Source organism: Topomyia yanbarensis, chromosome 1, assembly GCF_030247195.1.
Source record: "Topomyia yanbarensis strain Yona2022 chromosome 1, ASM3024719v1, whole genome shotgun sequence".
Taxonomy (NCBI): Eukaryota; Metazoa; Arthropoda; class Insecta; order Diptera; family Culicidae; genus Topomyia; species Topomyia yanbarensis.
In genome coordinates this window covers 94,375,606-94,447,694 of record NC_080670.1, presented here as the reverse complement: position 1 = coordinate 94,447,694, position 72,089 = coordinate 94,375,606, and the positions used below count along the sequence as shown (strand labels likewise).

At 41.9% G+C, this 72,089-nt stretch overlaps 3 protein-coding genes and 1 pseudogene across 3 annotated transcripts; all 4 read right to left on the bottom strand.

Annotated features, from left to right (window-relative positions):
* Positions 1–39,680: 39,680 nt before the first annotated feature.
* Positions 39,681–41,408, bottom strand: LOC131696394 (uncharacterized). Its single transcript, XM_058984939.1, has one exon. The coding sequence runs from the start codon at positions 41,406–41,408 to the stop codon at positions 39,681–39,683; it is 1,728 nt and encodes a 575-aa protein (XP_058840922.1).
* Positions 41,409–42,855: 1,447 nt separating this feature from the next.
* On the bottom strand, positions 42,856–44,583 carry LOC131696393 (uncharacterized). Its single transcript, XM_058984938.1, has one exon. The coding sequence runs from the start codon at positions 44,581–44,583 to the stop codon at positions 42,856–42,858; it is 1,728 nt and encodes a 575-aa protein (XP_058840921.1).
* A 1,446-nt stretch (positions 44,584–46,029) lies between these two features.
* LOC131696392 (uncharacterized) lies at positions 46,030–48,758 on the bottom strand. The gene is made up of 2 exons (XM_058984937.1): positions 48,752–48,758; positions 46,030–48,455 (listed from the first exon to the last, which is right to left on the bottom strand). The coding sequence occupies exons 1-2, from the start codon at positions 48,756–48,758 to the stop codon at positions 46,030–46,032; spliced, it is 2,433 nt and encodes an 810-aa protein (XP_058840920.1).
* Positions 48,759–65,099: 16,341 nt separating this feature from the next.
* On the bottom strand, positions 65,100–66,621 carry LOC131696391 (ral guanine nucleotide dissociation stimulator-like 1; annotated as a pseudogene).
* Between the last annotated feature and the right edge of the window lie 5,468 nt (positions 66,622–72,089).

The window sequence follows — 72,089 nt, the reverse complement described above, 5'->3', positions numbered from 1 at the left end:
GTTTTCGAAGTAATGGTTTGTCGAATCTCTTTAGTCTCTTTTTGTCTACTGCATTTAGCTAACCTGCTGTGCTTTTTGGTACAATAAGCGAGTTAGACAACATGACGACATGCACACTTTTCATGCTGCGATCATCAGTGGTTCTCAAGTAACGTCTGTTGAGCGATTACTTTGTTAATAAAGTATGAATTGGCATTAAAGCAAGTTAAATGCGACTGCTTTGTAAATTCAATTTAATTTCGATTTTTTCTTTGTGGTTACCGGTTTTTAGCGGTTTTACTGGTTTTTTCATTTTCAATACCAAAAATACCGGTTTCTCAAAATGCCTCGGTTTTCCCAACCCTAGTTTTGCGGTTAGTTCGGAAAATTTTCGTTATTTCCAAACGCGTTTTTTCGATTCCAAACAAATTCAAATAGAGACTTACTCTATTCAGTAAAGTTGTAGCTAATTCTAATACCAACAATGGAATTTGTTGAGAACACTTGTAAAGTCATGAAGAGGCTGATCATGGTATGTTGATGTCGAGATTCTATGTATGAATAAATGTTGGGTTAACCAAATCGGTTAAAATATTGTCATGATTTAATCACTGTAGTGTAGTGAGCAGCGTAATGTTTTGTTTGATTAGAAGCACAAGTTCCAGTTTTCTAGCTCCCACTCCCTCAGACCGCCAAAGCTTTAGGGCTTTATGACAAAATTATGATTTTTTCAATATTCAAACCGCAAGTCAATATATAAATGTGATGTTATGTAATATATTTTTGCATTTGCGAAATTGTTTATTAATTACAAATACCTTCAAACTGATCTAATTGACTGACATTGTACTTTGAGGAATCTAATTTTTCGAATTTGCCCAGTATTCTTTGGGGTTAAGGTGAAATGTTGTAAAATTTACAATACACTATTTTATGTCGTAACTCCCACTAAAACCTTTTCCAAACACTCCCACCAATCATACAAATACGTCTGTTTGCTGAAATCATTATATAAATTGATATTTGAGTTGAAAGTTGAAAATTTGAGGAAACGAGTAAAATTAGGGGTAGGTATTGCTTGTGGCTCTAAAAACTGGATTCTAACCGCACTGCGCACTCACCATTCCTCTTTCAAATTCTTCTGATAGACTGGTTAGTTCGACTGGTCTGTCTATGAAAATACCATCTCTAACTCTTAAAATACATGTGTTTTGACAACTCGCACTTTGAAAGTGTAAAGTCCAGGTTGGTGGTAAATGCGCAATAATGTGCGGAACATAACAAGGGTGTTGACGTAGGACAAAATGTATGTGCAAATTTTCTGCATAACCTTAAAAAATCTTGACTCATGCTCTTGACATGCTGCTCTTACTATAGTAAACAAAATTTAAATTTCGAATAACTGAAGCATTTCTTAACTTTTATTGGCGAAAATTCACCGCAAGCTATCAACTCTTATTGACAGATGCCCATATACCTGTATTTTATGCAGAGAACTCAGTAATAAAATTATTTTACTGAATCGATTACCGGACAGGATACTATTGTAAATCCCCAGGAAAATTTCGCTGAACTCGATGAATCAAACGTAAGATGTAAATTTAGCCATTTGAAAGAGATACAAGCAGAATTTAAATAATATGATGCGTTAACACGTCAACACGCGGTTATGTCCCGGACATTACCCACCCCTAGTTTTTTTTAAATTCCGTAAAAATTGTCTCACAGCTTCAATGCGTCACTGAAATAATTTTGAGATGATTTTATTTATTTATTTATTCGTCAATCAAGTGTAGACTACATTATACAAATATTATTTGCTTATATACTATCATGTATACTATTTCTATGTACTATGATGCCGTAAAGAGTTGAAAAACTGTTTTTGTTGTTCGGGGCATGGTAAGGTCAATGCTCGTTATACACAGCCATCATCTGGTTTAGTGGTCCGAATTTAGCATAGTCTGTACGGTGATGACCTATCGCGAACAAATTTCTATTGCGTAATTGACGAGTAGGAGCATATAAATTTAATTATGACAATATGTAAGATGAGTCAATACGCTGCATGACGATATCGTTTAAAAACGAGATCATAGCATAGTCCCGACGTTCTTTCAATGTTTGAATATCTATCAACATACAACGTGCTTCATAAGATGGAAGAGGGAATACTGTCCATCTTAACTTGCGTAGTGCATATAATAGAAACTGTTTTTGGATTGACTCAATTCTCACTTTGTGTTTTTTTATGAATGGTGACCAAACAATACTACAATATTCTAAAATAGACCGAACATATGCTACGTAAAGAGTTTTAATTGTGTAAGGATCTTGAAAGTGATATCCGAAGCGTTTTATAAAATTAAGCATAGTCAACTTCTAATTTTATCAGATTGTCATATCACAATAATTAGTCTACAGTATCGAAATAGTAGGCCTAGGTCGTATTTAATATTTCAAATAACAATTGGCTTATTAAATAGAATCAGTCACTAAAAATGATTTTATGGAAACATGATTTTGTGAGGCTAAAAAACCTAACCTAAGCTCACCTTTCTCCTAACGTTACTAGAGGCAAACACTGATTGTCTACCTTTTGAGATACTGCGCACCATTTGTGGAATTCTGCAGAAACGGTTAGAGATACGATCAAACCGACTAAAAATTCACCCTATAGGGTAACAAAATTGCCTATTCACCCTGAAAAAAGTTAAATTAAAATTTTTTTTTGTTGGTCGTTATTGGGATTCAATCGCCCTCACCTTTATAATTTTAGCGCGAACATAGCGTTGCTGTCTCTAATATGTACCGTTCGAACCGTTCTGTCCCGCTCCAACGTCCCGTTACCCATACCATTAACTTATAGGGTAATGAGCTTATTTTCACCATGTTTCTATTTTCCATCTTTGTTCAACGCATTGGGCGACAATTGAGGCACTAAATCCGAATTTTCGTTGCGCTCAAACACGAGCATTTCATTGTTTTCAGGGCATTTGTGTTATTAGATTGATTCTAATCAACGAAGCAAAGTTCTTGATGCCAATTCATACGCATTCCATCGATTGTAGGCCGAGTAATTAATGAATTAGTGAAAATAGGCAATTTACCCTTTGTAAAAGTAATGGTAGTGGGCCTTCTTGTAGATGGATATACTGGATATATTTTTCCTAGAATTCATTTTACATTCAATATGTTGAACACCCAGAATTGGAACTTAAAATCGCAACGAAAGACGTTGTAACAATGGGAAAAATTGACAAGTGCTCTAAGCATCAGATGCTCGAGAAAACATGCAAACCGAGTGACTGTCGATCGAGCCAGTAAGAGACAAAACTATTCTGTAAGAACAACATTGCTGCATTGCCTTACAAGTTGTAAGTTACAATATTACATCATCACAAAGTGTTAGGAAGTTGATAGAACTGCTGATCATCGGCAATTGTCGCGTCTTCGCGTTTGAATAACTAGATACTTCAATGGTTATCAAAGTTTCTAAACTTTCGTATTCTTTAGTTGCTGTTATTATTCAGCTCTCCCTTGCCGAACACCTAAAATGAATGAATGATAAAATACTTTCATACTTTACTTGATGGGCTATATTGTGTCGATTTCGAAATGTATATATAGTTTATTTAGTAATGTTATAGCAGATCAACTTAAAGGACGTGAGTTCACGCCCACGCATCATTGTGCAGTCTATTTTTTCTTTGGACGGTCTTAATCCTCAAAAAGGCAAGCTAAAATCGTGGCTTCAACAATTCCATCATTTCTGTTCATAATTACAAGTTTATTCAAATTAGAGGATAATTATTGTAACCAGCCGTGCCTCTGAGACCACTTGCCTTTCTGAGGGTTAAAGAATATTATTAATACATATATTTTAAACATGGTATACAACACATAAATGATATGATAGAACGTTTGACAGATGAGTAATTATTGTATTCATCATTAAAGTTGTTTTGAAAAAGGGATATTTTGAAATCAGTGTATCAGTGATTATGCAATGAGAGCAGATACGTGCCTTAAGAGACATGATCTTCTACAATTAACAAAAAAATCAAAGCTTTTGAGCGATTTAGTGGAGGGGCTAAGACATGGTCTTTATTAATCACATAATAAAGGTTCAAGTAAATTTTATTAATACCTCGGCATGCAAAAAATGGATTGCGTTAAAATCGTTATCAATATGATGGCTTCATTCGTCAGTACAGTATTAAAATTCGCACAAAAAACGGGTGTTACACGCAAGCCAATGATTAAATTTTAAAAGCATTTATAGTATGTTTATAAAAGTGCACGACAAACCTACATGATGGTTGAATCAGTTTATTTGTACCCTGCGTGTTTGGCTAGCGTATCGTCTACTGCCCCCACAAACATTCAAACTATTCACTATGAACACCATGAAAGCACCTAACAAGAATTCTTTTTAATCAGTTTGATTTTTCATTGCGCCTGAGCTAGAAAATATACCACAGAAATACGCCATATGCACCTCAGAGAGCTTGGAAGCGCCCTACGAGTTAGGATAGACTATCCACTACCATCTCATGAGCTCAAATACTCATATCAACGCCCCAAAGAGATACAGTATATGCGCCCCAGAAAATCTGAAAGCGAGATATGTGAATATCATACTAGCGCCCCATAGAGTCTCGGAGCGCCGTGCGAACTATGAGAATATCGGACTTGCGCCCTAGGGAGTTAAAGAGAGCCCTGCGACCTATGCGAATATTAAACTGGTGCCCGAGAGACTGAGAGCGCGCAATGTGAATATGTGAATATCATGCTGGCGCCTCATAGGGTCATATTAGCACCATAGGGAGCTTTAGAGTACCCTGTGAGCTATGAGAAGCACCACAGCGAGTGCGGAAGCGCTCTCCGAGCTATGGGAATATCATACTAGCGTTTTAGAAAATCTTAGAGTCTCGGAGCGCCGTGCGAACTATGAGAATATCGGAGTTGCGCCCTAGGGAGTTTAAGACAGCCCTGCGACCTATGCGAATATCAAACTGATGCCCGAGATACTCTGAGAGCGCCCTGCGAGCAATGTGAATATCATACTGGCGCCCCATAGAATCATATTAGCGCCCTGTGAGCTGTGAAAAGCACCCCATCGAGTGCGGAAGCGCTCTCCGAGCTATGGGAATATTATACTAGCGCTCCAGAGAATCTTAGAGCGCCCTACGAACTATGAGAATATTAGAATAGCGAGTTTGAGAGCGCCCTGCGAATTATGTGAATATCGTAAAAGCGCTCGAGAGAATCTAAGAGCGCCCTGCAATCTATGAGAATATTAGACTAGCGCCCCCGAGAATTTGTAAGCGCCCGGCAAATTAAGATAACATCAGACTAGTAACATAGAGAGTTTTGTGAATATCATCTTAGCGCCCTGAAGAGCTTGAGAGCGCCCTGTGAGCTATGGTACTATGTATCACACTGAGGCCCTAGCGAGCATGGAACCACTCTTCGAACTATGGGAATATGATACTGGTACCCCAGAGAATCTGAGAGCACCCTACGAACTATGGGAATGTCAGATTAGCGCCCTAGCGAGTTTGGGAGCGCCCTGCGAGCTATGGAAATGTTATACTGGCGCCAGAGATAATCTGAGAGCGCCATGCGAGCGCTGAGAATATAAAGCTAATCTAGAGAGTTTGAGAGCGCCTAGCGTGCTATGGTAATGTTATGCTAGCGCTCGAGAGAATCAAAGAGCGCCCTACAAGCTATGTGAATATCATACTTGCGCCCTATAGAGTCATACTAGCGCCCTAGATAGCCTGAGAGCGTCCAGCGAGCTATGAGAATATCATTATAACACCCCAGCGTGGAAGCGCTCTCCAAGCTATGTGGTTATCACAATAGCACCCTATAGGGTCTCGGAGCGTACTGCGGGCTATGAGAATATCAGACTAGCGCCAATGTGAGTTTTAAAGTACCCGGCGAGCTATGGGAATATCACACTGGCGTCCCAGAGAATCTGAGAGCGCCCTGCAAACTATGAGAATATCAGACTACCCTACAGAGTTTGAGAGCACCCTGCGAGCTATGGGAATATCATGCTGGCGCTCGAGAGAATCTGAGGGCGCCTCGCGCGCTATGCGAATATCATACTAGCGCACCATAGTCATACTAGCGCCCTAGAGAGCTTTAAATCGATTTGCGAGCTATGAGAATATTATACTAACGCCTTAACGAGCATGGAAGCGCTCTCCGAGCTATGGGAATATCATACGAGCGGCCCACAGAGTCTGAAAGCGCCCTACGAACAATGAAAATATCAAACTAGCCCCTAGTGAGTTCGAGAGTGCCCTACGAGCTATGGGAATATCTTGCTGGCGCTCGAGAGAATCTGAGAGCGCCATGATATGCTGGCTGCGAGATATGTGAATATCCTTCTAGCACCCCATATAGCCATACTAGCGCCCTGCGAGCTATAAGAATACCATACTAGCGCGTCAGCGAGTGTCAAAGCGCTCTCCGAGCTATGGGAATATCATACTGGCATTTTAGAGAGTCCGAAAGCGCCCAGCGAACAATGAGAATATCAGACTAGCGCTCTCAAGAGTTTGAGATTACCCTACGAGCTATGGGAACAAAATGCTTGCGCCAGAGAGAATCTGAGAGCGCCCTGCGAGCAATGGGAATATCATACTAGCGCCCCATAGAGCCATACTAACGCCCTAGAGAGTTTGAAATCGGCCTGGAGCTATGAGAATATTAAACTAGCGCCCTAGTAAGTTTTGGAGTGCCATGCGAGCTATGGGAATATCGTACTGGCGCCCCAGATAATCCGAGAGCGCACTGCGAACTATAGGAATATTAGACTAACGCCCCAAAGAAGCTGTGAGCGCCCTGCGAACTATGAAAATATCGAACTACCGCCTGAAAAGTTTGGGCGCGCTCTGCGAGCTATTGGAATATCATACTGACGCTCGAGAGAATCTGAGAGCGCCCTGCGAGCTATGGGAATACCATACTAGCTCCCCATACAGTTATACTAGCGCCCTAGAGAGCTATGAGAATATCGAACTAGCACCCTAGTGAGTTTGAGAGTGCTTATGCTAGCGCTCCAGAAAATTCGTGAGCGCCCTGCAAACTAAGAGAATATCGAACTAGCGCCCAAGAGAGTTCGAGAGCGTCCTGCGAGCTATGGGAATATCATGTTGGCGCTCGAGTGAATCTGAGAGCGCCTCGCGAGCTATGTTAATATTTTATTAGCGCCCCATAATCATATTAGCGCCCTAGAAAGCTTGAAATCGATCTGCGAGTTATGAGAATATTATACTAGCACCCCAGCGACCAAGGATGCGCTCTCCGAGTATCATGTAGCGCCCCAGAGAGTCCGAAAGAGAAGAATCTGAGAGCGCCCTGCGGACGATGAGAGTTTCATAATATCCTAGAGAGTTTGAGAGCGCCCTGCGAGGAATATCATGCTGGTGCTCAAGGGATTCTGAGAGCGCCCTGCGAGCTCTGTGAATATCATACTAGCGCCCTGAAGAGCTTGAGAGCGCCTTGTGAGCTATGATATTATATATCATACTGGGGCCCTAGCGAGTATGAAAGCATTCTCCGAGCTATGGGAATATCATACTGGCACCCCAGAGAATCTGAAAGCGCCCTACGAACTGTGGGAATGTCAGATTAGCGCCCTGCGAGCTATGGAAATATCATACTGGCGCCAGAGAGAATCTGAGAGCGCCCTGCGAGCGATGAGAATATAAGGCTAACCTAGAGAGTTTGAGAGCGCCCAGCGTGCTATGGGAATGTTATGCTGGCGCTCTAGAGAACCTGAGAGCGCCCTGCGAGCTATGTGAATACCATACTTGCGCCCCATAGAGTCATACTAACGCCCTGGACTGAGAGCGCCCAGCGAGCTATGAGAATATCGTAATAGCACCCCAGCGAGTGTGGAAGCGCTCTCCGAGCTATGTGGATATCACAATAGCACCCCATAGGGTCTCGGAGCGCCCTGCGAGCTTTAAAAATGATAAACTAGTGCCCTTGCGAGTCTGAGAGCACCCTGCGAATATCATACTGGCGCCCCATAGAGTCATATTAGCGCCCTGTGAGCTGTGAAAAGCACCCCAGCGAGTGCGGAAGCGCTCTCCGAGCTATGGTAATATTATACTAGCGCTCCAGAGAATCTTAGAGCGCCCTACGAACTATGAGAATATTAGACTAGCGCCCTAGCAAGTTTGAGAGCGCCCTGCGAATTATGTGAATATCGTAAAAGCGCTCGAGAGAATCTAAGAGCGCGCTGCAATCTATGAGAATATTAGACTAGCGTCCCTGAGAATTTATAAGCGCCCGGCAAATTAAGGTAACATATTAGAGAGTTTTGTGAATATCATACTAGCACCCTGAAGAGCTTGAGAGCACCCTGAGAGCTTTGAAAATGACAAACTATTGCCCCTGCGAGTCTGAGAGCACCCTGCGAGCTATCGGAATATCATACTAGCGTCCTATGAGTTTTGCAAATATCATATTGGCGCCCCAGAGAGTGTGGAAGCGCCCTGCAAGCGATGGGAACATCAGACTATCGTCCGAGAGAATCTGAGAGCGCCTTGCGTGACTTGTAAGTATCAAACTAATGTTGAAACGCTCTGCGAGGTGTGGGAATATCATACTAGTGCTTTCAAGTATCTGAGAGTATCCTATGAGCATATCATACCAGTGCCCCATACAGTCTGGGATCGCCATGTGAGTTATGAAAATATCATACTAGCGCGGCAGGGAGTTTGACAATACCCTACGAGTTTGAATAGATTCACAAAATTCCAATTAGCTGGGATCATTAAATTTGCCTTCCAGAATGATAAGGCCAACGGAATTTTTTTTTTGGCTCAAAAAATATTTTTTTTCGGTTCCAGGAGCTGGTTAGTGGTTAGTCGACTAACCGTGACTAACCGCAACTACAGCACTGTTCCAAAGGAGCGGTGGAATCCAATCATTGTTATGCACGTTTCTGGGAGTGAGTAAAAAAATCAAAGCAATCCAAGTGGGTTTTTACTCTTTGGTTTTCACTCCTGGTTTTGGCTCCTCCTGTTCACTCCGGTTTGTGATTCTTGTTCTGTCGCCGCTTATAGACCGAACTTAATTTCAAACTTTGCTAACAGGTCTTCAAGATTTGTATGTTTAATTTCTCAATTATCCCAGCAGAAGGTACAGGGTGCGTCAGCTGAATGTATCCTTTTACAACATTGAACAACTCCGCCATTTTAGCCGTTTTCAGAAGTAAACAAGTTTTTTAGGATACTTTATGCCATTTGTTATAAACCAGGTTTATTATTCAACGTCGATTAAATAACCACCCCCATTTGATACACAAAAAGCAGTTCTTTTGCGGGCATTTTGCATGACATTGGACAGCATTTCGGGCTTAATCGCAGCAATTTCAGCTCGTATATTAGCTTTGAATTCGTCAAGGTACTTAGGATTGCTAGAATACACTTTACTTTTCAAGGAACCCCACTAAAAAAAGTCTGGCACCGTACGAGGAGAATGAGGAAGCCATTCCAAATCACCATTTTTGAGACAACGCGTCCTGGGAATTTGTTCTGCAAGAACTTGATTGCGGTGTGGCAAGGTGCCCCGTCTTGTTGAAAATAGAAGTTTTCAGACCTTTTTTCTGCATTTGTGGACAGACAAAGTTCGCTAAAATCCAACGGTAGCATGTGTTGTCGATGGTCTCTCCCTCTTTGAAAAAATAAGGACCGATGATTGTTTTGGAGCACACTCCGGCCAAAACAGTTACTTTCTGGCCGTGCAGTGTTGTTTGATGTATAACGTGTGGTTTCTGTGTCCCCCAAATTCGACAATTTTGTTTATTTACTCCGCCGGTAAGGGCGGAGTTTTCACTATTGAACGATCGTTTTCAATGTAAAGCGCTACGATTTCAGCGCGTTCTTTTGGTGTAAATCGACTTATAGCTAAAATAGCACTAAATGACCTTCGAGGTCTATCGAAAGGAAGCTTTCGCCATGATCTGTTTCGCTTTTGTGCTTGATAAAATGAAAATTGAAAATCTAAATTGAGCTCGGGCTTTTAAACTGTATGCTGCAATTATGATCTAGCAACCTGTTTTCACTCCTTGGCGGTTTTCAGTCCTCAGGAGCCAAAAAAACCATAAGTGATGAAATCATGGATTTTAATAATTTGTCAAACTATGGTTTTTTCAACGCATGCTGATTGGAGTGATTTTTAAAACACTGATTGAGAAGAATGGCATATGAATGAACCTATGCTGTGAGTTTGTTTATACTCTTTCTCCCGAAGCTCTCACTCCCTCGAGCTTGATTTCGGCTCTCGTTTTCAATCTGTGCTATGGTTCTTTCAAGTATTGCCTTCCGATAAATCTAGCACCTGAAGCCATTCGGCAGATGAGTTCATTTCGCATTCAGGCGAATGAAAATTATACAACCTTGTTTGATTCATTTGATACATTTGATTCATTTGATTCGTTTGATTCATTTGATTCATTTGATTCATTTGATTCATTTGATTCATTCGAATCATTTGAATAATTTGATTCATTTAATTCATTTTTTTCATATCTTTAATTTTATGCATTTCATGTTCAGTTATTCGTTTTATTTCATTCAATGTTAGTATGAGTCAATTTATTCTATTATTCTTATAACTATATCTAAATATAATTTTATTTAATAACCTAATCTAATTTGATTCGTGTATATTATAATTTTGATTTACATTATTTTTTCTACTCATTTTATGAATTTAAAAACCTATTATTTCATTTTTTGCTTTACTTTTTTTATTTCGTTCGTTTTGTTGATTTCTATAATTTATTCAGTTTATTCGAGATTTTATTCGTGCAAGACTAGAAACTGTTTTCATCCCCCCTCTAGTTGGGTGCATACTTCTCGTGAGTTCTGCAAACTAATCCAATAGTGAAATGTGTAAGAAATGTCTCATCTCACTGCTAGGTGGATTAAATCGGTTTTTATAATTTTGTTTACATTTTTGAACCGTGTATAGTTGGGGCAAATGGAGGCTGAAAAGTAAGTAATACATTTAATTAAATTTTATTGTAGGAATTCGTGCTAATAATTCCATTATGTGACAAAACGTTCCTACAGGTGTAAAAGAAGTGTTGTCTATCAGAAAATCCGAAGAAATATGTCAAACAACTTAAAGCTTGTTGTTTTTATTTAAGCGTACGAAATTTTTTTGCACCAGATATTTTCATTCTCAAAACCATTTTAAACGGTGATTTTATTTTTCCCATAATCTTTGATACATTTTTTGGTGGAATTGAAGATATCACTGCATTTGGCTCACTTTTTGAAATCCCTGGGTTATAATGGGTTAATGTCATCGTGGTCGTGTCTTGTACACAACCCTTTTTTCATACCTTGCTAGGCTGTAACATGGTCACATTTTGAACTTTTGTAAATATACTTTATATTATTTTCTTCATATTTTTGCATTATATTTTCTATTCTTGCATGTTTCTTGTTCATACGCACAACATTTCAAAAGTGTATTCCAGTTCACATAGCACCGTTACAAATGAAACGAACTTCCAAAAACCCAATGAACCCCTTCATGGGTAATGAACACTAAACGCACGCATACAAATAATCCCGTTCATGAACTGACTAATTTCATCCGCTCTTTCTATTGCGCGAATTCGTAGACCTTAGCGGGAGGTTTAGGGTAAGCGCCCAATTGCTTTCCCATGTGTTCTCTACAGCCTGGCAAGAATTAGCCGGCGGGGGATTCTTTATAATTATACACAGATGCACGTCGAAACGAAATGGTTTGATCTGGGTGGCTTGAGAGTGAATGAGATGTAGGATTGAATCAGCGGAGAACTGAACTCTGGGAGATTTCGGTTTTTGGTAAAGGTCGTTGTCCTGTTTCGGCTGGATAACGTACTTCCGGTTAGAAACCCGAAAATTAACACTCGCCGTATATCTGAGGATCTAACGCAATTTTCAATCCAATTTGTCCTGGATCGTGGAAGAAGACAGGTAAAGGTCGAGGTAAAACATTATAACGTAGCCTAATATCTGCTTTAGATCCACATATAAAGCTGTCCTAAAAAGCCATGAAGCCCTAAATACTTATATAATGCTGATATTATGCCAGAAAAGGCGAAATATAGTACTATTACTGTGCAGAGATTGACAGCTCGTTTCTTCAGTACTAATGCTATTATATAGCAAAAGCGTACAAGTGTCAAATTTGAAAGCTTTATATTGGCAATACTAATGCTATTAAAAACTTCAGTTGGTTGTCATTGTCCGCCATGGTTTTAAAACAATTTCTTATGTTTCCTTTCGGTATGATGAGCAAAAAGGAAAAATTTTAAAATAAAATAATCTGTTTAAAACCGTAATTTACTCTGTTCTAATGCATTGTAATGAATATCCTGAATGGGTTTTCGTTCTCACATGATATGAATGTTTACGAAAATTACCTTTAGTAAGTCTCGATCTGAGGTACCTTGCCTCGTCCAGCATTTCAATAGCATTATATCAGCTTTTTATTTGCTCTATAATCAAATGCACTTGTAAAGCTTACATGCTTTAAAGATCCTTGAAGCATGTACGCGTTATATCAGCTTTATATACGCATATAGAGCAAGCTATAATGCTATATGTCGGCTGTGCAGTTATGCATTATTGATGCTAATATAGAGCTTTATTGCGTTGTTAATGCTGTAATGGAGTCTCAATGCAACATTAGTGCAAATGTATAGCCAATATAGTGCAATGGCTTAATGCTTATGGTTACTTGGGTAATATTTGATATGGTTGATCAGATCGAAGAAAAACTGCGGAGGGGACAGGACTCTTATGGGAGAATCTAAATACAACTACAGTGAGATATCACGAAAGGAGCTTCTACAAATAATATCTAGAATCCTTCGAAAAGCATCCTATGAATTGCAAACTACGTCAGACGAAGACTTCCTGTTTTCTGAAGATGAAGATGTATATAATTGCCAATTAGCAGCTTCTAGTTATTGTTGTATACCAACCTTACTTGATCTACTGTGGTATCAAGTGTAACCTAATGGTTATAATCGAAAGAGAATAGATAAGCCGAATCGAACAGGCAGTTTGATTTCGGACGTCCAACTGTACAGTGGTGTTTTATCTATCCCCTTCCGAAAACCCTCATATACATTAGTGGCGACGAGTAAAAGTATTTCTATAGATATATCAAATGTGTGTGAACCGCGACAAAGACAGATTAGTGATTGCAATTTATACCATCGCACACATCTCGCACGTGGTGCTTCTGTCGTAAGGACGGTTTTGATAGCTAAAAGTTGTTGAAAGTAGTACATCCAGCGAGTAGGCTGCTTTCAATTCCATAATCAAAAACGCTAATCGATACTGATTGTATACGGAGCTCGTATCTTACCGTGAATAAAAATTCAACAACGCATCATTATACTACGTCTGCCAAAGGGTGAAAGTTCGAACTGTGTACGGCAAAGGTCGGCAGCATCTACAATCTCGGTAAGCTTTTTCCATTTTTCCCTTTTTGGTTCCGAATTTGTCCACAGCGCGATTGAGATTTATATAATAAGAGATTTAGTTCAAAATGGCGCAAGCCAGCATATCTCTAACAATTGAGCCATATCGTAAGGGAAACTCTTTCGCTGATTGGATTGAACAGCTTGGATATTTTTTATGGTAAACAATGTAGCAGATGAAATGAAAAAAGCTCATCTCATTACTATGAGCGGTCCTACAGTTTTCACAGAACTTAAGCTATTATTTCCTAATGGTGGGTTATGTTACTGGCCGGACTAGAAGGGTCGCGGCTTATATTGCCCCTAGTCCCTGGTCAAGCCACGGGGACCGTTTGGGGTGGGCTCCGAAGGCCTCTTTTCTTGGCTAGCTCGGACTTGAGGCACGGAGGCTTCAGGGTCGGCTCAATGTCACTCTATCCCAATCAGAAGACAAACACGGTCCTTTCACTTTTTTAATTATTTATTGTAACTTACAATTTTTGTGTGTGAGTGTAGGTGTATACAAGGCCGGCCGGCGAACGCTGGGACGAAGCGGGAAGCGGTCGGCTGCTGTTGCGATGGCTACGACGACGGGATGCTGCTGCGATGGTCTGCTGTTGGTGTGGCGATGGTACACGTGGGCTGTTGGGTGGCGGGGTCCGATGCGACCAGCGATGCCACTTTCTGGCGAGTGCGTCGATAGGCGGTCACTGCGGTTGATCTTCGGCGACAGACCGGCGATTCAAGGGCACTCATGGCTGGACTCAGCTACCTGCTGATGACCCGGAGGTCTCGATGGAACCTCGTGGCTGGTTCAGTGTGCTAATGGGCACTTTTGACGGGCTTTTAGCGATGATGGTGCCACTATCAATGACGGGCCGTTCAAGGGACACCACGCTTCGGTCTATAAGCCACTCCGATGGCTTTAGGATCTAATATAATGGGCCCTGTTTCCTTCTTGGTATTTAATTAATTCCTTTCTATCACTCCTCTATTTGCTTCACCATATACTTTACGTTCAAATATTTCCTATCTATCTATCTTCTTAAACTTTTCTTAAACTTTTGACTTTGATGTCTGCCTTTCTTGAAGTCTACAGCAAAAGTGATTCGCATTCTTTCTATCCTAACCCAGTAGCTTCCCTCTCACTCGCAATTTTCCTCTCCCATTTGACTTTATTTCCTGCTTTCCCATGGTTTTCCAATCCCGAGCGTTTCCTGTTTTCCTAACGTGTGTATATTTTGATGTTTTGTGTTCATGTGTTACATATTAAAGCTTAAGTATTTATTTAGACCGTTTGAAAATAATTTACGTGTGTTTTATTTTAATTCTCCTCCTAATCACACTAAACATTATATGAAATTTTTAGATACAAAAATAGGCGTTATATATTTATCATCCAAGACACATATCTAATACTTTTGATAGTATATACTTCCTAACTGTTATACGCAGTATTATAGCGAATCCACTACTGCCTACGTTCGTGTCGAACAGCAGTATAGTAAACTCTCTCGCTCGCGTTTTGCTCTTGTTTTTGCAACTGGTCCATGGGGTAAAGGGTCCAAATGCTAACACTACCCCACACTCCCCCTTAAAAAAAATAATCGTTATTATTTTTTTATCTCTTGAGATTAACCCTGCCCAGGGTTGAGTCGCTTCTTTTAAGCTAACGAATTTTCCCAAAAAGAAATCATCTGCTTGTCGATTTACCAAATAGTTAATTTTGGTTTCTTAAAATTAACCATTTTCGACGATTTACCCTATCGCGGATCTCTTTAATCGATCTTCTCTTCTCCCGGTAATCTAAACCATATCTATTGTTCAGAGGGAGAGAGAGATTTGATCTACTCTTGATCCTCAACGGTGAATTTGATCAAATGAAGCTGTTACTCAAATGTGGACTGTCATGGCTACCGAAAGTAGCTTGGGTGCAGTTGTGAAAATCTATAGTGAAATTTTTAGATCGTTAACTTTTTTTTGTTTTTAGGTTAATTTGTGAAGATTTGTGGACATTTATATTTTTTTTAATGCCAGCAAAGAACCCGAAAATTGTAACGCAGAGTAAACCGGTTTAGAAAATCTGCTACGCGAAATTTAGAAATGATCATTTTTGCGTTTAGTTTTCCTTGATCGGTGTTATTCCAAAGTCGCCAATTACATTTTAGGAAGTTTGTTTAGTATTTATTTGTGAAAACATGTTGGACTACGGTTATTGGACAGTACAAACGGACCATAACAGAACAATTGGACTTCATTTGATTCACTAACTTTGACCTTGACATTTGACGTGGACTGAGACTGACTGAACTGTACATTTTTTACTAATTAAATCTAGCTAACTCATAACGACAAACTTATAATTATTTGCGGAATTTATTTACAAAATTTACATGAGAACTGAACGAGAAAATCTTAGTCCGGGATTCCTGGCTTAAGATCGGCCGCCGAAAAGATCCCCAAGTTCTTCCCCAGCTCATCTTCTAGTTCATAGGAATTTGTTCCTCGCTTGGAAATTATCTTACAAGGGATGTAAGCAGGGCCGAGTTTTGCATTGAAATTTTCCCCAGCTGCTGATTGTGCAAAACTCTTCCGATAAACCTTCTGACCAACCAAGTAGACAGGGGCCGGTTTTTTGAAGCGAAGGTTATAATTTTTGTTACTCTTCTCATGAGCCTTTACTAAATTTTTAACAACCGTATTGTAAATAGCCTTGTCTACGTTTAATTTTTGTTCCAATCTCTCTCGATCAGAGAGTTCATTAGTGACTACATCGAGCCGATGTTCCTCGCCACTTGCAATGATCTCATGACCAAACAGTACACGGTAAGGGAAAAAACCTGTAGACGAGTGAAGGGTATTGTTGATCGTAAACTCCACTTCGGAGATTTTCGTATCCCATGTACGCTGATCCGACCTTACATACGTTCGGATGCATACATTAATGCTCCTATTCAATCGTTCTACTGGGTTCGCTTGGCTGTGGTGGCGGGCATTGGCCCAATGAACAATCTTGTAGTTATCCAGGAACTGCTTAAAACTTTTATTTAGGAACGTGCTAGCGTTATCGGAAATCAGGATTTCTGGCACAGAATACCTGCGAAACCACTGTTCCTGTAAAATTTTAATCACTAAATCTGTGCTAATCTTTTTCATTGGAAAAAACATTGTCCATTTCGAAAAAAACGTCCATTAGTACCAGCAAGTGCATATTGCCTGCTTTTGAACGTGGTAGTGACTGTATAAATTCAAGGACTAGTATATGAAATGGCTTTGTCGAAATTCTCTGCTTCCCCATTTCAGGGTGCTGGGAGGTATTTGTGGGCTTGCACTCACGACAAGTTGTGCACAAACTTTTTAACAGTAGGTGCTAACCTCGGCCAAAAATATTTCCTTTTAACTTTTTCAAGAAGTTTTTCATATCCTAAATGAAACGCCTCCTCATGTTCAGTTTTTAATATCTTTTCTCGGGATGCCTCGGGCACACAGACTTTCCATTCGAATCGGTAGTCGAGCGATTCGGTTTTCGTAGGAACAAATTTATACAAAATTTTATTCTCTATTTTGCAATCCAGGTGATCGTCTGGCGATGTTTTTACTTTTTCGTATAGGTTCGAGTACCAACTATCTTGCGTCTCAACCACATCAACGGTTTTAACTGCCCGCGAGAGCGCATCTGGAATGACGTTATCCCTCCCACGTCTGTGACGGATCTCCAGATCGTATGCTTGAAGCTCAATGCTCCAACGACTCAACCTTGAAGACGTCCACCATTTTCCCTTCATGATTTCTCAATGGCCAAGATCACCGCGAGCCCTTCTTTCTCGGATGCAGCATAAGCTTGCTGCACAGGAGAAAGCTTTTGGGAGAAAAACGCTACCACCCTCTCTCCATCGTCATGCTCTTGGATTAGGATCGCCGACAGCCGTATCACTAGCATCGCTTTGGATCTGGAACGGTAGGTAGAAATTTGGATTAGATAGAACTGGAGCGGTTATCAGGCATTCTTTGATGCGCATGAAGGCTTGCTCCGCTGATTCGTTCCATTTTATCATTTTAGGTTTCTTCCGTAGAAGATTTGTCAGAGGCGCGGTGTATTCACTAAAGTGAGGTATAAACCGCCTATAATAATTGGCCATGTCAAGAAACCGACGAAGAGATCGGATCGACGACGGCCGCTCGTAATTTACAATCGCCTCAATCCTCTCCGGGTTGGGTCTAAGTCCTTCAGATGAGATAATATGTCCGAGATATGCTAGTTCCTTTACACAGAACTTCGATTTTTCGATGTTGATCGATAAATTGGCTCTTTTTAATTGACTTGCAACCTCACGAAGCATTTGAAGGTGTGCCTCGAATGTACTGCTTACCACCACAATATCGTCGAGGTAAACAAATACATTCGGTTCCAGCTCCCCATACCCCAAGACCTCGTCAATCAGCCTAGCCAAGGTAGCAAGGCTATTGACGAGTCCAAAGGGCAGCCTGGTGAACTGGAACAGTCCTCTCCCCAACACCAAGAACGCCGTATACTTCCGCGAGTTTGGATCAAGTGGTATTTGCAGGAATGCCTTGGTAAGGTCAATCGTTGACAAATACTTACTCGATCCCAATCTACTCAGTATACGATCCTGGTGCGGGAGAGGATAGGCATCCCTTCTCGTGCGTTCATTCAGACGACGCGCGTCTGAACACAATCGTACCTCCCCGGTGGGTTTCAGAACGGGAACAGTACTTAAGGCCCATTCGTCTTTACTTTTCTCGATCACATTTTGTTGAATCATTTTATCTAATTCCTTATTTATTTTACTTTGCATTTCGGGAGAAGTTGGGTAAGGGTTTATCCGAACTGGTGGAGTTTTCAAATACTCCTCTTTAATTTCAATTTTGTGCGATATCATTGTGGTGATATCAAGCATTCCCCCTTCCACCGCAACTTTGAACAACCCCTTCACTTCTTCCAGTTTCTCTCTCTGCTCGATCGTGAGTTCCTTCTCGACTTTCTCTTCTAAACCACTCTCTTCAACAGAATTACTCAGTTCGCAAGCTTCTGCTAACAACGAAGGTTGTAATTTAAAAGCATGCCAAAAATCTTCGTAGCCTAGAATTAGTCTACGCTTTAGCTTTGGAGCTACGTGACACTGGTCGTTAAAAGCAATAGGTAAATTTACATACCCTTGTATTTCAATAGATGCTCCCGAAACTGTTTTTAAAGAAATTTCGGACGGATATACTTTCAATCTTAAATCTTTTATAAATTTCTCTGAACCGATACCAAGCACGGTTCGCTGAGCCCCGCTGTCTAAGAGACGTATGATTTGTTTGCCTAGTGCATCAACTTTTACAAACGGGCGTGCGTCTCCATCGATGCTGACAAAAAGTTCTTCGATGTTTTGGTCGGCAGTATAATCAGAATCCGACACTGGCTCGAAACCATTCTCAAGCAGATTATTCGTGATATTTGAAATGTTGGGGGCTTTTGAGATTATCTCGTCAGCTTCCCCCATTAAGCTGAACTCTCTTCGTTTTTTGGACACCTTGGGCAAGTTTTCGTGAGCACATCTGGGAATCCACAAATTCGACAGAACTTTCGTCGGTTTTGAGAGCACTCCCCATAGTGATGGCCTGTTTCTCTGCAGTTGTAGCAGGTACCTATTGGGGGGCGTTTGTACTGTTCGACAAGTTGTTGAAGTGTACCTTTGCTCGACCCCTCCATAGGTTCTTTTCTCGCGCTTTGTTCCCCTTTGACCTTGTCGGTTGTCTCAGTAGATTTGGCAGTAGGTTTTTGCTCATTTTTATAAAAAAAATTCTTTATTTGATGAACCTTTAATATTTTTATTAGAATTTCCCGCGGTTTGAGTCCCTGCGGAAATTTCATTGACTTGGTTGCTACGTGGTTTATTTGGGTTGTCGAAAGAACGCTGAAAGCTGTGCCAGTTGTTCTCATCGACAAGCATGCCGTATCGTTTAAGTTTTGCCAAGGATCTAATCCCTGCTCCTGTCATGGCATTTTTATAGTCAAATCGCATATTCCTCCAAATAATCTCGAACTTTCTCCGTTCCGAGACTGGACGAGTCATGGACTGAAATAGTTTGACCATGTCATGAAAATAGTCGACAAATCTTTCACCTCGCACTTGTCTACGGTTTGTAGCTTGGATTTCTAATTGAAAGTCGAGATCTGGCGGGAGAAAATCTCTCTTCAACTCTCGCTTCAATTCGGACCAATTGCGGAATTCTCTATTGTCCGAAGCATCGATAAACCAATCTTTGGCTCTCCCAGCAAACAAATGAATTGCCCCCTGAAAAGCTCTAGATCCGAAATTTCTTCTGCCCTAGACCTCATTTTAATTTCTTTTAAGAATTTCGATAATTTTCGACCGTTGTCTTTGCCCTCGTACTTTAACTTCCAGTCTGAAATCGGTACTCGTTTCAAAGAAGTCCGACCTCTTGTATTCTGTCTACTACTATCCCTTCTTCTAAAACGGTCTGGTGATTCAGAAGTAATGCTTCTCGATTGCGAGCATTCAGTACGTGACCATTCATCAGATATGTCTGAGGATGAGGTTTTCCTCTTACTTTCGTATTTCCTGCGAGGCAACGTATTACGCAATTTGCCATCACTCTGTTTACAATTTGTCTTCTTTCCTTTTAATTTAATTTCATCGAAGCTTTCATTTACGGTATCATCATCAGAATCTGACGAAACCTTTAGTTTTTCCCTTGCCTTTTCAGTAGTTTATCTTTCCCACTCATTTCGTCCACAAAATCATCAATAGGATTCATATTATCAGACATATTAAGTGAGGCGGATTTATCTACTTTTGGCATTTGTGGGTTAATTTTCAGTTTTTCATTTAGATTTAAAAGCAATGCTTCAAGTCATTTTTTCCTCTCCATGTTATCTTTTGCTTCCCTAATCATTCTCTCTTCTAGCAATATCTCTCTTTCTCTACGTTGCTTTTCTTGTTCTGTAGTCGTTGCAACGAAAGCTTTCAAATGCTTGACCATATCGATCGCTATTTCCTTACTACCTTGTTCGTATAACGACAGCTCATCCAAAATTTCTTTTGATCTAAACACAGATCCCTCCATTTCCCGCTTTTTCCTTTCTAATGTTTTTTCTACAACTCCCCCACTTGCTTCATTCTCATTTTCTCCCAGTTCTCCCTCTTTTCCCCAGACGGTTTCACTCAAAACTTCAATTTCACTTCTTATTTCCTGTATGGCTTGACTTATATCGTTTTCAAGCTGGTCTGGTTCCTTTCGATCATCGAAAGGATCGATAATATCCTGAAAATGCTTCTCAAATTTTTCTGAAATTTGCCTGCTAATGTTTATAATTCCTATCTGGTGCCTCCGAGCTTCCGGAGCACGGACGAGCAGAAAATTTCGCACTCTGTAGTGAATCAGCCGAGTCTTAAGCGTTTCTCTTTGGCGTAAATCAGTTCTCGGGTTTTCTAATAAACCCTTAATAATCAACGTTTTCGAATGTACGAGTGAAATTTCATGCGCAACTTCTCTCCAGCTAGGAGAGTAAGCTACCGTGAAAGTGTTCTCTTTTTCTTCCCTCATACGATCTTTCATTTTCCTTCTCTTTATGCTCTCATGTTCATCTAACGAAAAAACAATATTTCTAATCGACATTTCGTGCTCTACTTCATCTATTGACAAGTGAGCCACGTTTAAACTTTTATACAACATATGCAAGTCCATTTCCACCAGAACTTTAGGCGAAATCAATGTATCTGATAATGGTGAATATGTATTTTAAGATATTTGAGTTAAACTTCATATGAATAAAGAAAATCTCTGCACTGTTTGAATTACTTCGTTGAATCAAGACCCATTAAAGAGAAAAAATTATCACAATTTAACGAAAATGCATTGTTTCCGCTATTTGGTAAATCTACGAATACAGATTCTATCTTTTGTGGTTGTACGCGCACTAGTAGGTAGAATTGATCTCAAGCTAATTCGGTTCCCCTAATGATCTCGTATTACCACTTAAACACCTTTTCCATCCATCAGTATGAGCAAATGAGCAAACGAGCGTTCCCTAGCGCAAAAATCTTATTTTCCCTATCTTCTGCGCATTAGTTTTGAACTTCTGATTGGTTTTGACTGTTAGTTGGGCGCCAATTGTTACTGGCCGGACCAGAGGGGTCGCGGCTTAGATTGCCCCTAGTCCCTGGTCAAGCCACGGAGACCGTTTGCGGTGGGCTCCGAAGGCCTCTTTTCTTGGCTAGCTCGGGCTTGAGGCACGGAGGCTTCAGGGTCGGCTCAATGTCACTCTATCCCAATCAGAAGACAAACACGGTCCTTTCACTTTTTTAATTATTTATTGTAACTTACAATTTTTGTGTGTGAGTGTAGGTGTATACAAGGCCGGCCGGCGAACGCTGGGACGAAGCGGGAAACGGTCGGCTGCTGTTGCGATGGCTACGACGACGGGATGCTGCTGCGATGGTCTGCTGTTGGTGTGGCGATGGTACACGTGGGCTGTTGGGTGGCGGGGTCCGATGCGACCAGCGATGCCACTTTCTGGCGAGTGCGTCGATAGGCGGTCACTGCGGTTGATCTTCGGCGACAGGCCGGCGATTCAAGGGCACTCTGGCTGGACTCAGCTACCTGCTGATGACCCGGAGGTCTCGATGGAACCTCGTGGCTGGTTCAATGTGCTCATGGGCACTTTTGACGGGCTTTTAGCGATGATGGTGCCACTATCAACGACGGGCCGTTCAAGGGACACCACGCTTCGGACTATAATCCACTCCGATGGCTTTAGGATCTAATATAATGGGCCCTGATTCCTTCTTGGTATTTAATTAATTCCTTTCTATCACTCCTCTATTTGCTTCACCATATACTTTACGTTCAAACATTTCCTGTCTATCTATCTTCTTAAACTTTTAACTTTGATGTCTGCCTTTCTTGAAGTCTACAGCAAAAGTGATTCGCATTCTTTCTATCCTAACCCAGTAGCTTCCCTCTCACTTGCAATTTTCCTCTCCCGTTTGACTTTATTTCCTGCTTTCCCATGGTTTTCCAATCCCGAGCGTTTCCTGTTTTCCTAACGTGTGTGTATTTTGATGTTTTGTGTTCATGTGTTACATATTAAAGCTTAAGTATTTATTTAGACCGTTTGGAAATAATTTACGTGTGTTTTATTTTAATTCTCCTCCTAATCACACTAAACATTATATGAAATTTTTAGATACAAAAACAGGCGTTATACATTTATTATCCAAACACATATCTAATACTTTTGATAGTATATACTTCCTAACTGTTATACGCAGTATTATAGCGAATCCACTACTGCCTACGTTCGTGTCGAACAGCATTATAGTAAACTCTCTCGCTCGCGTTTTGCTCTCGTTTTTGTAACTGGTCCATGGGGTAAAGGGTCCAAATGGTAACAGTTATGAGACGCTTCTTATGAAGACATAGTAGCCAGATTAAAGCCACGATTCGATAAAACGGAAACATATTTAATACAGCGATATAAATTTAACAATCGAGTCCAGCAGCCGGACGAAACGATTGAGGATTTCATTTTATCCGTCAAACTGCAGGCAGAGTTTTGCGGTTTTGTAGATTTTAAAAATAAGAGATAGAATTGTAGCGGGAGTGCGGGATAAACTTCTCCAGCAACGTCTTTTTAACGAAGAAAATTTTACTCTAGCTTCGGTTGAAAAAATATGTATTACTTGGGAGATGGCTGGGAAAAATACTCAACGACTCCAGGATGTGGGAAGTGTATCGCAAATAGCTGCATTCACCTCTCCCAATGGCAGGGTGTTAGGGCGCGTTTACGTAAAGCATGCATAAAATGCACGTATTGAGTTCTCATGGAAAATGACCATTTTCGAACCGGGTTTCTAATGGAATCGTTAGCAGGATATATTTAAATCTCTGTGTTGGAGGTAAACAAACCAGTCGTAGTTGATTTTGCCCGTTATTAATTTGGTCTTTTTTCATTTAACGCATGTTTTTCGTCTATCACTTATGATGATGATCGCATCATTACCAAACGATCTACCGGAATATTGTGGAGTATTGCGTAATGCGACCGCAGAAGTGCCTATCTACGAAGAAATAATAAATTTTGTTTCGTGGCAAAGTCACTGATAAAGCTATCATGGCTACCAAGTTGTGTGGTGTTTGCGCTAACGATTGTGAGAAAGAGAGTGAAGTGGCTTGCAATGGATTCTGCCACCAATATTTCCATCTCAAGTGCGCCAAACTAACTGCTGAAGTTCGCGATTTAATGAAAAGCAGTTCTCAGTTGTTTTGGATGTGTTATGCGTGTACTAAGATGATGTCTCATGCCTGCTTTAGAAACGCAATATCGTCAACAAGCAGCGTTCTGCAGTTGATGAATGAGGAGCATCACAATACACTTCAAGAACTGAAGAAAACAGTTGACCAACATACAACTAAAATCGATGCCATTCTACAGCGATCTCGCTCTCCGGAGACAACGCCACTGCGTTCCTTTCCTCTGCCTGGCACTAGTGGATTGCGAAAAAAACGAAGACTCGAAATGGATGAAAATGTTAGTGCCATCCCGCGTGCGTCAGTTGGCACTAAATAATTCGAGCCATCCGGTAATATTCCTCTCGTCACCAAGAAAAATGGAGCAGAAATGTTTTGGCTTTATCTCTTCGGGTTCTCTCCAGAAGCTACGGTTATCCAAATTGCCGAGTAAGTCAAGCAGAATCTTAACTCCGATGAGACTGTGGACGTGACGAAGTTAGTTCCTAAAGGTAAAAAGCTTGAAGAATTGACTTTCATATCATTCAAAGTCAGAGAACAGACGTCCATCTTCAGCATTCAACTTGTGTAAAATCTCCAACGGTTTCGAAGGTAGTTGGGATATCCAAACCAGGTGCGCTACTGTCGTCATGTTTTTTGTGGCTGAGTTCGACAGAATTGACAGCGGTTACTCCTCTACCCAGTCAAACTAGTCCGGAACCGGTTCCGACTTCCAGCATGACCCAAGTAACCAATAAGCATTCATAACGTAGCCTAATATCTGCTTTAGATCCACATATAAAGCTGTCTTAAAGAGCCGTGAAGCCCTAAATACTGATATAATGCTGATATTATGTCAGAAAAGGCGAAATATAGTGCTATTACTGTGCAGAGATTGACAGCTCGTTTCTGCAGTACTAATGCTATTATATAGCACCAGCGCACAAATGTCAATTTTGAAAGCCTTATATTGGCAATACTAATGCTATTAAAAAGTTTTAGGATGCTGTTATTGTCCGCCATGGTTTTGAAACCTTTTCATATGTTTCGGTATGATGAGCAAAAACGAAAAAAAATAATAAAAAAAGATGTTCTGTTTAAAACCGTAATGGTCTCTCTTCTGATGCATTGTAATGAATATCCTTAATGGGTTTTCGCTCTCACATAATATGAATGTTTTACGAAAATTACCTTTAGTCAGTCTCGAACTGAGGTACCTTGCCCCGTCCTTCACGGAAAGTGCGCTGAGTTTGCTCCCTAGACTATATTGCACATGTTCGATTGAAATGAAATATGCCGAATATAATCTTCAAGAAGAGTTGCATAACAAATAAACCCACAGCATTACAATAGCACTATATCGGCTTTTTATTTGCTCTATAATGGCACCAAATGCACTTGTAAAGCTTACGTGCTTTCAAGATCCTTGATGTACGCGTTATATCACTTTATATACGCATATAGAGCAAGCGATAATGCTATATGTCGGCTGTGCAGTTATGCATTATTGATGCTAATATAGACCTTCATTGCATTGTTAATGCTGTAATGGAGTTTCAATGCAACATTAGTTCAAATATATAGCCAATATAGTGCAATGGCTTAATGCTTATGGGTACTTGGGGAATTCCAGCTCAAATGCATCAACCGATAGAGTCGGAATCGGTTTTTTCTTTCAGCAAGATTCCATTCTGAATCCATTCAGGATTTCTAACCGGTTCCGGAATGGATTTGACGGATAGTTGGGATAGGTTGATGTGGCGGCGCTAGTGTTTATCGTATATTAATTCAAATGTTTACACACGTTTTTTAAATATTTTTGTTCGATCATGGATGTCTGTTCTCTGTGCCCTAATGTTTAAGACAAAATACCAACACACTAGGAAATGACAATCTACCTTAAACTCCTTTACAAAATAAAACGCTCCTGAACATGCCATAAGGGTATGCTACCAGGTGTACAGAACGTAAAAATCAATAGATGGACAAAATAACAGTTGGAGCTGAGTGTTTTTTTTATTCATTTCGTTTATTTGATAGGCACAAGGAGCTGAGTGTTTGTTTACTTTTATTATTTCGGGTTTAGCTGTGTACTTTATTTTTGCATAATCTGCGTTTTAGGGTTACTGCTTAAAACTATCACAATCTTCCAAATACACGTAAGCGAATGATCAGATTTCCATAATTTTCGCCTGCATTTTTTTATTTCCTGTAAACTGCGTCTCAATGGTCAGACTACACAATTATCGTTATCCTATGTCAGTGTTATAACACAATCATTAGAACTATGTCATGTAATCTCACCTGAGTATAATAAGGAGTCCACATAGTGGATCGTCAGATGTGTGATGTAGGGGGTCCTATACTGCCTCAAGGTACAATATCATTCTATACGGATGGTTCTAAAATGGGTGAGCTGACTGGCTCGGGAGTCTACGGACCAATAATTAAAGAAGCGATATCAATGGGAAAGTGGCCTACAGTTTTTCAGGCAGAGGTATATGCAATATATACTACTACAAACTACAGACATGCAAAAATCGCAATCTTTTCGGACATCCAAGCAGCACTGTTGGCATTAAGGTCGTCGAAATGTGAGTCCAAACTGGTTTGGGAGTGCATCACATTTTTACAACAATTGGCAACTCGGAATAAAGTAATGATATTCTGGGCAACTGGCCGCCACCAAGGAATCGATGGTAACGAAGTGTGCGACGAATTAGCCAGGCGTGGTTCATCAAACATGTTTGTTGGACCAGAACCATTTCTAGGTATATCTACCTGTGCCATTAAACTAGAACTTTCGGCTTGGGCAAGAGACCAACTACTAAACGACTGGCGTAACGTAGAAGGCGCTCGACAAGCTAAGAAATTCATACATCCAGATACAACGATAGCCAAAAAATTAATGGATCGAAAACGTAAAGACTTACGTATAATCACAGGTTTATTTACGGGACATTGTCCTGCTAAGTATCATCAGGAAAATATTGGCAAAAGTCAAGATGACATTTGTCGATTTTGTAACTACGAGCCCGAGAACTCGGAACATATTCTCTGCCAGTGTGCAGTACTATTTCTTCGAAGGGAGCGATAATTCGGAAGGCATCTTATGACGCCTCACGAGATATGGCATACCTGTCCCAAACGGATCCTCAGCTACATTAATAATGTACTACCCAGTTGGGACGAAACATGTGGACAAACAAACAACTCGCTTCCAACTACATTGGATTCGCGCAATTTGTAACATGTAGAGCAAACAGGGGCCACAAAAGATAACCTGAACAGTGGTCCCAGTGGCAATGTTTCCCCTAACAAAAAATGTCATGTAATCGTCTTATGCCAGCCCCCTGTCAAGGACGACGTCTCATACAAACCTTTACCTTTCAGAATGTACGACCACTCTCAAAAGCAAAAATATATTTTAATATAGAGGGCTATGCTGAGAGAGACACAGAGGATGTATTACTGAAACAGAAAAAAAAATTTCAAGAAATAGTTTTTGTAACATCATTTCTCAAAAATCTGTATATCTGTACATACACACAAAAATCTGTATATCTGCACATACAGATTCTTGGTCTGAAAATGGCTGAAAAATCTGTATAAATACAGATTATTCTGTATTTTTGGTAACCCTGGGTTGTAATACACTCAGGTTGGCACCCTGTAAACGCCTAGCTGAAGTCTATTTCCAGAAACGTTAATTGTAATGCTCTGTGACTTTGTTAATTCTCAATTTTTTGTCCGAAAATTCGATAGCTACATGGGTCGACCTAATGTATATTACATTATATATCAACAATAGTATTTAAATGAAGAAGAAATTTATTTTTCCATTGTGCACATCGGTAAAGTTCAAGTTTCTGGATGTAAAATATCAGAACGATTTGTAGTGTTTTTTATGAAGACGTAGACAGGTCCTTGCTTGACTGATTTAAACCACAGGAATTAATATCTTCGATAGATAATCCAGCAAAATCCAAGTTAAACGACTCAACTGATTCGATACAGATATCGACACAGATTTTTCGAAGAATAAATACAGATGAAAAGATTTTTAAGGACAAAAATACAGATTTAATTTTGGCAACCCTGCGTCTCTGTACATCCAGCATCACTGCCATGAAAGGCAAAACATTGATTTTCAACCGAATGATTAGAAGCTGTATTTAGTTACAAAATGTCGATTTTCTGAATGATATGATATTAAATCATCCCACAAGATGCAAAACGTCGCGTGGAATGCTTGAATATCGAGCATAGTGCCGAACATAATTCTTTGTTTGGGGCTTTATAGCTATAACGCCCCATATATGTAGGTCGCAGTCAAACTCCATATGATGGTATAGGGTTGCGAGGGAGCTGTCTTATGCTCCAGGACGATAGCACTTAGTCCTGTTCTGAAAAAATGTTCCGATGTTTTAGCGATCCCACTGACGCACCTTTTTAATGTGTCACTTCAGTAGCAAACACAAGAAGCACAGCGGTACACAAGAAAGGTGACAAAAGTAACATCGGAAACCACCGCGGAATCATTTCGCAGTCAAAAAATTTCGAATCGCTTATCAACGAGGTGCTGTTTTCTGCTAGTAAACATTACATAAGCACTTGTCAGCACGGATTCTACTCTGGTCTATCGGTTGAGACGAATCTAGTTAGCTTCACATCGTTTTGCATAGAGAAAATATTCAAGAAACTCCAGGTGGACACTGTTTACACTGATCTTAAGGCCGATTTCAACACAGTTAACCACGAGATACTGCTAGCAATGCTTGATAAACTAGGATGTACCACGAGATTCTGCCACCGACTGCGATCCTACCTTGTACACCGCGAGGTCGTCGTGCAAATTGGTGACACATGTCTGAATCTTTTTTTTAATAATTTCGGAGTTCCTCATGGTAATACACTAGGTCCGTTACTATTTTCATTATTCGTAAATGATGCGATTTTCGTTCTAATACGTGGAGGGAAACGTTTTCGCTGATGACTTGAAAATATTTCTTGTCATAAGGAATGAAGCCGATTGCCGTGAGTGAGTGTCTCATCGATACATTTTTCAACTGATGTCAAAGAAATATGTTGATTCTTAGTGTTTCGAAATGTTTTGTCATCAGTTTTCATCGTACAAGTGGCATGCTTAATTTCAACTACAATATTGCTGGAACTCAGTTACAACGCGTTGACCATGTAAAGGACCTAGGCGTTATTCTTGATGACAAAGCGATACGATTGCTGGGTTTTATGTTTAAAATTTCCAACGAATTCCGAGATCCTTTTTGTTTCAAGGCTTTATATTGCTCACTGGTGCGCTCGTAGTTGGAATTTGCAAACATTGTCTGGTGCCCTCATCATGCATCGTGGAGTGAAAGGATTCAAACTGTCCAGCGCAAATTTATACGATATGCTTTACGTCAATTGCCCTCAATGACCCGCTGAACCTGCCACCATATGAGAACCGTTGCAGGTTATTACATTCTTTGCAAGAGCGCAGACTCACTTCCCAGGCCATTTTCATAGTAAAGCTTATGTTGGCTGAGTACGATGTACTCGTTCTTCTTGGACAAATCAACCTCTACGCTTTAACCCGAGTTCTTCGCCCTAGGACATAGCTACACATCGAAATGTGTAACACTAACTATGCTGCCAATAGTCCGATTATAGCGATAGTTCGTCGCTTCCATGAGTTTGCCGAGTACTTCGACTTCGATACGAATTCATTCCCGTTTGCTGTTAGGTTAATTATTTTTAGTTTAGTTTTTAGTTGAGAAATGTTGCCACATCTACTATAATGTATTGTAATGTACTGAGAACGAAAGCTTGAAAAAATTGACGTCCCTGTGTGAACTTAAAAAATCCAAATTCAATTGATGCCCGCCACGATGGATGATAAGTTTGGCTCGATCCCCTCGTCATTCGTTCTCCCGACACAGCGCATTAAGGTTTGGACATGTTCGGTTTCAGAAGCAAACTGAATTTTGTTTCCATTCTACCTATGAGAGGGTTACTGAGCAAAAGTGCAGCAGATATATATTACGCAGTTCACGTATGCTCGAAAATGATAAAACGGTACTACTGGCGATAATCCTAATTTAGTATTCTGTATTTACTTTTTGAATTTTCAGGGCGAGTAGTCTGCAAAAGCTTTAGACCCTCAAAAAAACTACAAAAAATTCCTTCAATCAAAAGTTCCATCTCACCATTTTCACCCTAATATAACTATACAAATATGTTCTGAATTAAAACCATTAAATATTTATCTTTTATTTAGATTATCGTTGTTTCATTGCAGTCCAAGAATGACTGCATTATTTTAATTAGGAAAAATAAGACGATCGGTATACTATAAATACCATAATTTTGGAGCACATCCGAAAACAATCAGTTCAGATTCATATAAATATTACGTGGAAAAAGCTCTCTATCAAAATAACTAACATTTTTTATAGATTTAATAAACCATCATATGCTTTAATACGTTAAACATTCCCTATACATTTAACAAAGTGCCTTATACATTTCATTGGACCACCTAATGTTTTAATATGATAATTATCAGATAGTTATGATATAGTGCGCTGATAGATTTGGGTCTAACACTGGAATTTAAATGTTATATGGAAATCTGATAAAATTGAAAATGTGAGGAATGCAACATTCAACATGATAACCATATAAGTTTGATATACTTTTGAAAGTCTAATGTAGCAATCATTGGAAATTCCAATAGTGCTGAGTTATATGAATATCATATAATATGGATGTAGCGATTCCGCTCAGTGTAGTGTTTTTGTTTTTATGTAAGAGGTTAGGTTCTGAATTTTTATTATATTTTAAATATTTCTAATTTTGGTGGTGCAGTTGGGAAGTTTCCGGACCTCGAATAGGGTTTGCAAAGTTGGTTAGGTTAAGGTCGGTGGTGAGGTGTTGACTCGTGGGATAAATTATTCGTATGATAAGCAAGTGTGTTTGCGTTATTTCCGGCCTATTCTTATTTATAGTTGTGGAGTTGAGTTCATTCCGGGGTTTTTCCAACCTAAACCGGTCCGGTGACCTTTGCTGTTGGACCTCATACTATATCCCGTACCCCTATAGCAGGTGACACGGATGGCCCGTGAGATAAGTGTATTTTTGTATTGTAATGGTTCATCTACAAATCCAACAAATAGTGTTGCATCTACGAACAAGAATATTAAACTTCTAAACTCCTCCAATGCATTGCGAAAGTGTAAACTATTCCAGATTGGAGGCGGATTCTGTCAGTTACCTGAACCGGATTGCAGCTCAAAGTCCTGGAACATCTGCCTAACGATGCTCTAATTTCCCAGAACCCCGCATATTATGGGGCTGTTGATTGTTTCTTCAATGGTTTGCACGAAGTAATTCTTTACCTTTTCTAACTTCAGAGCGATGGTAACTGATTCAGAATCAGTCGATTACTACCGGGATGTCCTTACTCTCAATGGCGGTGACGATAGCTGCTGTTTCCGCCGAGAAAACAGCAGACCAAAGAATTGCTGAGAGTAAGTCTGGTTCCCAGCCCACTCCCAGGTTTTATTTCTGTTTGTAACAATCGCAGTATATTTTTTGATTGAAATACGAAACATTAACAACACTGGAAATCGTTTCGAGTTTGAAGACGTGCGAATTTAAGTTTATTCATGTCTTGGTCGATGTCTAATTCTATGCGCGCGTGTATTTCCGGTATTGGGGTTCTGCTAAATCCCTCTTGCAGCTTTTTTGCTCGGTGGAAGCGCACAATTTAATCGGAGGTTCTTAAGAATTCTTTTTATTTGAATGGAAGCACGCTAGCCTCTATACACGCGGCTCAACAGGATGTGATGGATAGCAAGTTTGCTGTTTCATTGCCTCATTGACCATGGTATGATGGTGCAAAAAGACCATCTATTTATTGACATGGCAGTTCGATCCAATAATGGATACTGCTAAAGAATCTGGTAAATGTTCGCGAGTGTTGATTGTCTTTTGGATTTCGAGTTTCAGTGGAGTGTAACCACTTTCGTCCGACCCAGTTTACTTGCCTTGAGACGAGCTTAGTGCTATCGCTAACCCTGTTGTACGTCTGAATGGGATCTAGAGTAAAAAATATTTGCGATCATTTCAGCTCTTTGTGATTGACGAAGGAAGGAGTAAGCAACTGATCTGCGGATATTTAAGGAAAATGTAATTTGTTGGTATGTCGATTGTTAGAGAAGTTAGACTTGGGACTGATGTCATCTAGAATTTATCTGATTTCTTTCGAATGCCTTTCTGCATTTCAGTGTTCGAAGATCGCTTTGGTGGGCCTTCAATACTGCTGCCAGTTCATGGTACCACAAGTGAACCGCCCTTTCGTGAGATTTCCCGCTGGTTCTAGGAATATGTTTAGTAGCAGTTTGTAGTTGTTCTTTAGTTTCCTCGGTGGAGTATGAAATATCCGGATTTGTTTTTTCTTTAATTTTTTGTTCATTGGGGGTTAATTCTACATTATAGAAAATCCATCTCCTGGGAGTGACATGTGATTATGGGCAGTGTACCACTAGTATGGTTTTCATTCTGTCTGCATTTGCATTACTGCGACAATATGAGCGGCGTAGTAAAACCATCCTGTCTTCTTCCGCCGAGGATGATAGGGATAGGTGCGCAGGACTCACGCGTTCCAAGTTATGCGGGGACCCTGGGGAATATGAAGCAGCGATCTGATTTGGATCAGAAATTGTATGTCGGATGCATACGGAGGCGAGCAGGTCACGCACTTAGGAGATCCGATGCTCTATTGCATTTTCTCCACCTCCGTGCTCTAAACTGTTGTCGGTTTTTGAAGGTCATTGTCGTTGCTTATGTCTAGAGGTTATGTGATCTGATGGGTTTCGCAAGTCGCCTGCTCGACTATTTCATGGGGATTGGGAGAGACCATCAGTGCAACTGATTGAATCGATTTTGAAAGAATGAATGGAGTAGCAATATATCATCCCGTGAACATTGAACTACTCTTTCTCCCATTTATTGGGGCTGCCCTGCACTACAACGGCATGCATTGCAGTTGACTTATACGATGTTGTTATTAGAAAGCGGTTCTCGAATACTTTCGTGGCATGTATACGCGAAAATTCTTGCCGACCACCCAATTCCCTCTAGACCCATCATACAACGACATGCTGATTATGACCAGTGAGTAATGCTTCATCAAGTTGTGTAAGGACTATGGAGAATGCTGCTGCTACAACAGATGGTACCCAGTCAAACCCATTCCGGAGCCGGTTTGGAATCCTGGATGAAATCAATCCTGCACGTTAAGGCAACTTGCAGACGATGCGGTGTGGGTTCTGTTATGGGACCTGGGTGGTCCTTGAACAATTTGTCTATTTGGGCTATTAATTCTCAAAAGGTAAGTTAAAATTATGACTTCAAGAAGCAAATTACAAGTTCATTGAAACGAGAAAACTGCAACTAGCCTCCGAGACCCCTTGTCTTTTTGAGGGTTAAGCTGGGTATCGAATTCTCCATGGAGAAAACTGATCTAGGTGTATTTTCTAGGCAGCGTGAACCAGCACAACTACATCTTCTAGTAATGGGTCAAACTATCGCTGGGGTCATCACAGTAACATATAGCGGCGTCTTGCTTTTTTATCTTTTTATCTTAGGCCGAGGGTGGTGGCTAGTGGGTTTCATACATCCTTGACCTAACGGACGAAGCTATGCTGCCTTGAACACAGGTAACGCGTGTGACTTTGTATGTATGAGTCTAATTGTGACTCCTGTGGTGGTGTGTGCGCGGAAGGTATGAGTTTTAGCGTTCGAGTCCAGAGTGCATATCTATCTGGGTTGGGGTAATAGTGTGATCGCGAAAGGGTCGAGCGTTTGAAGTTAACATGTTTGTCGCTTACGCTAGCGTGTATGTAACTTCGTGTGCATAAATTCGATTTTATAATCCTGTGGCCATTCGCATGTATTCTTGAACGATCGCGCGCGCACCATGAATCTGATGCTTAATTTTTAGTGTATGGTAGAGATGCTACAAGAGTCAGTTTCCCCATATCACTAGAGTTCCCGGTCATGCCGCCATGGTACGTGTTGTCTAGTGAATATGAGCGTCATTTTTTATTGGTCCGATTGAAGGCATGAGTCTAGGCTGCTATAACCGAGGGTAGACTTCCGGACGCGAATAATTAATGATCGCGCGAGCGGTCGGTTAATGAATTTGTAATTTTTTTTTGCCTTCCAATGCTCAATACAATTCTCCTAGAATATTTACAAAAGTCCACTTTTGTGGAAAACGTAGCTGTTTATAAGTCTTACCGGTACCGTTGGCGATTTGTCGAAATGGCACTACAGAAACTGAATGTTCAGGCACTTAATCGCGATCGTGCACATGCGACTATTTATAATGACGGGTTACTCGTAGATGCCGGAAAGTTTTGGTTGTTCGCCTTAGAAACACCACTTCTTTTAATCCGAAAAAATATGCACTTTATTTGTGAAAGACAAAGTATATTTAAGCTCTACTAATTTATTCTTTGTAAAGAATGTACGATGGAAATGGATGCGTAGTGTAACTGATACTGATACTGCCCTCGTATTCATTGCGATACGATGGGTCAGTGTGGTGAATGTAGATCACGATCGATCCCGAGCGATGGGTGATCGTGCCTAGTGCTATCTTAATTATCTACTACCTATTCTTGATAAGGGCAATGAAATGGATATACAATATAGTTGCGATGAAGCGAGATCAAGTGATCCTCGTCTTGTGGATCATATTTAGTGTTGCCAGACGGAGCGGTTTTTCTAGCTTTAACATACCGCCGGCCTTGAAATCGCTAGGATTTCAAACCTATCTAAAGCAATAAAGTTTTGAGTGCTACTGTATACTAGCTATCTACTTTCTGTACATTCCATTTTTGTTAGTATGTTATTATGAGAAATTTCATTTGCCATTGGGCTACTGGATCAAAATGTTGTGCTGTAGTGTTGCATTGGCCGACATTCGGTCGGCTCGGTTGTCTCGACAAACTGCAGTGTGCGCTGCATCTGAACGTTGATGATTGATTGTTGACGACGTGGGTGTTAGTGCGAGAAACTGGAACTGGAACGCTTCTTCAAGCAAATGGAGATTGCCTTCGCTGCGGCCTTGCACGATCGTTTCGGATTTCCGTCGGGTATACTGCTACTTTCTGATTGACGGATGAACGTTGCTTGATGAAAGTTGGACGATTGGGTTGCTGATACTGCACTTCGGTGTGCCTCTACTTCGACGGATGTTCTTCCACGGATGCCGTTGATGGTGAGTCTTTGCTGTAAAACATAGGGTGCTTTTTAAATGGAAATGATGAACATTTACAGGACTTGCCAGGAACGGAGGCCTCCTGGCCTCCGCTGGTGCTCTGGGCACCGATGCACAGTGGTTTAAAACGCGAAAAACGTGATCGTTTTGAATAACTTCGAAATGGTTCGTTGAAGCGATATACAACCTTCGGAAGAATTTGTGACAATGGAACGCCCCTTCTTTCTAAATAAAAAAATTGTTGATTAATCATCCTATAAGTGAGATGCAAAATTTATTTCTCGTATAATTAAAGATAGCGAGTTGAAGTATTCAGCAAAGTTGTAGTAAATTCATTTATAAGAAACTTTACCGAAGGTGGAAATGTCCTATCTTTAATGGTTTTTAAGGTATCGAGCATTATTTGAGAAAAGACCGGAAAAATCATTTTTTTCATCGTAACTTTTTTTCAAGATTTTTTAGAAGGCCACAATGTTCTACAGAACTGTCACAATTAAAGAAATACATAATTTTTGTGAACAAAGTAATAAATTATGTTGAACCTTTTTTGAGATATTCACGTTTTTTGTTTGAAATACGGCCTACTTTGCTCTCAAATAACTCATGAACGGGAAAAAACGGGCAGACCACTCAGTATGGGTTTGAAAGTAATACAAAAATGCTAAAAGCATCTGAACAAACCCTTTGTATCCGGTTGTATCCAGGGCTCTGGTAGCTAAAGTCGAAAAAGATGTTTTCTAGTTTAAAATCATGGCATGAAACATATTCGGTGAAGCTGAAGAGATTAAGTGGTAGTGTCTTCAGCAAAGTTTTGGAGAATACTCTAACAAGAAACATTGCCGAAGATATCGGCTTTCTATCTTTACTGGGTGTTGGATAAAGTGAATTGTTCGGTGGTAGTACGGGTAATACGCTGGTTTATAAGCCAGTAGTCGTATGGTCAAGCCCTAATGAGAAAGGATTTTTAGTATAAGTAGGCGGCACATAAACCCTGACATTGACTTCAAAGTGTGTCAATAGAGAAGGTCAAGTTCCACAATGAAATGTAGTACCAAGACTTGGACCATCAATATAGGATTGATTGTTCGTGTTTGCGAAGAATTGACGGTTGAATTTGCATTGGTATATAAATGAAAAAGGAATATTCTTATAGTAATTCGTTTACTATTCACCATCGCTATTACACTCATCCGCATCAGAATCTTCGTCAGAGTCACTTAAATCCAACATGAACAATGCATCTGGGTCGAATTGTCGTTTTGATTTGTTTGCGGTATTCAATTCCACCTAGATGAAGTGGCATTTTTAGTAATGTTGAATATAGCAGCAGTATCATGGTATGGTTAAGTTATTATCATATATTTTATACTTATAAGCAAAATGAAAAACACATTTGAGTATATTTATATGCATGTCACTGACAGTTCACGGGATAATATATTGAAAAATTCACATATTATCTACATTTATGCATACCTGTAACCGATGACATGACTTTTGCAAAGTTCAGTAATGTACGCTGCCGTAACACAACACGAATCGCAATTGTTTCACGTCACACTTGATTAAAACTGCAAATTCAAATTAAGCCAACAAAACTGTTTTTCTGCACACAAAATCTGACACAACACTAGACAGCGATAATGCGACACAAGTAATCAAAGCATGCGAGATTACCAAATGAAACCATTTTTGTAGGGTTTCCATAAATGGTGCACCTTATCTAAACAACCAGTAGAGATAGAAAGCCGATGTCTTCGGCAATGTTTCTTGTAAGAGTATTCTCTAAAACTTTTGCGAAAACACTACCACTTTATCTCTTCAGCTTCACCGAATATGTTTCATACCATGATTTTAGACTAGAAAAACATCTTTTTCGACTCTAGCTACCAGAGCCCTGGATACAACCGGATACAAAGGATTTGTTCAGATGCTTATAGCATTTTTGTATTACTTTCAAACCCATACTGAGTGGTCTGCCCGTTTTTTTTCATGAGTTATTTGAGAGCAAAGTAGGCCGTATTTCGAACAAAAAACCTGTTTTAATCCACCTAGCGGTGCAATTGTGCCTTTCTCATTTCTCTAAACTATGGCACGGAGGCTTTTTATGTTCAACATAATCGTGGAAATGTCCATTACATTCTTAGTACACTTTGCACTTATACACAATGGCATGCCAGCCACGAACTTGATGAGCTACGTGTCGACGGTGAAACACTTGAAACAAAAAAATATCATACTCCATTAGCCTAATCAGCATTAGATCAATGTTATCTGCTTGCTAACTCATTTTGTCATGCGGGGCTGGGTATGTGAAGAGGGCGAAAGTCCCATGAACGAACGACTCCCCAGCTTAAATTGGTATGCTTTGTGATATAGTGGTGGTTTAAAGATGATGGGGTTGAAAGGGAGGAGTATGAGGGCTGGATGGGGTGGTGGTCTGAGGGGTGATTTAAGGAGATTTTTAAAGGGGGGGGCGCGAACAATAGAGGGGGGGGGTGTAACCCCTCTCCGAAAAACCATCAACTACGCCCCTGTTAAAATCCAGAAACCCAAAACGAGTCGAAAAAAAAATTAGGTTGACGTTTTTCAGAGTGATTGCATAACCTTTCTATACGAGAAAGGCAAAAATGTGCCAAAATCCAAAAAAGTGAATCGTAGTCAAATTTTTTTTTTCGAGTTTGCATCAAATCTCGACGTTTCATACACCTTGAACACATTTAGCATCAAAAATAAAAATTCTATTTTTAATTTTTCCTATAGTTTATATGAGAAATTTCTGTGTGACCGTACTCTGAAACCCGTAATTCCGGAACCAGAATTCCGATCGATCCAAAATTCAATAGCAGCCGATGGGAAGGTTGCACCTTTCATTTGAGACTAAGTTTGGGCAAATCGGTCCAACCATCTCTGAGAAAAATGAGTGACATTATTTGACACATACGCACATACATACACACACACATACACACACACACATACATACATACACACACACACACACATACAGACTTTTTCCGATCTCGACGAACTGAGTCAAATGGGATATGACACTCGGCCCTCCGGGCCGGGATTAGGTTGACGTTTTTCAGAGTGATTGCATAACCTTTCTATATGAGAAAGGCAAAAAGGCAAAAATGTGCCAAAATCCAAAAAAGTGAATCGTAGTCAATTTTTTTTTCGAGTTTGCATCAAATCTCGACGTTTCATGCATCTTGAACACATTTAGCATCAAAAATAAAAATTCTATTTTTAATTTTTCCTATAGTTTATATGAGAAATTTCTGTGTGACCGTACTCTGAAACCCGTAATTCCGGAACCAGAATTCCGATCGATCCAAAATTCAATAGCAGCCGATGGGAAGGTTGCACCTTTCATTTGAGGCTAAGTTTGGGCAAATCGGTCCAACCATCTCTGAGAAAAATGAGTGACATTATTTGACACATACGCACATACATACACACACATACACACACACATACATACATACACATACACATACAGACTTTTTCCGATCTCGACGAACTGAGTCAAATGGGATATGACACTCGGCCCTCCGAGCCGAAATTAGGTTGACGTTTTTCAGAGTGATTGCATAACCTTTCTATATGAGAAAGGCAAAACGTGAATATCTCAAAAACGGTTCAACATAATTTATTACTTTGTTCACAAAAATTATGTATTTCATTAATTGTGACAGTTCTGTAGAACATTGTGGCCTTCTAAAAAATCTTGAAAAAAAGTTATGATGAAAAAAAAGATTTTTCCGGTCTTTTCTCAAATAATGCTCGATACCTTAAAAACCATTAAAGATAGGACATTTCCACCTTCGGTAAAGTTTCTTATAAATGAATTTACTACAACTTTGCTGAATACTTCAACTCGCTATCTTTAATTATACGAGAAATAAATTTTGCATCTCATTAGATCAATCAACAATTTTTTATTTAGAAAGAAGGGGCGTTCCATTGTCACAAATTCTTCCGAAGGTTGTACATCGCTTTAACGAACCATTTCGAAGTTATTCAAAACGATCACGTTTTTCGCGTTTTAAACCACTGTGCGATGTCGCCGACTGGTATGCCGGGCGGATGGGGATGACGATGTTCACATGCTGCTTGAAACTGCTACAATGCTGCGTCTGCGTAGACGTTGGCCTTCAAGAACGGGTGATCAATCCATCTGACGACCTGTCGTTGCGTTGACAGCGAACCGAGAAACGGGCCCATTGCTCGGAGTACGAAATTTGATGAACTTGCAGCGTTGCTGTGACGATAATGAAGCTGTGTAACTAGAAGATAAGCAAGACCATGCACCGAAATCGTAGATAGAACATGCTTGACATCACAAAGGCAACTCTTCCAGGGTGATTGACGGGGTGGACTGGTGTGGACTGACCAACCAAAAATGATGACGACTGCCCCGGAAACCAGGACAGAGATGCAGGGGTGGCTATGGGGTATGAACATTCTTAACTGGGATGCGGAGGACCTCCCTTGAGAGACCTCCGCGGTGCCGCAGCACCATCGTTGGGAGGGATTCAGTTCGCCTCCGTAGGGGACTTCTCGTCGTTGTCCCGTATTGGAAGGACGCAAATTTGTTGAGATACTCCTTCTGAAGGTGCCATCCTTGGTCCGGACAGCTACAACTCAAATGTTTCCATCTTCGCCCGTAAACAGTTCTGCAACTCGACCTAACCGCCATTTCTGAGGAGGCAAGTTTTCCTCCTTTACTAGGACCATCGTTCCAACTGTGATGTCGTTGCGTTGTCGAGTCCACTTTGTCCTGTTATGCAAATCTGACAGATATTGCGTCTTCCATTTCCGCCTTAGTTGTTGTACGAATCCTTGCGTACGTTGCCACTGAGAGAGTCGATTTTCGGGGATCTCTTGCAAATCTGGTTCAGGAATCGCTGTGAGTGGTCGTCCCACCAGAAAATGTCCCGGGGTCAGTACAGTGTAATCATTAGGATCGTTACTCAAGGGTGTCAATGGACGAGAGTTTAGAATCGCTGCCACTTGCTGAACAATGGTGTGTAGTTCATCGTATGTCAACGGTCTGCTTCCTATGGTCTTGCGAAAATGTCCTTTGAAGGACTTAACCGCCGCTTCCCACAATCCGCCGAAATTCGGAGAGCGCGGTGGGATGAATTTGAAATCTATTCCTTCTTCTTCCGATGACTTGATAATTTCGTGCTGAAACTGCTGGTTATACAGTTGCTGCCGGAGTTCCTCGAGCTCCCGATTTGCCCCAACGAAATTAGTCGCATTGTCACACATGACTAGTTGCGGTTTGCCACGGACTGCTACGAAGCGTTTGAATGCCGCCAGAAATGCTTGCGTTGACAGATCTGCTACGACTTCCATGTGGACTGCCTTGGTCGCTAGGCAAACGAAAATGCATACGAAGGACTTCACCGGCGTACTCCGACGAACTGGATAGCGAATGTAGAACGGTCCGCAAAAATCGATTCCAACTTTCAGGAATGCCGCTGCAGGAGTGACACGAACGGATGGTAAATCAGCCATTAGCTGCTCGTGGACTTTGGGTTTGTTGCGAAAACATTGAACACATCGATGGATGGTCCAACGTGCTAAATCGCGAATGCGAGTTGGCCAGAACCTTTCTCTGACCGAAGCTATGAGAAGTTGCTGACCGGCGTGAAACAGTTTACGATGATAATGCTCCATGACCAGCTTTGCCAGTGGGTGTTGATGGTGAAGAATCATTGGATGCTTACGATATTCTGACACTGGTGCATGAGCTAATCGACCGCCGACGCGGAGAATACCATCAACTAAATGAGGATTTGACGAGAGCAATTTAGATGATGACTTTATTGGTTCACCTTTCGATAAAGCTGCTATTTCTTCAGGAAAGCTCTCGTGTTGAGCAACTCGAACCAAAATCGTTACAGCATCATTGTATTCCGTCGATGACAAATGTTCTAGACGCCTGCTACTGCGGTTGCGAGGCAATGCATTGTAAGCGAAGCGACGAATCCATGCTACTATCCGAACGAAATCCGGGAACGAGGATCTCAGCAAAAATATGTCACTTTGAGGCTTTGTTTGAACCGGAAGTGACGCAGATAGTTTTTCTTCTAAAAGAGAACTATCCAGCGCTGACTGGATGACTGCTGACTCTGGCCATGTAGAATGTGCTCGACATACCCACAGAGGGCCTTCAAACCACAGAGGCTGATACTGTAGTTGTGTGGGTGTCATTCCCCGCGAAATGATATCTGCCGGATTGTCTGCACCGGCGATGTGGTTCCACACTGCCTTCTTAGTGATATGCTGTATTTCTGATACACGATTGGCAAAGAATGCTTGCCACCGGGAAGGTAACGATGATAGCCAGCACTTCACTATCATGGAATCTGTCCAAAAATATACCTTGCCGGGTGGTTCGAAACTACTGCATAGCTTTTCATAGAGATAACTAAGCAGTAGTGCTGAGGAAAGCTCCAATCTGGGGATGGATTGTTTCTTTTTCTTCCGAGTGAGATCTTCTAGTGGCGCAACTCGAGATTTGGATGTAATCAACCGAACAGTGACTGTCCCGTCGACTGACTTACACCTAAGGTACAAACATGCGCCGTATGCTACCTCTGAAGCGTCACAAAATTCGTGGATTTCCGTTGGAGCTAGGTTACTTCTGAAGCCCGTCCATCTTGGAACTGAGAGTGTGTCGAGAGCGGATAGATTCAATCGATACTCGACCCAGAAGTTCTGAAGCTCTTTCGGTAACGGATCAGAGTGATTGCATAACCTTTCTGTATGAGAAAGGCAAAACGTGAATATCTCAAAAACGGTTCAACATAATTTATTACTTTGTTCACAAAAATTATGTATTTCATTAATTGTGACAGTTCTGTAGAACATTGTGGCCTTCTAAAAAATCTTGAAAAAAAGTTATGATGAAAAAAAAAGATTTTTCCGGTCTTTTCTCAAATAATGCTCGATACCTTAAAAACCATTAAAGATAGGACATTTCCACCTTCGGTAAAGTTTCTTATAAATGAATTTACTACAACTTTGCTGAATACTTCAACTCGCTATCTTTAATTATACGAGAAATAAATTTTGCATCTCATTAGATCAATCAACAATTTTTTATTTAGAAAGAAGGGGCGTTCCATTGTCACAAATTCTTCCGAAGGTTGTACATCGCTTTAACGAACCATTTCGAAGTTATTCAAAACGATCACGTTTTTCGCGTTTTAAACCACTGTGCGATGTCGCCGACTGGTATGCCGGGCGGATGGGGATGACGATGTTCACATGCTGCTTGAAACTGCTACAATGCTGCGTCTGCGTAGACGTTGGCCTTCAAGAACGGGTGATCAATCCATCTGACGACCTGTCGTTGCGTTGACAGCGAACCGAGAAACGGGCCCATTGCTCGGAGTACGAAATTTGATGAACTTGCAGCGTTGCTGTGACGATAATGAAGCTGTGTAACTAGAAGATAAGCAAGACCATGCACCGAAATCGTAGATAGAACATGCTTGACATCACAAAGGCAACTCTTCCAGGGTGATTGACGGGGTGGACTGGTGTGGACTGACCAACCAAAAATGATGACGACTGCCCCGGAAACCAGGACAGAGATGCAGGGGTGGCTATGGGGTATGAACATTCTTAACTGGGATGCGGAGGACCTCCCTTGAGAGACCTCCGCGGTGCCGCAGCACCATCGTTGGGAGGGATTCAGTTCGCCTCCGTAGGGGACTTCTCGTCGTTGTCCCGTATTGGAAGGACGCAAATTTGTTGAGATACTCCTTCTGAAGGTGCCATCCTTGGTCCGGACAGCTACAACTCAAATGTTTCCATCTTCGCCCGTAAACAGTTCTGCAACTCGACCTAACCGCCATTTCTGAGGAGGCAAGTTTTCCTCCTTTACTAGGACCATCGTTCCAACTGTGATGTCGTTGCGTTGTCGAGTCCACTTTGTCCTGTTATGCAAATCTGACAGATATTGCGTCTTCCATTTCCGCCTTAGTTGTTGTACGAATCCTTGCGTACGTTGCCACTGAGAGAGTCGATTTTCGGGGATCTCTTGCAAATCTGGTTCAGGAATCGCTGTGAGTGGTCGTCCCACCAGAAAATGTCCCGGGGTCAGTACAGTGTAATCATTAGGATCGTTACTCAAGGGTGTCAATGGACGAGAGTTTAGAATCGCTGCCACTTGCTGAACAATGGTGTGTAGTTCATCGTATGTCAACGGTCTGCTTCCTATGGTCTTGCGAAAATGTCCTTTGAAGGACTTAACCGCCGCTTCCCACAATCCGCCGAAATTCGGAGAGCGCGGTGGGATGAATTTGAAATCTATTCCTTCTTCTTCCGATGACTTGATAATTTCGTGCTGAAACTGCTGGTTATACAGTTGCTGCCGGAGTTCCTCGAGCTCCCGATTTGCCCCAACGAAATTAGTCGCATTGTCACACATGACTAGTTGCGGTTTGCCACGGACTGCTACGAAGCGTTTGAATGCCGCCAGAAATGCTTGCGTTGACAGATCTGCTACGACTTCCATGTGGACTGCCTTGGTCGCTAGGCAAACGAAAATGCATACGAAGGACTTCACCGGCGTACTCCGACGAACTGGATAGCGAATGTAGAACGGTCCGCAAAAATCGATTCCAACTTTCAGGAATGCCGCTGCAGGAGTGACACGAACGGATGGTAAATCAGCCATTAGCTGCTCGTGGACTTTGGGTTTGTTGCGAAAACATTGAACACATCGATGGATGGTCCAACGTGCTAAATCGCGAATGCGAGTTGGCCAGAACCTTTCTCTGACCGAAGCTATGAGAAGTTGCTGACCGGCGTGAAACAGTTTACGATGATAATGCTCCATGACCAGCTTTGCCAGTGGGTGTTGATGGTGAAGAATCATTGGATGCTTACGATATTCTGACACTGGTGCATGAGCTAATCGACCGCCGACGCGGAGAATACCATCAACTAAATGAGGATTTGACGAGAGCAATTTAGATGATGACTTTATTGGTTCACCTTTCGATAAAGCTGCTATTTCTTCAGGAAAGCTCTCGTGTTGAGCAACTCGAACCAAAATCGTTACAGCATCATTGTATTCCGTCGATGACAAATGTTCTAGACGCCTGCTACTGCGGTTGCGAGGCAATGCATTGTAAGCGAAGCGACGAATCCATGCTACTATCCGAACGAAATCCGGGAACGAGGATCTCAGCAAAAATATGTCACTTTGAGGCTTTGTTTGAACCGGAAGTGACGCAGATAGTTTTTCTTCTAAAAGAGAACTATCCAGCGCTGACTGGATGACTGCTGACTCTGGCCATGTAGAATGTGCTCGACATACCCACAGAGGGCCTTCAAACCACAGAGGCTGATACTGTAGTTGTGTGGGTGTCATTCCCCGCGAAATGATATCTGCCGGATTGTCTGCACCGGCGATGTGGTTCCACACTGCCTTCTTAGTGATATGCTGTATTTCTGATACACGATTGGCAAAGAATGCTTGCCACCGGGAAGGTAACGATGATAGCCAGCACTTCACTATCATGGAATCTGTCCAAAAATATACCTTGCCGGGTGGTTCGAAACTACTGCATAGCTTTTCATAGAGATAACTAAGCAGTAGTGCTGAGGAAAGCTCCAATCTGGGGATGGATTGTTTCTTTTTCTTCCGAGTGAGATCTTCTAGTGGCGCAACTCGAGATTTGGATGTAATCAACCGAACAGTGACTGTCCCGTCGACTGACTTACACCTAAGGTACAAACATGCGCCGTATGCTACCTCTGAAGCGTCACAAAATTCGTGGATTTCCGTTGGAGCTAGGTTACTTCTGAAGCCCGTCCATCTTGGAACTGAGAGTGTGTCGAGAGCGGATAGATTCAATCGATACTCGACCCAGAAGTTCTGAAGCTCTTTCGGTAACGGATCAGAGTGATTGCATAACCTTTCTATATGAGAAAGGCAAAACGTGAATATCTCAAAAACGGTTCAACATAATTTATTACTTTGTTCACAAAAATTATGTATTTCATTAATTGTGACAGTTCTGTAGAACATTGTGGCCTTCTAAAAAATCTTGAAAAAAAGTTATGATGAAAAAAAAGATTTTTCCGGTCTTTTCTCAAATAATGCTCGATACCTTAAAAACCATTAAAGATAGGACATTTCCACCTTCGGTAAAGTTTCTTATAAATGAATTTACTACAACTTTGCTGAATACTTCAACTCGCTATCTTTAATTATACGAGAAATAAATTTTGCATCTCATTAGATCAATCAACAATTTTTTATTTAGAAAGAAGGGGCGTTCCATTGTCACAAATTCTTCCGAAGGTTGTACATCGCTTTAACGAACCATTTCGAAGTTATTCAAAACGATCACGTTTTTCGCGTTTTAAACCACTGTGCGATGTCGCCGACTGGTATGCCGGGCGGATGGGGATGACGATGTTCACATGCTGCTTGAAACTGCTACAATGCTGCGTCTGCGTAGACGTTGGCCTTCAAGAACGGGTGATCAATCCATCTGACGACCTGTCGTTGCGTTGACAGCGAACCGAGAAACGGGCCCATTGCTCGGAGTACGAAATTTGATGAACTTGCAGCGTTGCTGTGACGATAATGAAGCTGTGTAACTAGAAGATAAGCAAGACCATGCACCGAAATCGTAGATAGAACATGCTTGACATCACAAAGGCAACTCTTCCAGGGTGATTGACGGGGTGGACTGGTGTGGACTGACCAACCAAAAATGATGACGACTGCCCCGGAAACCAGGACAGAGATGCAGGGGTGGCTATGGGGTATGAACATTCTTAACTGGGATGCGGAGGACCTCCCTTGAGAGACCTCCGCGGTGCCGCAGCACCATCGTTGGGAGGGATTCAGTTCGCCTCCGTAGGGGACTTCTCGTCGTTGTCCCGTATTGGAAGGACGCAAATTTGTTGAGATACTCCTTCTGAAGGTGCCATCCTTGGTCCGGACAGCTACAACTCAAATGTTTCCATCTTCGCCCGTAAACAGTTCTGCAACTCGACCTAACCGCCATTTCTGAGGAGGCAAGTTTTCCTCCTTTACTAGGACCATCGTTCCAACTGTGATGTCGTTGCGTTGTCGAGTCCACTTTGTCCTGTTATGCAAATCTGACAGATATTGCGTCTTCCATTTCCGCCTTAGTTGTTGTACGAATCCTTGCGTACGTTGCCACTGAGAGAGTCGATTTTCGGGGATCTCTTGCAAATCTGGTTCAGGAATCGCTGTGAGTGGTCGTCCCACCAGAAAATGTCCCGGGGTCAGTACAGTGTAATCATTAGGATCGTTACTCAAGGGTGTCAATGGACGAGAGTTTAGAATCGCTGCCACTTGCTGAACAATGGTGTGTAGTTCATCGTATGTCAACGGTCTGCTTCCTATGGTCTTGCGAAAATGTCCTTTGAAGGACTTAACCGCCGCTTCCCACAATCCGCCGAAATTCGGAGAGCGCGGTGGGATGAATTTGAAATCTATTCCTTCTTCTTCCGATGACTTGATAATTTCGTGCTGAAACTGCTGGTTATACAGTTGCTGCCGGAGTTCCTCGAGCTCCCGATTTGCCCCAACGAAATTAGTCGCATTGTCACACATGACTAGTTGCGGTTTGCCACGGACTGCTACGAAGCGTTTGAATGCCGCCAGAAATGCTTGCGTTGACAGATCTGCTACGACTTCCATGTGGACTGCCTTGGTCGCTAGGCAAACGAAAATGCATACGAAGGACTTCACCGGCGTACTCCGACGAACTGGATAGCGAATGTAGAACGGTCCGCAAAAATCGATTCCAACTTTCAGGAATGCCGCTGCAGGAGTGACACGAACGGATGGTAAATCAGCCATTAGCTGCTCGTGGACTTTGGGTTTGTTGCGAAAACATTGAACACATCGATGGATGGTCCAACGTGCTAAATCGCGAATGCGAGTTGGCCAGAACCTTTCTCTGACCGAAGCTATGAGAAGTTGCTGACCGGCGTGAAACAGTTTACGATGATAATGCTCCATGACCAGCTTTGCCAGTGGGTGTTGATGGTGAAGAATCATTGGATGCTTACGATATTCTGACACTGGTGCATGAGCTAATCGACCGCCGACGCGGAGAATACCATCAACTAAATGAGGATTTGACGAGAGCAATTTAGATGATGACTTTATTGGTTCACCTTTCGATAAAGCTGCTATTTCTTCAGGAAAGCTCTCGTGTTGAGCAACTCGAACCAAAATCGTTACAGCATCATTGTATTCCGTCGATGACAAATGTTCTAGACGCCTGCTACTGCGGTTGCGAGGCAATGCATTGTAAGCGAAGCGACGAATCCATGCTACTATCCGAACGAAATCCGGGAACGAGGATCTCAGCAAAAATATGTCACTTTGAGGCTTTGTTTGAACCGGAAGTGACGCAGATAGTTTTTCTTCTAAAAGAGAACTATCCAGCGCTGACTGGATGACTGCTGACTCTGGCCATGTAGAATGTGCTCGACATACCCACAGAGGGCCTTCAAACCACAGAGGCTGATACTGTAGTTGTGTGGGTGTCATTCCCCGCGAAATGATATCTGCCGGATTGTCTGCACCGGCGATGTGGTTCCACACTGCCTTCTTAGTGATATGCTGTATTTCTGATACACGATTGGCAAAGAATGCTTGCCACCGGGAAGGTAACGATGATAGCCAGCACTTCACTATCATGGAATCTGTCCAAAAATATACCTTGCCGGGTGGTTCGAAACTACTGCATAGCTTTTCATAGAGATAACTAAGCAGTAGTGCTGAGGAAAGCTCCAATCTGGGGATGGATTGTTTCTTTTTCTTCCGAGTGAGATCTTCTAGTGGCGCAACTCGAGATTTGGATGTAATCAACCGAACAGTGACTGTCCCGTCGACTGACTTACACCTAAGGTACAAACATGCGCCGTATGCTACCTCTGAAGCGTCGCAAAATTCGTGGATTTCCGTTGGAGCTAGGTTACTTCTGAAGCCCGTCCATCTTGGAACTGAGAGTGTGTCGAGAGCGGATAGATTCAATCGATACTCGACCCAGAAGTTCTGAAGCTCTTTCGGTAACGGATCGACCCAATCCGATTTAAGCTTCCAAAGTTCCTGGAGGAAAATTTTTGCCTGTACGATGATTGGACCGATGAGACCGAGAGGGTCGAAGATACGAGCTGTGTCGGCCAGTACTATACGTTTGGTGATGATTGGCTCCGTGCTCCAGTGCGGTACAGCAAATCTAAAACAGTGGTTGCCTGGCTCCCATATTAGCCCTAACGTTTTGACTGTGGATCTGGACGAATCGAGTTCCAGTATGGTACGATCGTCTCGGAGATGAGGTGGAATAGACGAAAGAAGTTCAAAGCTATTGGAACTCCACTTGCGCAACTCAAACCCTGCCGAACTCGTAAGATCAATGAAATCTGATGTGAGAACGGTTCCTTCTTCCAAGCTGTCCGTGCCCGTCAACAGGTCGTCGACGTAAAATCCTTCTCAATGACCTTCGCTACTGCTTTATGCGAGGTTGCACCATCACTTGCAAGACGTTGAAAGCACTTGGTTGCGAGATAAGGCGTGGAAGCGGTGCCATATGTGACTGTGGTCAACTGGAAAATTCTCACTGACTCGTTCGGTGAATTTCTCCACAAGATCCGCTGAAGTGATTGATCTGCATCTGCTACTCTTACCATACGGTACATTTTAGCTATGTCCGCTACTAACACAAATCTCCAAAAACGAAAACGCAATATGATGGACAGCAAGTCCTCCTGTACGACGGGCCCTACCATCAGTCCATCATTCAAGGATAATCCCAACGACGAACGGCAAGAGCCGTCGAATACCACCCTTAGCTTTGTGGTTGTGCTATCGGGCTTCAATACGGCATGAGGCATGTAATAGGACCGTGTACCGCAATATTCTTGGTCAATTTCTCGCATATGACCCATGGACAGATATTCCTGAATGAACTCGCCATACAATCTTTTCAACGTGTCGTTTGCTCGATGGTGTACTCCTTCTTGGGAAGCGTGACGACGAATCTTCCATCTGCATCGCGAACGGTCGTTCGTTCGAAAATCTCTTCACACGTCGTCTCTTCCACAGAATAGGTACTTTTACTGCTACAGGACTCTAATTCCCAAAACTTCGCGAGGAGATCACGAAGATCGACAGAGGAACACGTGTGGGAAATAGTTTTGGGGATTCCAAGAATGCTACCGGGTATGCGTCCTGACACAACAAATCCGAAGACAGTTTTTTGCAATGTGGGTCCGTCTTCTGATAACTTCATCTTTTCCTTCAGCAGCAGATCGTAGTAGTACTCAGCACCAATGATGAGGTCAATTGGTCCGGGGTCGCAGAAATTTGGATCTGCCAACGTAACACCTTCCGGAATGGCGAGAGTCCTGCCTGCATAGGCAGTTTGGAGGTGAGCTTCGGCAAGACGTGCAGCTGCACCTTCTCGGAATACGAAGAAATGTGCAATGACCGAGGCGATACTGTAGCCTCTACGCTCTTTGTAGATTTGACTACAGAACCACCGATCCCTGCTACGGACAAGTAGCTGGCAGTCTCAGCCAACTTTAACTTTTGAAAAAGAGTCGTGGTGATGAAACAGTACTCTGAGCAAGAGTCCAAGAGCGCTCTAGCTAATTGAGCGTAGCCATAAATGTCCGACACGCGCACTAACGCGGTGGATAATAAAACTTGACGTTTTGGTGTGTAGATGTTGGCGGGTAAAGAGTTTGTAATGGGAGTACGATCTGTGGTGGGTGGTGGGTGTGATTGCGAATGCGAATTTGTATTTGCAGTGGGAAATGAGCTTGTGGATGGTCCAGTGTACTGAGTGAGTGTGGCTTGATTCTGGGCTTGTGGCTGTGTTTGTTGAGTGTTCGTTGTCTGTGGTCGATTCTGTACTCGTGGGACGGAGGAGTCATTCTGCGGGATTGACGCTGATGATCTTCCGCCGTTGGTTACTCCAGAATGTTGAAGAGTATGATGTTTCTGATGACAATGCTGACAACACCCCTTCGTACAGGATCGAACTAGATGCGCAGGAGACAGGCAGTTAAAACACAACCGAGAGCGTTTCACCATATCATACCGCTCAGACACCTTCATTTTGATGAACTTCTGACACTTGAATGTTGAATGGGCACCGATTAGAAGATTGCACGGATGTGTGAGTGACAGTAAACTTGGGCTTTTTCATCTCACAATGCACAGGCTTTGCTGGTGCTATAGATTGAAGAACGGAACACTGATTCCGAAGAAACGTCATCAAAGCATCGTATGTGGGGACTTCCTTCGAACTATAATGTGCCTCCCAATGGCGCAAGGTTGATTGATCTAATCTGGAGCACATCATGTGAGCTAAAATTGTGCTCCACTGGGACGGATCTTCTCCAACTTTCTCCAACATCTGAAGGTTACGATCAAATTCACTAATAAGTTGGCTCAATGCATCGTAATGCTCACGCTTTATTGGTTCAATGGCAAACAAGGCATCGAGATGGGCTTTAACTATCAAATTACGGTTTTCATAACGCTTCTTGAACAAATCCCATGCGATCGAGTAGTTGGCTACAGATATATCTATCGTGCCAATCTCTTGCAAAGCTTCACCAACCAGCGACGATCGCAGGTACGAAAATTTATCGATTGCACTCAATTGATCGTTGCGATGAATAAGGCTCAGAAACATGTCACGGAAGGTGACCCAGTCGCTAGTTTTGCCTCCGAAACTAGGTAAGCGAATTTCGGGTAACTTTACTCGCGACAACGAACAAGAAGGAGCCTGTGCTGGAGCTGGCAAAACGTCAGCTGGGACCGGTATTGATGTTCCTGGTCTCAGGGACTGCAGCGATGACTTCAGCTCACAGTAAAGGTCTTCGGCGTTCTGAAGAATCTGAAAATTGTCGGCTTCGCGCCTTTGAGCAAGAGCTTCAACACGAGCAGCACGATCTCCTGGTGTTTCCTTGGTATCGAATGCTTCCTTATCATCGTCTTCGTCAGCTAACAACTCGATTTTTCTTCGCACCGAGTAAAATTTCTTCATCGCGGCTTCCAGCAGCTCTAATCGACTATCAACGTGACCGGCATGCCTTTCTGGTTTGAATTTTAGCAAAAACTGCTTTGCGCCGTTGAATGTGCTTTGTAACTGTCGCTCCTGCCGTTTCAAATCTTTTAGTTCACTGGACATTTTTATTTAATTCACTCTCGTACTATTTTCAATTAATATCACTACTACACTGCACTTCAAAGTTTATTAATGTCATTCACTTTTTACACTTCACCTTTTCACTCGAACACCGCAAACCGCGACTCTACTCGACGTCCCCGAGGTGACAGAAGACTGAACAACCCAATAAAATTGACTGCAGCGAGGAGAACCAACCAGATGAGTAACAAGCCAAAAAAAAAAAATGCCAGCAGAACCAAGACCAACCGTCAATCTCAAACTCAGGGATCACAAAATTTGCATGCAAAGGAAAAATCTATTTATCTCCACTATTTTATTTTTACGAACCACCCTACTCATCGGTGCACGTCTCATGCATGACGCCACCACAGATCACATGCAACAGTACTTCCCTTTTTCTTGGTTCAGATGTTGATCCTGGTTCCTCCGTGTGTCGAAGTGAGCCTTCCAAGCGATCCGAAGCCCTGTGCACTTAGCTCTCCGTCGCTCTCCGCCGTCCCGTTCCGTTTGGTACAATGGCGGTTTTCAGCCAAGTGCGTTGAAACCACAATTGCGATGGCGGATTAACTGACGTCACTATTGTTCCAAACCGGCACTATAGGGATCTTTAGGGGTGTGCGGGTTAAGGCATATTCTGATGCAGATTAGTACCGTGAGTTAATATCTCAGTCCTTTTTCAATTTTTTGGCCCGAAACTATTGAAAAAAACATTTTTTAGTTTGTTTCCTTTTAGGACAATAACACATCCAAACCCATGCGACTTGCACGATCCTATAGGTTGCCTTATCAGATCTACCATAGTTTGCAGATGAAACTTGGGATGGCAGGTTGCTAGCGGATTGACAAAGTACCAGATCATGCTGTGTGGGGTGCTGTCCCGGTTAACAATGAGGCGAACGAGATATTTGCAGATACGTCATTTAGTAGGACAACTGTCAGTTTGCTGGTTGAGTTTAATTTGGTTTTTTTTTAATTTAAAAATCATAAAGGAATAATTAAGGTTTAAGAATGATATGAGTGTACTCGTAAGGACACCCGCTACCAATACATATGAAAAACTGGCACAATTTTTCCAAATTAAAGATCCCTATTGTCTCACTTCCACGCGGTCACAATGTCTATTGTGTCATTCGTAACCCAACTTTGTACCGGGAAACAAGTGCTTTTTGTTCTCTCCGGTGTGGTTTAGTTTTTTCGGTGGTACGAAGGTGCTTGCTGTGGCAGAGGCTGCAGTAAAGCATTACTAATAAACAGTCCCGCGAGTGATAATTGTTACCTGCGATATCAGTTAAAGTAGTGCAGTGAAGTGCGTTACTAAACATTTTTCTTGCCTGAAAGACGGCTTTGTTTAGACGAGCTATATCAGCTCTACTGTGTGAAGGTCACGCGGGTGACGGATAAAAGAAACGAAGGATCAATTCACCTACCAGCTCGTCAGGAACCAACTGGTGAAGTGTTTCGTTTTTTACTTTTCTTATCGATTTTTTTCTTTTTATTGCTTTTGATTTTTTATTTTGATTTAAGTTAAACAGTGCGGTCGAGCGTGTTGCTCCCGCAACAAAATGGAACAAACAGAAGGATCACCCTCCGAAGAGGAATATTATGAAGAAGAACGTATATCTGATACTGAGACAGATAATGTTATGGTCGATCCACTTCCCCCACTTTCCCCCAATGTCTCACAGCCCCCCCGAGTCAAGGTTTACCAGGATGGATCCGCTGGTCCTTGGGTGGTATACTTTCGGCCCAAAAATAAACCGTTAAACAGCATAACTGTTGCACGGGAGCTGACAAAACGTTACTCGGCCGTAACCGAGATTAAAAAGGTTCAGTCAGATAAACTGCGCGTAGTCGTTACTGACTTGAAACAGGCCAATGATATCGTTAGCAATAGCCTCTTTACGCTGGAGTATCGCGTCTACATCCCTTCTCGTGATGTGGAGATCGACGGTGTGGTAAGTGATGCGGGTCTAACTGTCGATGATCTGATGAATGATGGGGCTGGCCGCTTTAAGGACCCTAACCTTCAATCAGTTAAGATTTTGGAGTGCAAGCAATTGCATTCAAAGTCCATCGAAGATGGTAATTACTATCCATCAGACTCGTTTCGCGTAACCTTCGCCGGATCTGCACTTCCGAGCTACGTTGAAGTGGGAGGAGCTCGTCTACCTGTACGCCTGTTTGTACCGCGGGTCATGAATTGTTCCAATTGCAAGCAGCTAGGTCACACGGCCACCTACTGTAGCAACAAGCAACGGTGCGGTAAATGTGGGGAACGCCATGCGGATGATACTTGCAGTAGGCCCGCTGAGAAGTGTGTTTACTGTGGGGAGAATCCGCATGCACTTTTGACATGCCCAACGTACAAACTTCGCGCGGATAAACTGAAGCGATCCGCCAAAGATCGCTCCAGACGCTCTTACGCAGAAATGCTTAAAAGAGCTGTTCCACTTATCTCCGAAAACCCATTCGCTCTCTTGCCAACTGACGATAACGCCTCTAACGACCCTTGCGAGGGGCATTCTTTGGCTCCGCTTGGAAACTCTAGGAAAAGACCTAATCAAAACTCACCTGAACTTCCTCGTAAGGGTCCTAGGTTGTCCCAAACAAGGGTACAAAATAAAAATAATTCATCAACTGGAAGTGCTGGTACAAATCCGAAGATAATACCTCCTGGTTTTGGGAAATTGAGATACAACCAGGAGTTCCCAGCACTCCCCGGGGCACCAAAAATCCCAAGTGCTCCAATTTTACAGTCAGAAACTCAACCTAAAACGGGATTCCTTAAATTTTCTGACATTGTGGACTGGATATTCACAGCTTTCAACATTACCGATCCTATGAAAAGCTTGCTGGTTGCTATTCTACCAACAGTAAGAACATTTTTAAAACAGTTGACTGAACAATGGCCCCTCCTTACAGCGATCGTATCCTTCGATGGCTAACTTATTAGACGGAATTAGGGATCTGATCACTGTTTTACAGTGGAACTGCAGAAGTATTATCCCCAAAATTGATTCATTAAAACACTTGCTAAATTACAATCATTGTGATGCATTTTCCCTATGTGAAACATGGCTAACTTCTAATATAAACCTCAACTTCCACGATTTTAACATTATCCGCTTGGATCGAGAAGACTCATATGGGGGGGTACTTTTAGGGATCAAAAAGTGCTACTCCTTCAATCGAATCAACCTCCCTTCGACGCCAGGCATTGAAGTTGTCGCTTGTCAAACAACAATCAAAGGCAAAGATCTTTGCATTGCTTCTATTTACATTCCTCCTAGGGCCATGATGGGATATCGAAGATTCTCCAACGTGATTGAACACCTTCCCTCGCCCCGCCTGCTTCTTGGAGACTTTAACTCTCACGGTACGGGGTGGGGCTGTCTATACGACGATAATCGATCTTCGACAATTCAAGACCTTTGTGACAACTTCAATATGACAATTCTGAACACAGGGGAAATGACACGAATTCCTAGACCACCTGCGCAAGCAAGTGCACTGGACATATCTTTATGCTCGACATCACTACGGTTAGATTGCAAGTGGAAGGTAATATCTGATCCCCACGGTAGTGACCACTTACCAATTGTAATTGCAATCACCACTGGTTCAAGACCATCGACACCAATCAATGTTCCCTATGACCTCACACGAAACATTGATTGGAAGAGCTACGCTGCTGAGATATCCAAAACTATCGATTCAACACAGATACTTCCCCCGGAAGAAGAATATAAGTTTTTGTCCAACTCGATTCTCGATAGCGCGATTCAAACTCAGACGAAACGAGTACCCGACGTGAACACCCAAAAACGTTCTCCCAACCCGTGGTGGGACAAAGAGTGCTCAGACGTGTACGCGGAGAAAGCTGCCGCGTATAAAACCTTCCGGAACGACGGGTTAGTTGCTAGTTATCGAGTGTACGCGATATTAGAAAAGCGAATGAAAAATTTAATGAAAGCTAAGAAACGCAGTTACTGGCGCCGGTTTGTCGACGGGTTAACAAGAGAAACATCGATGAGCACTCTTTGGGGCACGGCCCGACGTATGCGAAACCGAAACAGTACTAACGAGAGCGTGGAATATTCAAACCGTTGGATATTCGATTTCGCCAAGAAGGTATGTCCGGATTCCGCCCCGGCACAGAAAATCTACCGCGCCGCGTCGCCTTACAATACCGCGAACGAAACACCGTTTACGATGGTGGAGTTCTCACTTGCTCTCTTATCATGTAACAATAAAGCCCCGGGGCCAGATAGAATTAAATTCAACTTATTGAAGAATCTGCCAGACTCTGCCAAAAGACGCTTGTTGAATTTATTTAATAGGTTTCTTGAGGGTAACATTGTCCCACATGACTGGAGACAGGTGAGGGTCATCGCCATCCAAAAACCAGGAAAACCAGCCTCCAACCACAATTCGTATCGTCCGATTGCAATGCTGTCCTGTATCCGGAAGTTGTTCGAGAAAATGATCCTGTTTCGGCTCGACAATTGGGTCGAAACAAATGGCTTACTGTCAGATACACAATTTGGCTTCCGCAAAGGCAAAGGGACGAACGATTGCCTTGCGTTGCTCTCAACAGAAATTCAAATGGCATATGCTAACAAAGAGCAGATGGCATCAGTATTCTTGGATATTAAGGGGGCTTTCGATTCAGTTTCGATCAACATTCTTTATGAGAAGTTGCACCAGCATGGTCTTTCGCCAATTTTAAATAACTTTTTGCTAAACCTGTTGTCTGAAAAACAAATGCATTTCTCGCATGGCGATTTATCGACATCACGATTTAGCTACATGGGCCTTCCCCAGGGCTCATGTCTAAGCCCTCTCCTCTACAATTTTTACGTGAATGACATTGACGAATGTCTTGTCAATTCCTGCACGCTAAGGCAGCTTGCAGATGACGGTGTGGTCTCTATTACAGGTCCTAAAGCCGTCGACTTGCAAGGACCACTGCAAGATACCTTGGACAATTTGTCTGCATGGGCTCTCCAACTGGGTATCGAGTTCTCCACGGAGAAAACTGAGCTAGTCGTATTTTCTAGAAAGCGTGAACCAGCGCAACTACAGCTTCAATTAATGGATCAAACTATTGCTCAGGCTTCAACATTCAAATATCTCGGGGTATGGTTCGACTCTAAAGGTACCTGGGGATGTCACATTAGGTATCTGAAACAGAAGTGCCAACAAAGGATCAACTTTTTCCGTACAATAACTGGAACATGGTGGGGTGCCCATCCAGGAGACCTAATCAGGTTGTACCAAACAACGATATTATCAGTGTTGGAGTACGGATGTTTCTGCTTTCGCTCCGCTGCGAACATACACTTCATCAAACTGGAGCGAATCCAGTATCGTTGCTTGCGTATTGCCTTGGGTTGCATGCACTCGACCCATACGATGAGTCTCGAAGTGCTGGCGGGCGTTCTTCCGCTGAAAAATCGATTCTGGGACCTCTCATATCGATTGCTCATTCGATGCGATATTCTGAACCCATTGGTGATTGCAAATTGCGAAAGGCTTGTCGAGCTTAATTCTCAGACCCGATTCATGTCCTTGTACTTCGATTACATGGCACAGAACATCAATTCATCTACATATAACGTCAACCGTGCTCATCTCTTAGATACTTCTGATCCAACTGTATTTTTCGATACATCCATGAAGGAAGAGATTTGTGGAATTCCGGATCATATTCGCCCACAAGTGGTCCCAAATATTTTCTATAACAAATACCATCAAGTCGACTGCGCCAAAATGTTCTACACTGACGGATCAATTCTCGACGGGTCCACAGGCTTCGGTATCTTCAACGAAAATCTTGCTGCCTCATTCAAACTCAATGATCCTGCTTCAATTTACGTCGCAGAATTAGCTGCCATTCAGTATACTCTCGGGATCATTGACACCCTGCCCTCAGACCATTACTTCATCGTTTCGGATAGTCTCAGCTCCATTGAGGCCATCCGTGCGGCGAAGCCTGGAAAGCACTCACCGTATTTCCTGGGGAAAATACGGGAATATCTGAGTGCTTTATCTGAAAAATCTTACCAGATTACCTTGGTTTGGGTCCCGTCACATTGTTCTATTGCGGGCAATGAGAAGGCGGACTCTTTAGCCAAGGTGGGCGCATTAGAAGGCGACACTTACGAAAGACCAATTTGCTTCAACGAATTTTTCAGTATCTCTCGTCAGAGGATGCTCGATAGTTGGCAAACCTCATGGAGCAATGGGCATCTGGGACGGTGGCTACATTCCATTATCCCGAAGGTATCAACGAATGCTTGGTTTAAGGGGTTGGATGTGAACCGGGACTTTATTCGTACGATGTCAAGGATCATGTCCAACCATTACTCGTTTGACGCGCATCTCCGTCGTATAGGGCTTGCTGAAAATAATCATTGTGTTTGTGAGAACGGCTATCACGACATCGAGCATGTTGTTTGGCTGTGCGCAGAGTACTGTGTTGCCAGGTCCCAACTAATAGATTCCCTTCGGGCCCGAGGTAGATCACCCTATGTGCCAGTCCGGGACGTCCTGGCAAGCCGTGACCACCCCTATATTTTTCTTATCTATATCTTTTTGAAAACCATTGATGTCCAAGTTTAATACATTTTACCCTCTCTCATTCACAGTAGAATCTCACCAACCTATCCCTGTATCTACAATATGGCATTGCTTCACGAGTCTTCGGTGCACACTCTTCTTGATAACCGTCTATCCAGAACATCATGACATACCGCACATGCAGATGATATAGAGTGCCAATAATTATCCGAAATATCGACCCTCCCCTCGCCCCTGCGATTACAGGCTGGAAACTACAACACTACAACAAAGTGTGCATATCCGCCACAATGATCAATCAGCAAACGACGATGTCAATTACACAATATGTATCCCACTTCCTACCTTTTTCCTTTACTTACATAAGAGGGGAGCAAGCCGCCCCTAAATACGGCTTTCCCTTCCCCCACTAACATGTGACATGTAATATAAAAAAAATGAATTATCGGCCTCGTTAAGCTACAGCATTTGGGCCTAAATAAACGTATTTTAAGAAAAAAAAAAAATGTCTATTGTACCACTAAAACTGTCGCCCAACGGTCCTCTGGATCAAAGGATCCGGCTCGAAGGACCAAAAAATGTTTAAAGTCTTACCGGTACCGTTGGCGATTTGTCGAAATGGCACTACAGAAACTGAATGTTCAGGCACTTAATCGCGATCGTGCACATGCGACTATTTATAATGACGGGTTACTCGTAGATGCCGGAAAGTTTTGGTTGTTCGCCTTAGAAACACCACTTCTTTTAATCCGAAAAAATATGCACTTTATTTGTGAAAGACAAAGTATATTTAAGCTCTACTAATTTATTCTTTGTAAAGAATGTACGATGCAAACGGATGCGTAGTGTAACTGATACTGATACTGCCCTCGTATTCATTGCGATACGATGGGTCAGTGTGATGAATATAGATCACGATCGATCCCGAGCGATGGGTGATCGTGCCTAGTGCTATCTTAATTATCTACTACCTATTCTTGATAAGGGCAATGAAATGGATATACAATATAGTTGCGATGAAGCAAGATCAAGTGATCCTCGTCTTGTGGATCATATTTAGTGTTGCCAGACGGAGCGGTTTTTCTAGCTTTAACAGTAGCCGAAGACAGTATAAATTGATAAGTTTTATCAGTTTTGAATAATATTGCAACCAGGGATGGAAATTATCATTCATTCGCGTGGTTCTTGGCGAATCCGTTCATTGCTTTGACAGCAGCCAGTCGTTCATTCACGATCCGACTAAAACTCTCCAAAAGAACACATCTGAACGTAGGTAGAGATGAACTTCCGAAGATGTGAGCCAGGTAAAAGAATGACACGTACTATGTTGAATGAAGAAGATCGTGTTCTTCATACGCAGATTGAATATAACATTCACAAGTGAATCAACTTTTAGTTCACAAATGAATGTGACATTGTATTCTCTGGTTGGGTTAGGTCAACTTTATAGTGCAAATGTACACTATAATCAATGTTGAGAAGTAGATTGCACTACAATCCACTTGAAATTGATATTGTGATATGCACGGAATCGTTTTAAGAAGTTATTTTTTTCACCAGCACATTGCAAACTACTTTCTCAACAATAAGAGATCACCAAGTGAAAATTTCATAGGTCTATAAATAAGAACGACAAGTTTTTTTTTATTAGAACGATCCGGTGAATGTTTTGAAATGAATCTTTGTGAATGAAAGAATGCATTCATTTGCGATCCTTTCTGCTTTCATTCAAAACACTACGTATGCGATGGAGAATGAATCATAGCCGGGCGCTGATACTTTTTTCAGTTTTGTGTTTTGCTTCTCGCTTTCACATGAACGCGTAACTCTGCACAAGAAGGGTTGCCGAGATCGGGTTTCACAGTAAGAGCATGTTGGTGGATAATTTCAAATTGATCGTTTCGTGAAATGATTTTTCCCATACCATAACATTTTCCCAGGCAACATAACGAAGATATACGTCAACGTAAACTGTCCCTGGTAGCACTGCTCCATCGGAATCCAATCAGACTAATTGAGTAGTTTATGTCGTTTCTGCTTATGTTATATGATAGGGTGCGCTTTTCCATATTTTAAACATCTTGCGGCAATATACATGAAACTAGAACTTCTTTATGACGACACATAGATGTCCGTACCATAACATATTCGCATCCCAGTAAATTACATTCGGAATGAGATTTGGAATATGGGCTGATTTATGATCCAACCGAAGGCAACAACCCATCCTGAATGAATCGGTTTTCGAATCGGTTGTTACATTTGCGCTTAAATTCTAAAAGAAAACATTCCGATTGCGATGAGCAGGGAATCTGCTGTCAAAACGAGTGAAACAGAGAGTTGTGAGAGAAAGAGTTTCAACTTTTCTTGGTGGAAACCAATGAGTAAAATGTATGGGCGCAAACAGTTTTTGTATATTTTATATGAACATTTTCAAGTAAGTATCTAAATAAACTTCTACAAACTGTTCCCATATTTTTTCTGCATCAAATGTGTATTCATTTTACAACCACAATATTATAGTTTCTCCAAAATCCCAAGTTTTAATATCTTTCCCATACATTTAAATTCACTATAACCACCACTGACGCAGTGCCATCTCTTAAATATTTCCATGAAAGTATTACCTAATTGCAATAACTTTAGTTCTGGAGCTGATCCTTGTAACTGTTAATACTCAAATGAAAGACACATTTATTAGCCTTATTTGTTTTTGTGAACAAATCTTGCCTCAATCAAAAGTTATAACTGTTTAAAAACGTTCTTGTCCACAAACAACATGGGCATGAATGGGTTAACTCGTCTAAATGCCCCCAAACGATGTTTATTTACCATTAACGACAATTACATTCTGTTAGGATTTCATCATGCTATACTGACCGGAAATGGATGATTGACGAGCGTCGGTAAATTAATTGTACCCTTATTTATCCAATACGATCTTTCCAAATGAATAGAATAGAATGCACAAATTGAACACCAGATCTACCCACTATTCTATCATATACGCCAGTTCTGCGTTTGGCCACTATTTTATCATATACGCCATTTCTGACCAAGCTGTCACAAATACTCAGACGAAGTCATGCACAGATAGACATTAGGGTGGGACAAAAATAGATTCCAGCTCCGAGCAACTTTTTAAGTACCATTTGGGTCCTAGAACAACTGTTCAAATTCTTAGCTCGATCGGTGAAACTATATTTTTGCGCCCACTGTTTAAAGTTTACATGGGATTTTGTATGGAAAAGTTAACTTTTACAAAATAATTCCTCCAGGAGTCGCCCATTACTTCCTAAAAATTAATCGTTATGTGGCTTGTATAGGAAATTTAACAAAGAAAAAAAATCTCGAAAACCAGGAAACGATCTGATGCTTGAGAAAAAAGTTATTAAGAAGAAACCGATCCTCTGACGATTGATAAAATATTCATTTTTTCTAGCACCACTGCTGTTGGTTGTCCAATTATACGCAATTTTGTTTTAATCCTCCTAGTATCTAAATCGTTTATCTATACTATTTGGCCACTTTTTTAGGGATAAATTGAGACTTCTTTTGTACATAATAAGAGAAAGTTAAAATTTTTGTATATAATAAAACCGTCAGAAGCAGTGATGCTATGAAAAGTGAAATTTTCATCAATCTTCAGGGCATCAATCGGTTTTTGCTTAATAACTTTTTCCACAAGCATCAGATCGTTTTACAGTCTTCTAGGCTTTGTTTCCTTGACAAATTTCCTATAAAAATCAGACATCCGTTTATTTTTAGGAGATAACGGGCGACTCTTGGAAGAATTAATTTGCAAAAGGCAATTTTCCCATGCGAAATCCCATGTGAACTTTAAACCGTGGGCGCAAAAATATAGTATCACCGATCGAGCTAAAAATTTGCAGAGTTGTTCTGGGTGCTAAATGGGACCCAAAAAGTTACTCGGAGCCAAATTTTATTTTTTTTTTTTTCATATAACCATGTCCCACTCAAATAGACATACGACTAGCACATAACAATTGTACGCTAATACTAAAAACTAACTAATAGGTTTCAACTTATACATTTATTTAAGTAATTAATTGGCTTGTGCACGATGAAGAAATCGACACACAATGACCCCCACCGCGAGCCGTGCCCACAAACACTGCCCTTAAGCTTTAAAACAATGTTTGCAAACACAACCCACAGGAAAAGTCAATCCACGGCGAGTCGCCAGTCGACTACGCCGGTGTGCACAGGCTGTTGGTTGACTTTAGTTTGGGCTGGCGCAGAGTATGAAAAAACATAAAACTTAAAAAGGCCTATGAACCCTTTTGGTCTCCTCGATGCACCACTATCGAGGCGTAATGCAATAACCATCTTAAAGCAGTTGTCTGTCAGAAAAAACTGTTAAAACTGATGCACACATATGCTTGATAATATTTGCAATACCGTCAAACTCGTCCACCTAGGGTAGGGAGTAACATATTGTTTGCATATCGCCCATACGATGAGTCTCGAAGTTCTGTCCGGCGTTCTTCCATTATTCTTGGACTTTAACTACATGGCGCAGAATATTAACCGTTTATGTTACGACTCCAACCGAACCCACTTCTTCTGCATGTACTGTTTTCAGCAACACCTACTTGGCAACTTGGTGCTATTCCGTATACCCTCGGGGTCATTGACACCCGCATACAGTAACTTCGTTATTTCGGATAACCTCGGCTGCATGGAGGCTATTCGTTCGCTTAAACATGGGAAGCACACATCGTGTTTTTTGGGGAAACGGCAACTACTAAGTACTTTATCTTAAATATCTTTCCAGATTACCTTTCTTTGGGGCTCGAGGGTATGGAGTCGTGATTGGGGAATAATGTGACGACGGCTCTCACGATATCGAACATATTGTGTGGGAGTGCACCGAGAATAGCTCTACCAGGTTTTGACTAAAGGATTCCCTTTGGACCCGAGAACACAGTCTACGGTTCCGGTTCGGGATGTTATGGCAAGCCACGATCTCCCCTATGTGTCGCTCATCTATCTCTTTATAAAAACAATAAATATCTAAAGCCCTCTCTCTTTTTTCTCATTCTCGGAGGTCTCTGTACTGCATGTGTGGTGCCGACTCGCACCAGAGCGTAGTAAGTGATCAAGGGTACACCTCCACTACCCGATAGCGCTTTCCTCAGATTATTCTCCACCTACTTCCTCACACCCTCAACCATTATATCCCTCTCGCATACCAAAGAAGGCAGGGGGTATATTTTTATGTTCTAAATATTCCAGCGTCAACACGTAGCTCATCAGGTTCGTGGCTGCCTAGCGCTTATATGTAGATGACGTGTGCAATAATAAGGTTTCACACTCTTTCACAATTATATTGAACATAACTAGTCATAGAATCATAGTTTGGATAAATAAGAAAGGCACAATTGCACCACTAACTGGATTAAAAAAGGTTTCCAATTGTAGTTTTCAAATTATTTCATATTGTAGTCCTCTAGTTTTAAGGATGAAACGAAAAATGCAAAAATTGGTACCTTCAAGCTTTCATAATACTGTGCCTTACCAAATAGACTTAACAAAAAACATGTTCCATATTATACGGAATACCATCAGGCTCCCCCATAAGCAGGCACCACTATATATAGTCGGAGGTAGAATGCGACAAAGATTGAGAAATGCAATGTTCCCTAGACTGTTCAATACTGTAGAAAATCTTCATTTACTTCAACCATTGCCATCAACACAAATTTCAAATACTGATCCTCACGTTTTCCCGGTCCTAAGCGGATCAATTGACTATTTTTTGAAGATTACAAAATACGTACATAAGAATACAGCAAAGCAATACCGTTCACCAAATTAAGCTGGACTACCCCAGTCAAAGGCCATAAGACCAGCTTCAATCTATATAAAAAACACCAATTCGAAAGCTACGCGTTCGCACCTCAACACCATAAAGATCCCATTCAATCTAAGATCATCCATTGATCAACATAAAATATCGACACCACCCGACTCAAATCAAACGACATGTGCTTCCCCAGTACCTTAAAGTCTGCAGTTCATAGATGATCATATCTACATAGTTGCATAGTTTTTCAGCAGTACAATACCATCCAAGGGAAGCCGATTTGAAGTGATACTCATTAGAGAACACTTTAAATAGTGGGCTCCCAGCATAAAGTGCCACATTGTATTCATAGACATACCAAAACGTACCATATGATGTAATCGTCGAAAGAAGAAAATGTTGTTCATTTTTCGTACCATTTGCGGTTACCGCCACCTCACTCACCTAGCTAGTTAATACCTACAGTCCTCTGTATGTTTGTTAACATCCCCGGTATGGTCCCGAAATTGTTAGTTTGCTCGGGCAGTGCAACGTGAATGGCACTAGTTTAATTAGCCAGTCGTATGTTCGAGCGTCAAAGTTAGCAAGTTCGCAGCACAAGTCTTTCAACTATACTGTTACTAAGAATCGGTTTCGTTCGTTCAGTGCAGTTTTGAATTCCGTTCAAACACGGATGTACATCCAACCAAGCTGCTTCTATAGTCTATTCTGTTATCATTTATTGAATATGGTCCTCTAAAACTTAATACGTTTAATGCGGCTAAAAATGCATTCTTGTATAATCGACTCTCAAGATCCCTCGTTTAATACAACGCTGCGATAATATCAGTAAGTTCTTCAAAGAGATTTCTCGTTCAAATGTGGGGAAAATATTTCTGCTCGAATTAATATATTTACAATACAAATTTCCCCTCCTTTTCTAATCGTTCTCTATCGTCCACTATCCGTGTCCTTCTTTGGCCTCAGGATAAAGATCAGATTGTAAGCCGTGTTGACCGCGTATTACACATTGGCGTTGTTCGGTAACAGCAGTTTCTTGTCTGGCAGAACATGTTCCAGCGTATACTTATCGGGACCGCCATCCAGCCCGCGCTTTAGCATCGTATTTCAGATGACCTACGGTGTTCGCTCGTTGTTACGCAGCGTAATGCTTTTATACAGCACAATTCCATCCAGCTCGACATGCTCCGTTTCGTAGGTATCATTCATAATGTAAAAATCCGGTGAGCTCTTCTGCAGTGGCGAATCGTCCTTCGGCTGCCCGTTGATGATGGGGGCATCAAATCCGTTGTCGTGCCCCTTGGAGACCAAGTTTCCCGTAGTGTCTCGGTTTGATTGGGGCATTCGGATCCAAGCTGCTTCTATAGTCTATTCTGTTATCATTTATTGAATATGGTCCTCTAAAACTTAATACGTTTAATGCGGCTAAAAATGCATTCTTGTATAATCGACTCTCAAGATCCCTCGTTTAATACAACGCTGCGATAATATCAGTAAGTTCTTCAAAGAGACTTCTCGTTCAAATGTGGGGAAAATATTTCTGCTCGAATAAATATATTTACAATACAAATTTCCCCTCCTTTTCTAATCGTTCTCTATCGTCCACTATCCGTGTCCTTCTTTGGCCTCAGGATAAAGTTCAGATTGTAAGCCGTGTTGACCGCGTATTACACATTGGCGTTGTTCGGCAACAGCAGTTTCTTGTCTGGCAGAACCTGTTCCAGCGTATACTTATCGGGACCGCCATCCAGCCCGCGCTTTAGCATCGCATTTCAGATGACCTGCGGTGTTCGCTCGTTGTTACGCAGCGTAATGCTTTTATACAGCATAAGACAAATCAAGGTTAGTTTTCACAAATTGCATTTCTGACAACCAACTTACCTCTGATTGGACGCACTGCTGATATCATAGTAGAATTGAGAACCAGGACCACTACTCCTGTTGAATGCGATCGAGTCACTCTTTTTGTGTCTCTGGTGGCTAGGACATTTGGTCAGAGCATCCTCTAGCAGATGATATGTATCGGCAGCACCTTGTAGCAGTTTGATCTGTGCTGGCACCTCGAACTCCATCCGTCGCTTGTCGAAATTGATCAAGCCATCCTGTAGCGTACCAGGGATGGCAGCATGAATCATCGTTAGGTGTCAAGAATGTCCCCAGATAAGGTATGGGTCCGTGGCTAATTAACTTGTTCTGCTTCTGAAATACCTTCTGCAGATGCCGGTCGTTCTCGCCTACCGTTTCGGCAAACTTGGCAGTACCTTCCCGCACCTGCACTTCCTGTTGTGCCCACGTGTTATTGTTCTCGAGACAATATAGCCCAGGTTTTCGACAGTCGATTGACGGCATTCGATTGCAGCCCTGAGATGATCGCCTTTAAGGAGAAGTTTTTCAACAGTCGAAGCTCCTGTGCATTGTCAATTCAAGTGGAGAATGAGAAGGGATCGTTCCTAGTAAAAACTAGCTCGTTAGAATATAAATGTTAAAATATAGTTAGTCTTACCAGTTGTTCGAGACAAAGTGGATATCACCCGGAAGGATACCGCATTGAACGGTGGTGAGTACCGATTCGCACTCGTGCTTGTCCCTACTGGACCATATCGCTCCATTCGGGTCAGTTGTTCGGCAAAGTGCCTCACGGAGATATTGGGAAATCGGTACGAGTTCAGTAGATGCGAAGGTGGCCTCCAGAAGGCAGGTTGTAAACAGAGCCCTCAAAACTGGTCGGTCAGATCATGGTAATTACTGGACCATGGCAATGGCTACTGTACTGTACTGGTCTAGCCTATTTGTATACCTGGCCGAAGAGAAGTAATGATTGGAATGGGCTGGTTTTGACAAATATCAGTCGAACTCACCTGTGTCAAGCTTTAACGTGTATTTCTGAATTTGGTAACCGCTTTTATGTAAATGCCAGAAGCCTTTGCAAGTTTTCCGTGGAATCCATCCAGACAAAGAGTAGTTTGAAGAGATGTGGTATTTTTTAAAAATTCCAGATTTCCAAGAACCGTACGTATTGGACGCCACATTGTGTAGACGGCGAAAAAAAAACAAAACTTGGCAATAGATTTGGTCGATTTTTTAAGTGTCCCTCTGAGTGGGGCAAATCATTGCGCACCTTTCAATGTAATATTTTAAATTCTGACAGGTTATTTAATCAGGTGGAAAAAGAACGTCTTCACCTGGTTCCTTTGGTTTCGGTGTAGCCTAAGCTTTCAACTGTTGCGAAGCCTCGCCAAAATCCGTATATACCATCGCCATTCGTGGAACTTTGGGCAGCAAAATTTGACAATGTACTATGTACACAAATAATCACCTACCTCCTCAAAGCTGGAATAATCCCATACTTCAGCTGCAGATTAAAAATTCTTTTTTAGGAATATCTTTTCAATACTTACAATTACAATAAACGATTTTTTTTTGTGTTACCAAGTAGCAACAATGAAAAGTTTTTTTTTCCTTTGCTTTCGTCACTGTAACGTGACAGGCTAAGGCCAGGAGTGGCCCATCTCGCCTGACTGTTGTTACGGCAGTGTTGTCGGTTTTGTTTGTTTGCAATTAAATTTGAATTTTTGCTTCTGTTAGGAAGCGATGAATCTGTGTCATACTAGTTTCACATTCTTCTATGAGAATTTTTTCTAGAGGTTTGAAATATTCTAGAGCTGGATATTTGCTTCTGATGGTGTTGAATTTTGTGCAGTTGTACAGTATGTGTTTTATGTCTTCTACCTCGTCGCATATGTCACATCGATCTGTATCCTCCCATTTCCAATGGAATCTCCTATCTTTGGTGAGCATGTGTCCAGAACGTATTCTGCTTAGATGTTTAATCTCCCTTGCGTTCACTGCTAAGTGTTTGAACCATGTCGTCTTGAGTGGTTGCGGTTGTATGGTTTTATACCAGCGTCCCTTTTCTCGGCTCATTTCGCTGAACAGGCGCGACCAATCTTCCCAGGTTTCTTCCTTTGCTATTAACGTTGCATCTCCTACTGTCAGCGAGTTGGATAGCGTTTGTCTGCCGGTTGTAGCTTTCACTGCGGCTGTGTCCACTATCTCGTCACCGGTTATTCCACAGTGGCTTGGGATCCATTGTATCCTGAGTTGGTTTGCACCTTTTCGCTGGAACAGCTCGAAGATCTTCCAGGCGATGTAGTTGTTTCTGATTTCTTCTTTGTTTTGCAGTAATGTGCAAGCACTTGCTGAGTCCGTCAGGATTACTACCTTTGAATACGATTGATGTATGCTCCATTCGATTGCTGTTTGGATGGCCATTAGCGCCGCGTTTGTTATGGTGACTTTAGAACTGATTTTTTCTGTCTTCGTGGTGTTGGCGGTTTCATCGTAGAAGGCGATTGCTGTCCCGTTTCCTGTTTTGCTACCATCGGTGAATATTCTTACGTAATCCCGGTATTCCGTTTGCATGGTTTGTTGGAAAAGCTGCCTCCATTGCTCTTTTGGCACGTTTTCCTTTTTCCTTTGCTGTGTTGTCAGTGAGTGCCGGATTTTCGACTGCATGCTGACTTGTCCTTCCATCTTCGGTCTGAGTTTCCACGATACGTTTTCGCCTATCGGGTGAACCTGCAGGACCACACCAATGTCTTTGTCTGTGATTGTTGATAGGAAAGTGCCGCTTGTTTCCTCCCTTTCTATGGTGAGTTGTATGAACTTCGCTAATTGGTTCTGGTTGTATGTGCTTTTTACGAATTCGCGTTTGGCTAGGAACTCGATCCGTACCTTCATTGGAATTTGCCCCGTTTCCGATAGTATCACGTGTACAGGGGTGGTTTTCAGGAATCTCATCGCCGTCCTCAGAAAGCTGTTTTGAACCACCTGAACCTTTTGGAGATTCGTATCCGCAGCGCTACCGTATATCGTTGCTCCGTATTCTAGCCTGCTTCGTATTAGTGCGGTCCCTATTTTGATCAATGTTTCCGGGTTCGAGTAGCTTTGCCTTCCTGCTAGTACTTTCAGCAACGGCATCTTTCTGCTGGCTTTTTCACATAGGTCCTCAATGTGTTTTCGATGTCTGAACTCCCTGTCGATGGTGTAGCCTAAGTATTTGTGAGTATTTGCGATAGTGATCCTTTGGCCGTTGAGCTTGATTCTTAGATGTTCTGTATTTTTCCTAGTGAAAGGGACAACCGCGCTCTTCTGTGGATTGACGTTGAGCCCTATCGTTTCCAACTTCATCGCCAAGCTTCCTAATCGTCTGTTTGCCACACTCTCCGCCATCTCAAGTGATGGTGCCTTGATGATTAGCGCAAAATCGTCGACGAATTGTACCAGGATCCCGTCTTCTCCGTTTTCATCATGAAGACTTGTAGTATAGAGGTTAAAGAGGACTGGCGACAGCGGGCAACCCTGCGGCAACCCCTGATTGACTGTAGTCGAAATTTTTCCTTGTTCCGTGCTCAGGACCAGGATTCTCTCCTTCAGATAGCTGTATATCCATGAAATTAGTTTTCCAGGGATCCTTTGTTTCGCCATGGTGTTTAATAGCATTTCCGTTTTGACCGAGTCGAACGCCTTTGAGACATCTAAGAACACTACCAGACATTCGAGGTTTTGTTTCCTCGCTTCTGTGACTTCGTTTACCACGAAATTTATGCATGTGGCTGCCGAGCAGTTGCTTCTGAACCCGAACGTCGTTTCCGGCATCAGTTTGTTGATTTCTGCAACTGAGACTAGCCTGTCCTTCACTGCAGCGTTTATCAACTTCAGGTTGACGTTCATAAGAGCAATTGGCCTTTTTGAGCTCGGGAGAGAAGGGTCTGTTCCTGGTTTAGGGATCGGTTTGATTGTTGTTATTCTCCATCTCTCCAGAATCCTCTCCGATAAGAAAACCTGCGACAGCATTTCGACGACCTTCAACTGCAGGTCCATATTTAGGCCTTTGAGTATGTAGTACGACATTCCGTCTTCTCCAGGTGCCGAGTGGTCTTTCTTCTTTCTTAAACTCTTTAGAATCTCCATGTCTTTCAGCGTAGTCTCAAAATCTTCCAAACCCCTTTCCGTCTGAACGACTGGGCAGCTTAACGATACGAGTTTTCCTCCAAAATAGTGGTCCATGAATTGGGATCCCGCTTCCTGGCTCAGTGTTGTGGACTTTTTGCTTTCTCCTGTCAGTGATGAGTCTATTCCCTTTACTATGTTCCAGACTTGTTTCGGAGGCGTGCTCTCGTCAATTTTCTCCGAGAGTTCTTTTACGTATGCTCTTTTAATTCTCCTAAATTCCTTTTTGAAAACAGCTCGTTTTTTCTGGAGCTCCAGATAGTTTCCCTCCGTTTTATTTCTGTTGTATTTCCTCAGTGCCTCTCTCTTAATAGCGTAGAGTTTTGAGACCACCATCTTTTCAGATAGTTTCCTTTCTTGTTTTTAACCACGTAGGATGCCTTTTCTATCATCTCTTCGAAGATTTCCTTCGGGTCGTACAAGTATTATGGTCCGGGACTTTTATGGCTTTGGCTTCAATGCCTTGCTTTACTAGAATTCCAACTCCCCCGTAGCCGTTTTGTCTTCTTTTGGACACTAGTTCGAAATTTTTTAGCCTGAACGGCTCATCCTCCTTCAGCCAGATTTCTTGAAGCAGTGCGATTGCGATTTTGTTCTCCATTAAAAACGTGTACAATTCTTCTTTTGTTTCGGCAGGTCTTAAGCTTTGGATATTGTGCTGTAGAATTGCGATTTTATTGGCCATTTTTATTTCCCTGGTCTATTCTGTGTTCTCCTTGTCGAGATTCTGGATTGTGGTCGATTATAGTCAAACTAGGGCGACTGCGGTTCAAGATCCTTCTAGAGCGGAAGGAAATATACCCTCTGTTGGAAAAAATCCAATTCGATAAATACAATATGAAACTATTGGCACCAGTTTCGATATTGCAAACGATTTGCTTCGTTAAAGGAGTTCCCAAGGAATACGACGAAGAGGAAATTCAGAACAACCTAGCCGCAAGCGCACAGATCGTCAAGGTTGAGATAATCAAACGCCGGGCCCTGTCGGAAACAGGAGAACAGTTGATACCGACAAATAACATCAAGATCACAGTCAAAGGTGGAAAAGTTCCAGACTCCATTCGGTTGTACGACTGTCCACTGAGAGTGGAGCTGTATGTGTTTTCAGTGAAACAGTGCCAGAGCTGCTGGAGGTTGGGACACTCGCAGAAGGTCTACAGAGGAGGAAACAAATGCGAAAAATGCTCGGAGGACCATCCAAAAGAGACCCCTTGCAAGAAGAGCATCAACATAAACTGTGGCGGAAAACACCAATCCAACGACAGACAATGCAAGGAGCGCAAACGGAGGGAAAACATTCTCAGCACAATGAGAACGGAGAAGAAGACCTATGCCGAAGCAGAAACGTATTACCCGAAACTGACCAATGGATACTCTCTACTGGACAAAGAGTCAGAAGAGGAATTCCCTAGTATGGAAGATACCGAAGCGCAGGAAGCAAGGCAGGCAGCGAAGAGATCCGGTAACAGAACCCAGAGAGGAATAAAAGCAAACCGGAACACCAAGAACGACTGGGCTCACCTACCGGTAAACAAAGATGAGCAGGGATACAACACAATCGTGGTCGAAACCGTACTAGCAAGAGTGAGAGAATATCTAATCAGACAGCTAAGATTAAGAACGTGGCTTAAACCACTATTGGAGCTGAGGAACGAAATAGCCAGTCGAATACAGGGGGAAAGGAATTCCATAGATACAGACCAGCTCATCGTGTACATCTTCGGAGTATTTTGCCGATCGCGACCGGGTGGTTGGGTATCTTCTTCTCGAAGTCGAGAGGTTCGAGGAATGCCACGTCGGATAGTGTCTGCTGAATCGTCTTCCTGTCTTTAGTTCCTGCTGCTTCTTTCCGAACTGAGGTGTTGGTTGGTATCAGTTTACCCTTTACACCAGCCTTTTGGGAGGCACTGGCCGACCGTGTTGCTCGTGAATTCATTTTCGTTTTTATGTTTAGATCTGGGTTTTATTTATTTGCACTTATTCTTCTTAAAACTATAAACTTTTGATTTTCTTCTTCACTTTGTCCAAACTCGTTTTCTGCACATACTCTCCCTATTGGGTTTCGGATGACTTGTATTTATTTTTAGATCTGAGATTATATATTTACACTTATTCTACTTAATCTTCTTAAAACTATTTTTCATTCGATTTTCTTCTTCACTTTTCCAGATGTTTTTCTGCACATAACCTCTCTTCTGGGTTTCTGTTTCTATTCACTTTTTTTTCTAGGCACTAGTTTTTTGGCTTTCACTGGGTTTTTCCTCTCCAATTTAATAATTTTTCTGAGGCTTGGCTTTTTATCTCCTCAATCTGGATTCACTTTTTCCAAAGTTTTTTAGCAAGTTAGCACGTTTTTGACGATTAAAAACCACTTTGCAATAATTTTCACACCGGGCGAAAATG

Excerpts from the sequence above, each read along its gene's own strand:
- LOC131696394 (XM_058984939.1), bottom strand. The coding sequence starts at position 41,408 with ATGATAGTGAAGTGCTGGCTATCATCGTTACCTTCCCGGTGGCAAGCA.
- LOC131696393 (XM_058984938.1), bottom strand. The coding sequence starts at position 44,583 with ATGATAGTGAAGTGCTGGCTATCATCGTTACCTTCCCGGTGGCAAGCA.